The sequence below is a fragment of the Triturus cristatus genome, chromosome 8, assembly GCF_964204655.1.
Source record: "Triturus cristatus chromosome 8, aTriCri1.1, whole genome shotgun sequence".
Taxonomy (NCBI): domain Eukaryota; kingdom Metazoa; phylum Chordata; class Amphibia; order Caudata; family Salamandridae; genus Triturus; species Triturus cristatus.
This window is the reverse complement of record NC_140591.1, coordinates 608,305,006-608,377,094: the sequence shown is the minus strand read 5'-3', so window position 1 is coordinate 608,377,094 and position 72,089 is coordinate 608,305,006.

Below are 72,089 nucleotides of genomic sequence, written 5' to 3'. Positions count from 1 at the left end.
GCCCCTTGAGTTTGAGGATGAACTATACTTTCCTGACTGACCAGGCCACAATAGAACTTTCATCATTGAACTGCTTTGCAAAAAAATAAAAAGGATGTAGGAGAACATTTATATATTTTATGTCTGATCCACATTTATTCACAAGTATGGACTGGAGAGAAGTTGTACCAGTGTGCACAAAAGAAGCCTCCCCATTCTCTTAAAGGACATGAAGACAATACTGTTGTACCCTTACACATAGATTGACACAGGTAGGCAGGTAGAGTTTAGTAGACTTCTTTATTCGTTCCAGGTAAATATGTATAACAGTCCATATTCTTGTTGTCAGCCCTTATTCCAGCCCCACCAGGAACAGCCTCCCTGCTGCTCAGCCCATCTCCAACTGTCACCACTCATCCACACAGGCACCCAGGCATTCCATTTATCGCAGTCACACCAACATTCTGTTACCATCTCTCACTCTGGCTGAGCAGCTAGGAGACAGCTAGGCTGGATTACATACAATGACACTTAAGAGGAAATAACAAATACCTCTTATCCCTAGCCCTCGTTTCTTCATTTCCAAAGCTGGGCTTCCACGAAAGATCATTTGTTTACAAGACTGCCATTGTTTGTTGCTTACATGGGAAAAGAGGAGATACAATAGACAAAAGTGAACCACCATGCTTGTTGGAACAGGCAAATAACCATTACACATCAACGCGTGATATATTGAGTGAGTGATGATTCGTGTGGTGGCAGTGAGGGTGTTGTCCAACTAATTTGCAAACATGGGGGTATATTTCCGAGGAGGTTTGCGTCATGTTTACAACACGCAATGTGGTGTACATGCGCAACACAAACCTTAAGTGAGATTTATGAAGCCATGCAAAGGTACATTATGTGGCCCTGAGTGACTTTACAAATCTGGAGTAACACAACACAGCACAAATTGCTGCATTGCATTACTCTGCCCTGGGAAAGCGTTCCATGGCATTGCGTGAGTTTTCCTATGAAACTCCCATGAATTTTTATACATTCCCAGATTTAACAGAACTGGTAAACCTGGGAATGGGCCAAAAAGTTACGCCTTCTCAGGGGAGGCGTAATGAGGAGAAATATCTCTGTTTCTCCCCATTTCTTACTCTTTCTAAGTGTGCTGCATTCTGCATCACACATAGAAAGAAACACATGCCTCCCAGGATTGTTTTTGTGCAGGAAGGCGGTAGGCAGCCCATTGTGCGCTAGCACAAGTGAAAAGACAGGAATGTGCTATATTGCCTAAAAATAGGGTGTTTTCTTGCCCTTTTCCTGTAACAGAGTGCAGCACAGCAAGGTGACTTGCTGCGCTGCATGACGTTTTCACAAATAAGCCCCTTGATTTTCAATGTTTGAGGCCCAATGGTTCATTCTGTGTCAATGATTGCCCCTTTCTCACTTCGCTAGAATTACTTACATGGTCCACTCCATGCTGTACTTTTTTTTTTCTGGTTCTTCGGAGATCTGGCCAGTCACTTTAGCTTACAAATCTTCACTACATTTGTTTGTTCTTTTTGTTCATCAGTAGCCCTACACGTCTATCTCTCTCAATTTCACTCGGGGCTCAGAGTCTGTCATGGGACTATTGCAACAGTCAGAATAAAGAAAATATGAACAATGCCTATCCACTTCAATGTGAAACAACATGACTATAAGAATCCTACTCTGCCCTGAAGACTGGAGAGATATACGTTGATTTGGTTAATGCCAAGTAGTGTGATGGCTCAAATGTGTCACCCTCCTCTAATTATGTAGTTGTTGTCTTTTTTTGGGGGGGTGAGGGGTGCTGTGACTGTAGACATGTCATATGATGGACGCACTCACTTGTGATGACATTTGGCAGTTGTGAGATTGATCAGTCAGGTAAATGCAGCTACTTGTCTGGGACTGGTTTTTAAATTGTTCTCACTTCTGCAACACCCCTCAAATGCAGATTTCCCCAAGGATCTGCATTAAGTCCTACATTGTTCAACCTTTATATGTCTCTGCTTGCGGCCCTGGTGGAATCATTTATTATTAATATTATCTCTTATGCCGATGATACCCAATTAATGTTCTCTTACGGGGGTGCCACTGACACTGCAAAGTAATCTTTTCCTGCCTGAATGAGGGTGGTACTGAGATGGCTCAGAGACAACCATCTGCAACGCAACTTGGACAAGACAGAAATTCTATTTTACTGCCTTAACTCTAGTCTGAGTTGGAATGAGAATTGGCCCACTGATGGTCCAGTACCCCCTTCGACAACACAAGCCACTAGAAATCTCTGAGTATTCTTCAATGAAAAACTTTCATTTAAGTCCCACATTCTGGCCATAACGAAAAACTATTTTTGGATTTTGAGGGCACTTAAAAAATGTACCCCCTCATTTCATGGGATGCTTGAAAATCATATAGAAACTAGGTCCTAGCTATAACTGAGTAGGTATTGCACACACACATACATATGTATATTACCTACTGGCGGTCGCCAGTAGGTAGTTATAGTTACAACCTAGTTTCCATAGGAAAAGCATTTTTTGATTTGCTGATAACTTTGGTGTCGTTTGACAAATCTTTGCGAAATTCTCTAAAAAGAAAAAGTCTATCCAGGTCAGCTCCTATCCTGAAAGTTTGGGGGTGATTCGTGAAGCGGGGGCTGAGAAAAAAGGGGGGTCCCAAAGCACGTTTTCCCCATCTTAATTTCCAGAGGAAATTTTGCGACGAGCTACAGCCCGAACTGCTGAACAGAATTTCCCCAAATTTGGCAGAAAGGTAGAACTTGGTTCAGAAAGTGACCTTTTTTTTAAATGGTGTAAATCCGTTCAGTGTTTGCTGAGAGATTAGAAACACAAAAGTTTTGATATCTGGGCGGAGCCTAAGTCCTGAGCACCAGCTTCACTGTGATTGGCTGCCAACACTCCAAACCAGGAAGTATTGGCAGCCATCTTGTGACTCGGTAGAGTCACCAGAAAACAGAGAGGCAAAGGTATAAAACAAGAGAAGGGGGCAGGGTAGAAACACCCTGACCCCCTAGGCCTGCTCAGGGTGTCCCAAAGGCTAAAGAAAGCATTAAAATATATATGTTTTATTTTAATGAGACCCCGGGGTGGGCTAGGTCCCGGGGGCATTTCTTAAAAAATAATAGTGGGAGGTCACTGGCGCTGCGGGGGCCCGCTGGGCTCCCCGCAGACCCGGGGCTTCACTCATGTTGGGAGGGGGATTGTGCGTCCCCCTCCTCCTGGAGCTCTCCATGTGCTTATAACTTTGGCGTCGTTTGACAAATCTTTACTAAATTTTCTCAAAAGTTTCTCTTTATTGATCAGCTCGTATCTTGAAAGTTTAGGGGTGTATTGAGGACGTACAAGGTTGATTGTTGATTGAAAGCGAGTTTATTGCGAGATATTTGCACCCAGGACCGGAGCCATCCAGCTGCGAAGACATATTACAGGGTGATTGGTCAAGGGGGGGGCTGAGAAAAAAAGGGCGTCCGAAAAAGTGTTTTCTCAATGCATTTTCCATAGGAAACTTTAGACACGGCTACAGGTCAAACTGCTGAACGAATTAAGCCAAAATTGAAAGGGAGAAAGGTCTTGGTCCAGAAAGCGCGCTTTTGTTGAGGTGTAAATCCGTTCAGTAGTTTTTGAGATACTAAAGGAAAAAAAGATATATATATCTGGACGGTGCCTAACTCCCGAGCATGAGCTTGCCTCTGATTGGCTGTTAACACTTCAAACCAGGAAGTGTTAGCAGCCATCTTGTGCCTCGCATCGAGTGAAAATATAAAAGAAAGGTCAATTTAATATACCAGAGCTCTATCTGTGCGAGATACCCCTTTCACGCTACATCTCCCTACATCAGCAGGTAACGCATCCCTTTCCCCCATCAACAGCATACCTCCAACAAAATTCTTGGGCCCACAAGTCTCCCTCTGCGAACCACTTATCGGCTCACAGCTCTTTGGGTGCGAGTTCTCGGTCCCACAGTTGTATCTATGAAGCCAAGACTGGAAATATACCGCAGGTCTCTCTCTGCGAGATACGCTCTTCACGCTCCCTCTGCCCACATCACTGTTCCACAGCTATCCCTTTGGAAGCTGATGGCCCGCACCTTTCCCTATACTAGTCGACCTGCAGGTGTTCCTCTGCGAGCTGTCCCGCAGCTCTCCCTCTGCAAACTGATGGGCCGCGGTTCTCCCTCTACGAGCCAGCCCACCGGCTCGCACATCTCTGAGAACAGATGCAATGGAGGCAACGATCATGCAGGTTGGACACCCAACACTGCTCCGACATCCCCCAGCAGGAGCTCCTTGTTCGCCATCCACCCTCACTCCCACCCCCACAAACAAATGTGACAGTCACGTTAGGGAATCGGGAACGTAAAAAATTGGGTAATGATGTAAAATTATTAATAAGAAGATGCTTGTGAGGTTGGACAAATAAGAATCTTAGTCATGTATGGATTTACATATAAAACATTTTATTAAAACAAAACAACAACAAATAAAACTATGTACAGCCATGTCGTGTCATCGCTGGACCATTCGTGAATCACAGCCTGCAAGACAAAAAGAAAGATAAGATGGTGCGTCATGCGTCCAGCAAAGGAGAAAGAGAAAGAGAGAAAGAGTGAGGGAGAGAGAGAGAGAGGAAGACAAAGAAAGAGAGAAAGAGTGAGAGAGAGAACGAGATACAAGGAAGAGAGAAAGAGAGAAACAGTGTGAGAGAGAGGAGGATAGAGAGAGTAAGAGTGAGAGAGAGGAAGAGAGACAGAAAGAGTGAGAGAGAGGAAGACAGAGAAAGTGAAAGAGTGAGAGAGAGAAAGAGTAAGATACAAGGAAAAGAGAGAGAGAAATAGTGTGAGAGAGAGGGGGAGAGAAAGAGAGAGAAAGAGTGAGAGAGAGGAAGAGACAGAAAATGAGAGAAAGTGTGAGAGAGAGAAAGGAAGAGTTGGAGAGGGAGTGTTGACACTGGAGAAAATCTTTGCAGCTCATCTTTGTGCCACCGGTGTGTCTCCAACCACGTTCCGGGACATATTGCACCCTCAAGTTTAGTCATCTGAAAGATAGTATAGAATTAGTAATTGCAGAGTACATGCAACTGCACACACCTAATTCTCTGTTTCGCCAATGCGCACTCAGGCTGCTGCAGCCCATCCACTCCCACTGCTCGGAGGTGTCTGTGCGCTCTTTTGCGCCCAGGCTGCTGCACACTATCCACTCCCACTGCCCAGAGGTGACTGCCATCTGCTGCGGAAAGAAGCCTCTCTGCTCACCTTCTTCCACCCGCGTGTGTGTAAGAGGGTCCACCACGTGCCGAAGCAACTTTCTCAGGTGTTGTCAGGATGGCCACGCATCATCGCAGGTTCTACACGCGTTCAGCTGTGGTGGTGTTGAGGGGGGACGTGAATTCATGAATCACAGCCTGTTTGATAAAAAGCAAGATAAGATTGTGCGTCATACGTCCGTCAAAGGCGAGAAAGAAAGAGTGAGAGGAAAACAGAGAGAAAAAGAAAGAAAGAGTGAGAGGAAGACAGAGAGAAAGAGAGAAACAGTGGGAGTGAGAGGAAGAGAGGGAGAGAAAGAGAGAAAGAGGGAGTGAGTGAGAGGAAGACAGAGAGAAAGAGTGAGAGGGACAAAGAGAGAGAGAAACAGTAAGAGAGAGGAAGAGAGAGAGAGAAAGAGTGAGAGAAAGGAAGAGAGAGGAAGAGTGAGAGACAGGAAGAGAGAAAGAGAAAGAGTGAGAGAAAGGAAGAGAGAGAGCAAAAGAGTGAGAGCGAGGAAGAGAGAGAGAAAAAGAGTGAGAGAGAGGAAGACAGAAAGAGAGAAAGAGAGAGATACAAGGATGAGAAAAAGAGAGAAACAGTGTAATAGAGGAAGAGAGAGAGAAACAGTGTGAGAGAGAGGAAGAGATAGAGAGAAAGAGTGAGAGAGAGGAATAGAGAGAAAGAAAGAATGAGAGAGAGAGGAAGAGACAGAGAAAGAGGGAAAGAGTGTGTGAGAGAGAAAGGAAGAGATAGAGAGGGAGAGAGAGAGAAAGAGTGTGAGTGACAGAAAGGAAGCGATGGAGAGAGAGAGTGAGTGTTGACACTGTGGAGAAAATCCTCACAGCTCACCTTTCTGCCACCGGTGTGTCTCCAACCACGTGCCGGGATATAGGGCAGCCCTCAAGGTTAGTCATCTGAAACATAGTATGGAATCAGTAATGGATGAGTACATACAACTGCACACGCCTAAATCGCTGTACCGCCTTTGTGTGTCCAGGCTAGTGTACCCCATCCACTTCCACTACCCAGAGATGTCTACCCGCTGCTGTACACCCAGGCTGCTGTACCCCATCCACTCCCACTGCCCGGAGGTGACTGCCCGCCGCTGCGCAAACAAGCCTCTCTGCTCACCTTCCGCCACCGGCATGTGTCGAAGAGGGTCCACCAAGTGCCGAAGCAACCTCCTCACCCATTGTGTACACGCGGCAAAGCCGAGCTCATAATTCAGGTTGAGTGTTGATTGCACGATGGCCACGCATCATCGCAGGCCTGCTAGACAAAAAGCAAGATACGATTGTGCATCATGCATCCATCAAAGGAGAGAGAAAGAGAGATAGAGAGAGAAAGAAAGAGTGAGAGGAAGACAGAGAGAAAAAGAAAGAAAGAGTGAGAGGAATACAGAGAGAAAGAGAGAAAAGGTGAGAGTGAGAGGAAGAGAGAGAGAAAAAGAAAGAAATAGTGAGAGGAAGACAGAGAGAAAGAGTGAGAGAGATAAAGAGAGAGAGAAACAGTGAGAGAGAGGAAGAGAGAGAGAGAGAAAGAGTGTGAGAAAGAGGAAGTGAGAGAGAAAGAGAGAAACAATGTGAGAGGAAGAGAGAGAGAAAGAGTGTGAAGGAGAGAAAGGAAGAGATGAAGAGGGACAGTGAGTGCCCATACTGTGGACAACACCCTCACAGCTCACCTTTACACCACCGCTGTGTCCCAAACCACGTGCCGGGACCTAGTGGAGCCCTCAAGCTCCCAGATCTGAAACATAGTACAGAATTAGTAATGGCAGAGGATATACGACTGCGTACGCCTAAATCGTGCATCCAGGCTGCTGCACCCCATCCACTCCCGCCGCCCAGACGTATTTGCCCACCGCTGCGCACCCAGGCCTCACTGCTCACCTTTTCGCGGACAGGGCACCCTCCACATCATGCAGCTGCGCTCTGCAAGCCTACAGGTCTTACATTTGGTGCTGCGTCTTGATTTTTCCATGGCAGAGGACATACTAGTGCACCTATCATCATTGCAGGTTGCACACCTGCTCAGTCCTGGCGGTGCCACTAACTCAGTGACCAGTGAGGCCACGCACGTGGCGGTAGGCCCCCTATTCGATGGCTCAGGCCTACATGAGGTGCCTGGACCACTGGGATGGGCCATCACAGTGCATGTGGTGGGAGCAACTCTAAAAGGGCATAGAGCACGTACGCCCAGTCTTTTTTATTGGTAGGATCACATGTCCTGTGATGCCTGTGCTGGATGGGTGTGGTGTGAGTGTATACCAGCCATGAGGGAGTGGCTATGGCATACTGACAACTAGACCTGTGACCAGCAGATCACTACAATGAAAATCTGGGCCATGTAGCGTTGTTGTCCTTCCCTGTAAGCGTAAGCAGAGTGGGCTGGCCTGGCGTATGGCAGTCCTGCATGAGGTTGTGAAGAATGACTCCGGAGCTATGGGTGTGGCTTCATCGTGAGCTGTATGAGGAATCAACTGATGCGACACGGTTGCCAGACTGGGCTAGATCACACACAATTGGGCTATATTTTTCCTGATTGTGCGGTAAAATTTTGGTTTGTGCTAGTTGCCAGAATATATATATATATATATATATATATATATATATATATATATATATATATATATATATATATATATATATATATATATATATATATATATATATATATATATATATATATATATTATCTACTGGCGGTCGCCAGTAGATAGTTATAGTTAGGACCGTGTTTCCATAGGAAATCTTAAAATTGGCGCCGGTTGACGAATCCTCGCGAAATTTTCAGAACTAATGGGGCGCTCCACTCAGCTCCTACCCTGAAAGTCTCGGGGCGATTCGTCAAGTGGGGGGCGAGAGGTAGTCCTCAGGTCAGGGAAGTGCCTTTTGCAGGTCTGGTGTCAATCTGTTCAGTAGTTCCTGAGAAAATAGCATTTAAAAGCATATAAATATCTATAAGTGTGTACCGTGCACGCACCGTTCGCGCACCGTGCGAGCACCCTAACGTGCGCGAGCGTAATTCTGATTGGTGGTTACATGTTAGTCAACGTTCGAATCGGTCGAAATCAGGAAGTGTCGGCCGCCATTTTGTTTGTTTTCAGTGCGAGAGTGAAAAAGGAAGGTGGCAAACGTGATAAGGGGGCAGGGTAGAGAGTTCAGACCCCTTAGCCTTTGTCAGGGGGTCCCTGAAGGAACCCGAAGGCAGAATTTTTTTTTTTTTTTAATCGCTGGGGTGCGCGCACCGTGCGCGCACGGTGAAAAACCAAAAAAAGAAAATAAAAAAAATAAATAAATTTAAAAAAATGTAATACGTAGTTTATTGTAAAATAAATATATCAAAAAAAATAATACATACATAACTTAGCATTTAAAAAACCGTACAAATTCACTGAAAAAACCATAGGTTTCATACATGTTATAGTTGTGAATTAGCATTTAAAAAACCTTGCAAATTCACTTAAAAAACCATAGGTTTCACACATGTTATAGTTAGGTGGATATTTCACTCGTAAAAAACCAATGAAATTCCCCCGTTATAGTTAGTTCAGATAACTATAACTCGCGCGACCGCCACTCTATCACAAGGATGATGTCATCAGTGATGTCATGAGTGATGCCACTGACCATGTCATGAGTGATGTAACATGTGACGTCATGAGCAGTGGATTGCGGGCGCGCGAGTTATAGTTATCTGAACTAACTATAACGGGGGAATTTCATTGTTTTTTTACGAGTGGAATATCCACCTAACTATAACATGTGTGAAACCTATGGTTTTTTAAGTGAATATATATATATATATATACAGCAAACTAGTATGTTAAAGCGCTTTAATAGACAAGTATTTACTTGGCAGCCTGCTGCAACATCAATTCCAATGCATTCACCGCCTGCTTGACGATGTCCCTGCCCCTCCTTCCTTAAAGTAGCCCTATTGGGCTACTTTGCGCTACTTTTTGGTTGGCTTTGGGCTAGAGAATGCTTAAAAAATCTGGCAACACTGGCATGCGGGTGTTCTTGTGGTAGTGCTGTCGTCACCCGGGTCGCAAGCGTCAATGTGTCACTCTGTGAGCCAAGTCCCACAGCATGGCCAACATGGAAGGTACTGGGAATCACCGACCCTACATTTCCGGGAATGGTTGGTGCTGGCAACAAGTACAACAGTAATCATTGGATCAGGCAGAGAGATTCAATCCTAAAGGGTCAATGATTTGTGCTGCACTAACGTAGGGGCACCAGATGTGAAATAATACACAAAAGATTCTATCGTAAAGGGTCCATGGCTTGTGGTACACTAGGGTAGGGGCACCAGATGTGAAATCTTTGCGGATCCTCCGCGTTTGGAAGTCCCAATGCGGAAAGAGGAACAGAGAGGTCCAAACGTGAGTGACGGTTCATGTACAGACTGCCTGGCATTTCACGCTGATATCAACCCACTGGGGATTTCATTGCATTTTATGAAGAAAAGCAGCAACACCCACTTGGGATTTCAATATTAGAGACTCCAAATACCATATGCCTTAGCGGGCGGGAGAACACGCCCAGGAGGGCTGAACTTCTGAAATAAAACACAGGTGCTCTCTATGTTTGTTTGCTGTCCTTTGTTTGCTGAGGCTTGTGAACAAGAAGTGACATTCGAAACGCGTAAAGCCTTTAATTTTGATGCCAGCTGTGGTGTGAGATGGCTGGGGTCCTCACCGCATGGAGTTGCTTTCTGGGGGGCGCTCTCACCAAGGGCAACCTTTTTTGTGGATTTAATAGCGGCTATGCTTAGTCGCGAGAGCGCCCGCCGCATCTTTGCGGATCCTCCGCGTTTGGAAGCCCTGATGCAGAAAGAGGAACAGAGAGGTCCAAACGTGAGTGACGGTTCATGTACAGACTACCTGGCATTTCACGCTGATATCAACCCACTGGGGATTTCATTGCATTTTATGAAGAAAAGCAGCAACACCCACTTGGGATTTCAATATTAGAGACTCCAAATACCAGATTCCTTAGCCGGCGGGAGAACAAGACCAGGAGGGCTGAACTTCTGAAATAAAACACAGGTGCTCTCTATGTTTGTTTGCTGTCCTTTCTTTGCTGAGGCTTGTGAACAAGAAGTGACATTCGAAACGCGTAAAGCCTTTAATTTTGATGCAAGCTGTGGTGTGAGGTGGCTGGGGTCCTCACCGCATGGAGTTGCTTTCTGGGGGGCGCTCTCACCAAGGGCAACCTTTTTTGTGGATTTAATAGCGGCTATGCCTAGTCGCGAGAGCGCCCGCCGCATCTTTGCGGATCCTCCGCGTTTGGAAGTCCCGATGCGGAAAGAGGAACAGAGAGGTCCAAACGTGAGTGACGGTTCATGTACAGACTGCCTGGCATTTCACGCTGATATCAACCCACTGGGGATTTCATTGCATTTTATGAAGAAAAGCAGCAACACCCACTTGGGATTTTAATATTAGAGACTCCAAATACCAGATGCCTTAGCGGGTGGGAGAACATGCCCAGGAGGGCTGAACTTCTGAAATAAAACACAGGTGCTCTCTATGTTTGTTTGCTATCCTTTCTTTGCTGAGGCATGTGAACAAGAGGTGACATTCGAAACGTGTAAAGCCTTTAATTTGGATGCCAGCTGTGGTGTGAGGTGGCTGGGGTCCTCACCGCATGGAGTTGCTTTCTGGGGGGCGCTCCCACCAAGGGCAACCTTTTTTGTGGATTTAATAGCAGCTATGCCTAGTCGCGAGAGCGCCCGCCGCATCTTTGCGGATCCTCCGCGTTTGGAAGTCCCGATGCGGAAAGAGGAACAGAGAGGTCCAAACGTGAGTGACGGTTCATGTACAGACTGCCTGGCATTTCACGCTGATATCAACCCACTGGGGATTTCATTGCATTTTATGAAGAAAAGCAGCAACACCCACTTAGGATTTTAATATTAGAGACTCCAAATACCAGATGCCTTAGCGGGCGGGAGAACACGCCCAGGAGGGCTGAACTTCTGAAATAAAACACAGGTGCTCTCTATGTTTGTTTGCTGTCCTTTCTTTGCTGAGGCTTGTGAACAAGAAGTGACATTCGAAACGCGTACAGCCTTTAATTTTGATGCCAGCTGTGGTGTGAGGTGGCTGGGGTCCTCATCGAATGGAGTTGCTTTCTGGGGGGCGCTCTCACCAAGGGCAACCTTTTCTGTGGATATATATATATATATATATATATATATATATATATATATATATATATATATATATATATATATATATATATATATATATATTCACTTAAAAAACCATAGGTTTCACACATGTTATAGTTAGCTGGACATTTCACTCGTAAAAAAACAATGAAATTCCCCCGTTATAGTTAGTGCAGGCAACTATAAATCACGCGACCGCAATCCTCTGCTGATGACGACAGATATTACATCACTGATGACATATGTGTCTTTATGAAAAATAAATATTTGTAATATATGTATAGCTAAAGATTAATGGAAGAAGACATGGGTAAATAAGTGTCTAAATACAGTGATGTAATATCTGACGTCATCAGCAGAGGATTGCGGTCGCGTGAGTTATAGTTGCCTGCACTAACTATAACGGGGGAATTTCATTGGTTTTTTACGAGTGAAATGTCCAGCTAACTATAACATGTGTGAAACCTATGGTTTTTTAAGTGAATTTGCAAGGTTTTTTAAATGGTAATTCGTAACTATAACGTGTATGGTTTTTTCAGTGAATATATAAACATATAAATATAATCTGCATATCTATATAAATATAAATTCATGCAAACATATACATATATGCATACATATACATGGTATGTACATGAAAGTTTGAAAAACTCTAATACAAGCAAAGCTAAAAAGCCACCTAATTACAAACAGAATTGCTTTAACTTAAACGAGGGCGAGACCTATTGCATTTTCAATGCTTGTTTACTTTGATTCCATCAAGAAGGCATTCAGATGTGTCCCACATTTTCCATAAATTCTGAATGGTAGCACTCTAGTTGCTCATTAGATCACTGTAGTAAAGCTACTGCTCACCAGGGAAGTCTGCTGCTGGTATTGAAAGTGCATGTTTCAGTCTGCATGTCAGAATTTTTTAATGAAATAGAAGAGGATTTGATAAGTCACTCAAAATGTGCCCTAATTTTTCTTTTTTCCTCACTAATCATAATTTCTATGGCAAAATGAACCTCCTCATTGTGTTCCTTTTAAATTAAACTACTCACTCTCTACTACTCACTCGCTACTACTTTCTACTACTCACTCTCTACTACTCACTTTGTACTACTCTCTACTACTCTACTACTCACTCTCTACTACTCACTCTCTACTACTCTCTACTACTCTCTACCACTCACTCTCTACTACTCTACTACTCACTCTCTACTACTCTCTACTACTCTCTCTCTACTACTCTCTCTCTCTACTACTCCCTCTCTACTACTCTCTCTACTACTCACTCTCTACTACTCACTCTCTACTACTCTCTACTACTCTCTACTACTCTCTACTACTCACTCTCAACTACTCACTCTACTACTCTCTCTACTACTCACTCTACTACTCACTCTACTACTCTCTACCACTCACTCTCTACTATTCTCTCTCTACTACTCACTCTACTACTCTCTACTACTCTCTACTACTCTCTCTGCTACTCACTTTCTACTACTCTCTACTACTCATTCTCTACTACTCACTCTCTACTACTCTACTACTCTCTACTACTCTCTCTACTACTCACTCTCTACTACTCACCCTCTACTACTCTCTACTACTCTCTCTCTACTACACACTCTCTACTACTTGCTCTCTACTACTCACTCTACTACTCACTCTACTACTCACTCTCTACTACTCCCTACTACTCCCTACTACTCACTCTACTACTCACTCTCTACTACTCTCTACTACTCACTCTCTACTTCTCCACTACTCTCTACTAATCACTCTCTACTACTCACTCTGTACTACTCTCTACTACTCTCTCTACTACTCTCTACTACTCACTCTCTCTACTACTCTCTCTCTACTACTCACTCTCTACTACTCACTCTCTACTACTCACTCTCGACTACTCTCTACTACTCACTCTCTACTACTCTCTACTACTCACTCTCTACTACTCTCTACTACTCACTCTACTACTCATTCTCTACTACTCATTCTCTACTACTCTCTCTCTGCTACTCAGTCTCCACTACTCACTCTCTACTACTCTCTACTACTCACTCTCTAATACTCACTCTCTACTACTCCCTCTACTACTCACTCTCTACTACTCTCTACTACACCCTCTACTACTCACTCTCTACTACTCTCTACTACTCTCTACTTCTCACTCGCTACTACTCTCTACTACTCACTCTCTACTACTCACTACTACTCTCTCCTACTCACTCTCTGCTACTCTCTTTACTACTCTCTACTACTCTCTCTACTACTCTCTCTCTACTCTCTACTCTCTATTACTCATCCTCTACTCTCTACCTCTCTACCTTTCTCTACCTCTCTCTCTACTACTCTCTACCTCTACCTCTCTACCTCTATCTCTCTACCTCTACCTCTCTACCTCTACCTCTCTACCTCTACGTCTCTACCTCTACATCTCTACCTCTCTACCTCTCTCTACCTCTCTCTACACACACACATATGCACATATATGCATTTATATATATGTATGTGTATATATATGTATATACATACATATATAAACATATATATAATCTGCATATCTATATAAATACAAATATAAATGCATGCATACATATACAGATATGCATGTTATTTACATGAAATTTTGAAAAACACTAATAAAAGCAAAGCTAAAAAGCCACCTAATTACAAACAGAATTGCTTTAACTTAAACGAGGGCGAGACCTATTGCATTTCCAATGCTTGTTTACTTTGATTCCATCAAGAAGGCATTCAGATGTGTCCCACATTTTTCATAAATTCTGAATGGTAGCACTCTAGTTGCTCATTAGATCACTGTAGTAAAGCTACTGCTCACCAGGGAAGTCTGCTGCTGGTATTGAAAGTGCATGTTTCAGTCTGCATGTCAGAACTTTTTAATGAAATAGAAGAGGATTTGATAAGTCACTCAAAATGTGCCCTAAGTTTTCTTTTTTCCTCACTAATCATAATTTCTATGGCAAAATAAACCTCCTCATTGTGTTCCTTTTAAATTAAACTACTCACTCTCTGCTACTCACTTGCTACTACTTTCTACTACTCACTCTCTACTACTCACTTTCTACTACTCTCTACTACTCTACTACTCTCTACTACTCACTCTCTACTACTCACTCTCTACTACTCTCTACTACTCTCTACCACTTACTCTCTACTACTCTACAACTCACTCTCTACTACTCTCTACTACTCTCTCTCTACTACTCTCTCTACTACTCCCTCTCTACTACTCACTCTCTACTACTCTCTACTACTCTCTACTACTCTCTACTACTCACTCTCAACTACTCACTCTACTACTCTCTCTACTACTCACTCTACTACTCACTCTACTACTCTCTACCACTCACTCTCTACTACTCTCTCTCTCTACTACTCACTCTCTACTATTCACTCTACTACTCTCTACTACTCTCTACTACTCTCTCTGCTACTCACTTTCTACTACTCTCTACTACTCACTCTCTACTACTCACTCTCTACTACTCACTCTCTACTACTCTACTACTCTCTACTACTCTCTCTACTACTCACTCTCTACTACTCACCCTCTACTACTCTCTACTACTCTCTCTCTACTACACACTCTCTACTACTTGCTCTCTACTACTCACTCTACTACTCACTCTACTACTCACTCTACTACTCACTCTCTACTACTCCCTACTACTCCCTACTACTCACTCTACTACTCACTCTCTACTACTCTCTACTACTCACTCTCTACTTCTCCACTACTCTCTACTAATCACTCTCTACTACTCACTCTGTACTACTCTCTACTACTCTCTCTACTACTCTCTACTACTCACTCTCTCTACTACTCTCTCTCTACTACTCACTCTCTACTACTCACTCTCTACTACTCACTCTCTACTACTCTCTACTAATCACTCTCTACTACTCTCTACTACTCACTATCTACTACTCTCTACTACTCACTCTACTACTCATTCTCTACTACTCTCTACTACTCTCTACTTCTCACTCGCTACTACTCTCTACTACTCACTCTCTACTACTCACTACTACTCTCTCCTACTCACTCTCTGCTACTCTCTCTACTACTCTCTACCTACTCTCTACTCTCTATTACTCATCCTCTACTCTCTACCTCTCTACCTTTCTCTACCTCTCTCTCTACTACTCTCTACCTCTACCTCTCTACCTCTATCTCTCTACCTCTACCTCTCTACCTCTACCTCTCTACCTCTACGTCTCTACCTCTACATCTCTACCTCTCTACCTCTCTACTACTCACTCTACTACTCTCTACCACTCACTCTCTACTACTCTCTCTCTACTACTCACTCTCTACTACTCACTCTACTACTCTCTACTACTCTCTACTACTCTCTACTTCTCACTCGCTACTACTCTCTACTACTCACTCTCTACTACTCACTCTCTACTACTCACTCTCTACTACTCTACTACTCTCTACTACTCTCTCTACTACTCACTCTCTACTACTCACTCTCTACCACTCCCTACTACTCCCTACTACTCACTCTACTACTCACTCTCTACTACTCTCTACTACTCACTCTCTACTTCTCCACTACTCTCTACTAATCACTCTCTACTACTCACTCTGTACTACTCTCTACTACTCTCTCTACTACTCACTCTCTCTACTACTCTCTCTCTACTACTCACTCTCTACTACTCACTCTCTACTACTCACTCTCTACTACTCTCTACTACTCACTCTCTACTACTCTCTACTACTCACTCTCTACTACTCTCTACTACTCACTCTACTACTCATTATCTACTACTCATTCTCTACTACTCTCTCTCTGCTACTCAGTCTCCACTACTCACACTCTACTACTCTCTACTACTCACTCTCTAATACTCACTCTCTACTACTCCCTCTACTACTCACTCTCTACTACTCTCTACTACACCCTCTACTACTCACTCTCTACTACTCTCTACTACTCTCTACTTCTCACTCGCTACTACTCTCTACTACTCACTCTCTACTACTCACAACTACTCTCTCCTACTCACTCTCTGCTACTCTCTCTACTACTCTCTACTACTCTCTCTACTACTCTCTCTCTACTCTCTACTCTCTATTACTCATCCTCTACTCTCTACCTCTCTACCTTTCTCTACCTCTCTCTCTACTACTCTCTACCTCTACCTCTCTACCTCTATCTCTCTACCTCTACCTCTCTACCTCTACCTCTCTACCTCTATGTCTCTACCTCTACATCTCTACCTCTCTACCTCTCTCTACCTCTCTCTACACACACACATATGCACACATATGCATTTATATATATGTATGTGTATATATATGTATATACATACATATATAAACATATATATAATCTGCATATCTATATAAATACAAATATAAATGCATGCATACATATACAGATATGCATGTTATTTACATGAAATTTTGAAAAACACTAATAAAAGCAAAGCTAAAAAGCCACCTAATTACAAACAGAATTGCTTTAACTTAAACGAGGGCGAGACCTATTGCATTTTCAATGCTTGTTTACTTTGATTCCATCAAGAAGGCATTCAGATGTGTCCCACATTTTCCATAAATTCTGAATGGTAGCACTCTAGTTGCTCATTAGATCACTGTAGTAAAGCTACTGCTCACCAGGGAAGTCTGCTGCTGGTATTGAAAGTGCATGTTTCAGTCTGCATGTCAGAATTTTTTAATGAAATAGAAGAGGATTTGATAAGTCACTCAAAATGTGCCCTAAGTTTTCTTTTTTCCTCACTAATCATAATTTCTATGGCAAAATGAACCTCCTCATTGTGTTCCTTTTAAATTAAACTACTCACTCTCTACTACTCACTTGCTACTACTTTCTACTACTCACTCTCTACTACTCACTTTCTACTACTCTCTACTACTCTACTACTCTCTACTACTCACTCTCTACTACTCACTCTCTACTACTCTCTACTACTCTCTACCACTCACTCTCTACTACTCTACTACTCACTCTGTACTACTCTCTACTACTCTATCTCTACTACTCTCTCTACTACTCCCTCTCTACTACTCACTCTCTACTACTCTCTACTACTCTCTACTACTCTCTACTACTCACTCTCAACTACTCACTCTACTACTCTCTCTACTACTCACTCTACTACTCACTCTACTACTCTCTACCACTCACTCTCTACTACTCTCTCTCTCTACTACTCACTCTCTACTATTCACTCTACTACTCTCTACTACTCTCTCTGCTACTCACTTTCTACTACTCTCTACTACTCACTCTCTACTACTCACTCTCTACTACTCACTCTCTACTACTCTACTACTCTCTACTACTCTCTCTACTACTCACTCTCTACTACTCACCCTCTACTACTCTCTACTACTCTCTCTCTACTACACACTCTCTACTACTTGCTCTCTACTACTCACTCTACTACTCACTCTACTACTCACTCTACTACTCACTCTCTACTACTCCCTACTACTCCCTACTACTCACTCTACTACTCACTCTCTACTACTCTCTACTACTCACTCTACTTCTCCACTACTCTCTACTAATCACTCTCTACTACTCACTCTGTACTACTCTCTACTACTCGCTCTACTACTCTCTACTACTCACTCTCTCTACTACTCTCTCTCTACTACTCACTCTCTACTACTCACTCTCTACTACTCACTCTCTACTACTCTCTACTAATCACTCTCTACTACTCTCTACTACTCACTATCTACTACTATCTACTACTCACTCTACTACTCATTCTCTACTACTCTCTACTACTCTCTACTTCTCACTCGCTACTACTCTCTACTACTCACACTCTACTACTCACTACTACTCTCTCCTACTCACTCTCTGCTACTCTCTCTACTACTCTCTACCTACTCTCTACTCTCTATTACTCATCCTCTACTCTCTACCTCTCTACCTTTCTCTACCTCTCTCTCTACTACTCTCTACCTCTACCTCTCTACCTCTATCTCTCTACCTCTACCTCTCTACCTCTACCTCTCTACCTCTACGTCTCTACCTCTACATCTCTACCTCTCTACCTCTCTACTACTCACTCTACTACTCTCTACCACTCACTCTCTACTACTCTCCCTCTACTACTCACTCTCTACTACTCACTCTACTACTCTCTACTACTCTCTACTACTCTCTACTTCTCACTCGCTACTACTCTCTACTACTCACTCTCTACTACTCACTCTCTACTACTCACTCTCTACTACTCTACTACTCTCTACTACTCTCTCTACTACTCACTCTCTACTACTCACTCTCTACTACTCCCTACTACTCCCTACTACTCACTCTACTACTCACTCTCTACTACTCTCTACTACTCACTCTCTATTTATCCACTACTCTCTACTAATCACTCTCTACTACTCACTCTGTACTACTCTCTACTACTCTCTCTACTACTCTCTACTACTCACTCTCTCTACTACTCTCTCTCTACTACTCACTCTCTACTACTCACTCTCTACTACTCACTCTCTACTACTCTCTACTACTCACTCTCTACTACTCTCTACTACTCACTCTCTACTACTCTCTACTATTCACTCTACTGCTCATTCTCTACTACTCATTCTCTACTACTCTCTCTCTGCTACTCAGTCTCCACTACTCACTCTCTACTACTCTCTACTACTCACTCTCTAATACTCACTCTCTACTACTCCCTCTACTACTCACTCTCTACTACTCTCTACTACACCCTCTACTACTCACTCTCTACTACTCTCTACTACTCTCTACTTCTCACTCGCTACTACTCTCTACTACTCACTCTCTACTACTCACAACTACTCTCTCCTACTCACTCTCTGCTACTCTCTCTACTACTCTCTACTACTCTCTCTACTATTCTCTCTCTACTCTCTACTCTCTATTACTCATCCTCTACTCTCTACCTCTCTACCTTTCTCTACCTCTCTCTCTACTACTCTCTACCTCTACCTCTCTACCTCTATCTCTCTACCTCTACCTCTCTACCTCTACCTCTCTACCTCTACGTCTCTACCTCTACATCTCTACCTCTCTACCTCTCTCTACCTCTCTCTACACACACACATATGCACATATATGCATTTATATATATGTATGTGTATATATATGTATATACATACATATATAAACATATATATAATCTGCATATCTATATAAATACAAATATAAATGCATGCATACATATACAGATATGCATGTTATTTACATGAAATTTTGAAAAACACTAATAAAAGCAAAGCTAAAAAGCCACCTAATTACAAACAGAATTGCTTTAACTTAAACGAGGGCGAGAGCTATTGCATTTTCAATGCTTGTTTACTTTGATTCCATCAAGAAGGCATTCAGATGTGTCCCACATTTTCCATAAACTCTGAATGGTAGCACTCTAGTTCCTCATTAGATCACTGTAGTAAAGCTACTGCTCACCAGGGAAGTCTGCTGCTGGTATTCAAAGTGCATGTTTCAGTCTGCATGTCAGAACTTTTTAATGAAATAGAAGAGGATTTGAGAAGTCAAAATGTGCCCTAAGTTTTCTTTCTGCAGCACTAGTCATAATTTCTATGGCAAAATGAACCCCCTCATTTTGTTCCTTTGCAAATTAAATGTTTTAAATGTTACCACTTTATTCCAATCAAGATGGCTGCAGGTGTGACTGTTAGCGCTCTAGTTGTTCTTTAAACCACTCTGGGATTTCTGTCATTGGGCTATACTTGGGCTACATCTCGGTGATATTTGTGCTACATTTGGGCTCTTTTGTCTCTGGTGGCCATCTTGGGAGACTTGTTATGAAGTTTCCTAATTTCCTCATTTACTGCAGTCTCCTCAGTAGGCATACTGTCAGTTTTTTTACTTTGATTCAGTGAAGAAGGCATTCAGATGTGTCACACATTTGCCATAAATTCAGAATGTTAGTTGCTCATTAGATCACTGTAGTAAAGCTACTGCTCACCAGGGAAGTCTGCTGCTGGTATTGAAAGTGCATGTTTCAGTCTGCATGTCAGAATTCTTTAATGAAATAGAAGAGGATTTGAGAAGTCACTCAAAATGTGCCCTAATTTTTCTTTCTGCAGCACTAATCATACATTCTATGGCAAAATGAACCCTCTCATTTTGTTCCTTTTTAAATTAAATGTTTTAAATGTTACCACTTTATTCCAATCAAGATGGCTTCAGGTGTGCCATACCTTTGTCATAAGTAAGACTGTTAGCGCTCTAGTTGTTCTTTGGAACACTCTGGGAAGCTGCAGTAGAACACAAAGGAATCAACTGACAGTCTCTGCCCTTGTTGGATGCACATGTTTTACTGAGAATGTGACTTCATTCTCACATGACTGAGAAAGATAATGTGAATTTACAGAAAATATGCTCTCAGTTTAGCTTATAGATCACCTTCCAAACCTCTGTGGGAAAAGCATGTGAAAATAGTTTTCTCTCAAACATGATTCATGATATCCCAGCAGAAGGCTTTTTCACATGGTAAAATCACCTTAGAACATACTACAATTCCTAAAATAAGTATGGTACCATCAACAAATGATTTATAATGTAACTAAAGTCTTAAAACCTTTTATTAACTGCAATGCTTTTTAATGAGGTGCTATCATGTATATTGGTCCCAAGATGGCTGCCAACACTTCTTGGATGAAGTGCTGACAGCCAATCAGATCTCACAATGAGATGTGTGGTTAGGCTCCGCCCAGATATGTATATGATTTTACTTTTGATTTTCTCAGGAACTACTGAACGGATTTACACCATATACGCAAAAGGCACATGCCTGACCTGAGGACTACCTCTTTGCCAAATTTCAAGTAATTCTGTTCAGCCGTTCTGGCTGTAGCTGTGTCTAAAGGTCCTATGGAAAAATGCATGGGGAAAATGCGTTTTGGGACCCCCCTTTTTTCTCGGCCCCCGCTTGACGAATCACCCAGAGACTTTCAGGGTAGGAGCTGAACGGAGTGCCCCATTAGTTTTGAAAATTTCGCGAGGATTCGTCAACCGGCGCCAAAGTTATTCAAAATAGAATTTTGAGATTTCCTATGGAAACTAGGTTGTAACTATAACTATCTACTGGCGACCGCCAGTAGATAATATATATATACATATATATATATATATATATTCACTGAAAAAACCATAGGTTTCACACACGTTATAGTTAGGAATTAGCATTTAAAAAACCTTGCAAATTCACTGAAAAAACCATAGGTTTCACACATGTTATAGTTAGCAGGACATTTCACTCGTGAAAAACCAATGAAATTCCCCCGTTATAGTTAGTGCAGGCAACTATAACTCACGCGACCGCAATCTTCTGCTGATGACATATGTGTCTTTATGAAAAAAAAATATTTGTAATATATGTATAGCTAAAAATGTATGGAAGAAGACATGGGCAAATAAGTGTCTAAATACAGTATTAGCATCAGCAGAGGATTGCGGTCGCGTGAGTTATAGTTGCCTGCACTAACTATAACGGGGGAATTTCATTGGTTTTTTATCAGTAAAATTTCCGCTAACTATAACATGTGTGAAACCTATGGTTTTTTCAGTGAATATATATATATATATATATATATATATATATATATATATATATATATATATATATATATATGTTTTAGAAAGGCTCCATTTACCGGGGGCCCCGCCCCTGCAGGGCGGGCTCTGCAGTCAGGAAATGGAGAATCCTGTGTATGGGTTTTACTAGGAGAAAACACAGAGCCCAACTTCGTCTTCCTTTCAAGCATGATCTTTCTTCATCGTCGCACTGCAGCATTTAAAACCACTCCTTTCCTTACACGTTTCTGCTTTAACAGCATTGATCACAGATGAGTGGTGTTTGATACTCCTAATGGTCACATGGTCCATAGTGCCAAACTACAGGCCCCAGGATGCACCTCCATACATATTTCATAGTGTGGCACAGTGCAGTATTTCTTTTTTGCTTAATAGCATATTTTCCTGCAAATGTCCCGAAAATTAATTATCAAATTCAAGGTGCATACTGTTCCAATATTTTTTGCCAAGTGCATTTTTCGGCTGCAGCATTTTTATATCTGCTTAAAATGTGAAGTTGCCAAAGAGAGCATATCACCTCTCCCATCTCCCTTTCTCACATAAGTTTACCATATAGCCATGGTAATCCTTTAAAAGAACAGTCCTGTGCACACATACAATTATACAGTCATTGGTCGATACAGGTAAAAGCAATACAGCAACGAAAACATTCATGAAGGATTAGAAATTTTCCTTTTTAATAAACATAACCAGCCGACACGTGTTTCATCGTGGGGGGTGTGAACCACGAATCTTCAGGGCTGGAAAAAATAACAAAATGATTTGTGCTAAGACAAGTGCCAAGAACAAGGCGACACTGTATAATAATGGTTAATTACAAACATATTATGAAAAATCAGTGCGGAAATAAACAGGAAGAAAACACCACAACTCCAAAAAGGTGCTGAAATAGTAATAAGAGGAATATAACAAGACATTTGCCTAAACCTTCAATCGGTGTGGAGTCAAAAAAGAAAAAGGAAGAAAGAAAAGGTCAATAAGAAATCACCATGCACCCGAAAATGTGGAGCGACTCCAGGCATAGAGTCCCTAAGTCTTAAAGGCGTACCAATCAAGAAATCACAAAAAAACTATACCTGAAGCTAATGCCAAACTCACAGTGAATGCTGTAAGGTAAAAAATACAAACACAATAAACAAGAGGTCTCAAAGTGACTAGACAATGGACAGCGAGGCGTAAGTCACGTAATAAGAGTGCTTTCTTACCCCACTACCGGTGATAATTCCAACCCGGTAGGGTCAATAGAAGGTCAGTCGGACTGCACAGAAAAATGTTATCACTCTGTGAATGAAAAGTGATAAAAAGCCTAATGTAGACATGAAATATAAGCATATACGAGTAATTACGGGTCAAATAAGCCACTGTTGAAATAACACAGCCACAAAACATACCTTCAAAGTAAAACAGCCAAATTCAAAAAGTAGCCCCGTACCGCCAGTCGCGTGAAATTCCAAAGTGCATGAAAAGTGTCTTTATTGTAGAGGATCCTGTTAATAAGCACTTACTCAACGTGTTCGTCAAGGCAAATGAGTCAAATCCATAATCTACAAAATAAATCACAACCGCAGGCAAACGCGTTAGATGAACTCGCATATTACCCCTTGCATCTACTCGTGGATAATCACAATGTGAAATGTCAATTCATAAGTCCTATGTACAACGCGTAATTAAATCGACTAACTCAACCCGTTCGTCAGGGCCAAAAAGCCAAATCTATTCACTGTAATAAAATCAGCCACGGCAAACACATAAAGCGAAATCGTATATTGCCCATTGTATAAACATGCAGATAATAACGATATGCAATGTAGTCTCTCTAGTCCTATGTACAACGTATAATTAATTACATTGACTGGGAACTTACAGTGGAAACGAAGCGTCCGAGCGGCCTGGCGGCATCTATAGCGTGTGTAGGTGTGTCACAGAAGCCCGACCCGGAAGTGCTTAAATATCCGGAAAATAACGGAGCACTAGAACGTCAACATACAAAGAGAAGTGCCCAGAAGAAGACAGAATATACAGCGATCACAACGAGGTCCCGTAATTGAAAGTATCACAGAAAAAGTCTAAACCAACACGGTCGATAAGCCCTCGCTAAGAAAGAGTCCATTGTCAACACCAGGTTAAAATATCTCTCAAGGCAATACTTGTGAACGGAAAGTGAGAAAATCATAGAATATCGTTGACTGAAAGACGCGAGTATTGCGTGTAACTATCTGACGCTACCACGGTGTGCTTAATAATTTCATCCGTGTTAATGGAAACCATTAAGTAAGAGGAAATACAATAAAGGTATTAAACCCCTAAATAAGGTGTAAATGGTAGAGCAACAGGAAAAAAGAGAAGAGAGAGCGACAGCGTACAGGGAGAAGGGGGGTGGAACAGTGAATACAAGTGACCTCACTGATATTAGGCGATCCATAGAAGCAACATAGTGGAGTCTAGCACATTGGATCAGAAAATATTAAGAAATATTCATCCTAGTATAAGGCGGATAATCGTATATTAATATACATTAGTATGATTCATATTATTGGTGTATATAGCATGTTTGATCAGACAATGCTGAGGAATGGAAGCAGTTACAACTTATAAGTAAAATAAGAATGTAAAAATCACGTTTATAAGCTCTGAATAAGTTAGAACTCCAAAAGGAGAATGTGTACTGAAAGCAGAGCACTTAAGAATTCGACATACGTAATTGTGAAGATATATCGCAATACATGATAATACCAAAAGATATTTGAAGAATACATTGTTTGTAGTCACATATATGAGGGTACGACTTTACAGACTCAAAGCCAAGCGGAAAAGGCAAGTATAATGAGGTGGGGACCGGACAAAATATAAATACAGTATTTATCACGAACACCAACTAGCAGAAATATGAAAGGCTAGTAGGCATAGTTCAACCCACATCAGTATGACATTTGAAAAACCTAATTCATTAATCTGTGACAACAACATGAATAGTGTGACACAAGATATCAACAAAACATGCAAGGTACTGACTCAGAGAGTAAAATGCAACATATACAGAATAAATCACTGGTGAATCAAAATACAAACTTATACAAATCAACCCAAGAAATATTGCATTTCTGAGTCATAATTGAGCCCATGCTCAACCGTTTGTAAGCGCATAATCCACATGGCCTCACACTGTCTAAGGCGAAGTTCTCTATTGCCCCCTCGTGTTCCCACATCAATGGTTTCTATCCCAAAGAATGCAAAACCTAATCGGCTGTCCTGAGTAGAGCAGCTAGCAGTGTGTAGTGCTACTGGGTATCTGGCATCCCTTTGATGAATTGCCCTGGTGTGTTCTCCAATTCTCTCCTTGAGTGCTCTGATAGTACTACCCACATATTGTTTACCACACTTACACTCTATAATGTATACCACAAATTTGGTAGTGCAATTAATGTTGGATTTGATGGTGTAAGTGTCGCCATTGTGTCCAGAGAAAGTTGTGGTCTTATGTTTCGCCCATCTACAAACTCCACAACAGCCACATTTATGAAAACCCAATGTCAGTGGTGTAAACCAGGACTGTCTCCTTTGTGTTTTAGGAACCGTAGGACTAAGTCTACCACGGAGATTGAAGCCACGTCTATACGTAATCTGGGGGTAGCCGGTCAAAAATTCCCGAAGGGAGGAGTCTGTCTGGAGAATGCCCCAGTGTTTGTTGAGGCTCTTCCTCATGACTGGACTTAATGCATTATATTCGGTAATCATGCGTGTGTAGCGCTCTGTAGTAGTGTTGTTAGTGGTCTTAGGTAGTAAAGTGTTAGCACGTTTTACCCTGGCTATTCTATTCTCTGATTTCTTGAGAATTGAAGGTGGATAGCCTCTTTTTTGGAATCTATGTTTCATATCTTTGATACAGTTAGTAAACTCCAATTCATCACTACAATTACGTCGTGCTCTTAAAAATTCCCCATATGGAATTGCGTTCACCTGATGAGATGGGTGTATCAAAGATATGAAACATAGATTCCAAAAAAGAGGCTATCCACCTTCAATTCTCAAGAAATCAGAGAATAGAATAGCCAGGGTAAAACGTGCTAACACTTTACTACCTAAGACCACTAACAACACTACTACAGAGCGCTACACACGCATGATTACCGAATATAATGCATTAAGTCCAGTCATGAGGAAGAGCCTCAACAAACACTGGGGCATTCTCCAGACAGACTCCTCCCTTCGGGAATTTTTGACCGGCTACCCCCAGATTACGTATAGACGTGGCTTCAATCTCCGTGGTAGACTTAGTCCTACGGTTCCAAAAACACAAAGGAGACAGTCCTGGTTTACACCACTGACATTGGGTTTTCATAAATGTGGCTGTTGTGGAGTTTGTAGATGGGCGAAACATAAGACCACAACTTTCTCTGGACACAATGGCGACACTTACACCATCAAATCCAACATTAATTGCACTACCAAATTTGTGGTATACATTATAGAGTGTAAGTGTGGTAAACAATATGTGGGTAGTACTATCAGAGCACTCAAGGAGAGAATTGGAGAACACACCAGGGCAATTCATCAAAGGGATGCCAGATACCCAGTAGCACTACACACTGCTAGCTGCTCTACTCAGGACAGCCGATTAGGTTTTGCATTCTTTGGGATAGAAACCATTGATGTGGGAACACGAGGGGGCAATAGAGAACTTCGCCTTAGACAGTGTGAGGCCATGTGGATTATGCGCTTACAAACGGTTGAGCATGGGCTCAATTATGACTCAGAAATGCAATATTTCTTGGGTTGATTTGTATAAGTTTGTATTTTGATTCACCAGTGATTTATTCTGTATATGTTGCATTTTACTCTCTGAGTCAGTACCTTGCATGTTTTGTTGATATCTTGTGTCACACTATTCATGTTGTTGTCACAGATTAATGAATTAGGTTTTTCAAATGTCATACTGATGTGGGTTGAACTATGCCTACTAGCCTTTCATATTTCTGCTAGTTGGTGTTCGTGATAAATACTGTATTTATATTTTGTCCGGTCCCCACCTCATTATACTTGCCTTTTCCGCTTGGCTTTGAGTCTGTAAAGTCGTACCCTCATATATGTGACTACAAACAATGTATTCTTCAAATATCTTTTGGTATTATCATGTATTGCGATATATCTTCACAATTACGTATGTCGAATTCTTAAGTGCTCTGCTTTCAGTACACATTCTCCTTTTGGAGTTCTAACTTATTCAGAGCTTATAAACGTGATTTTTACATTCTTATTTTACTTATAAGTTGTAACTGCTTCCATTCCTCAGCATTGTCTGATCAAACATGCTATATACACCAATAATATGAATCATACTAATGTATATTAATATACGATTATCCGCCTTATACTAGGATGAATATTTCTTAATATTTTCTGATCCAATGTGCTAGACTCCACTATGTTGCTTCTATGGATCGCCTAATATCAGTGAGGTCACTTGTATTCACTGTTCCACCCCCCTTCTCCCTGTACGCTGTCGCTCTCTCTTCTCTTTTTTCCTGTTGCTCTACCATTTACACCTTATTTAGGGGTTTAATACCTTTATTGTATTTCCTCTTACTTAATGGTTTCCATTAACACGGATGAAATTATTAAGCACACCGTGGTAGCGTCAGATAGTTACACGCAATACTCGCGTCTTTCAGTCAACGATATTCTATGATTTTCTCACTTTCCGTTCACAAGTATTGCCTTGAGAGATATTTTAACCTGGTGTTGACAATGGACTCTTTCTTAGCGAGGGCTTATCGACCGTGTTGGTTTAGACTTTTTCTGTGATACTTTCAATTACGGGACCTCGTTGTGATCGCTGTATATTCTGTCTTCTTCTGGGCACTTCTCTTTGTATGTTGACGTTCTAGTGCTCCGTTATTTTCCGGATATTTAAGCACTTCCGGGTCGGGCTTCTGTGACACACCTACACACGCTATAGATGCCGCCAGGCCGCTCGGACGCTTCGTTTCCACTGTAAGTTCCCAGTCAATGTAATTAATTATACGTTGTACATAGGACTAGAGAGACTACATTGCATATCGTTATTATCTGCATGTTTATACAATGGGCAATATACGATTTCGCTTTATGTGTTTGCCGTGGCTGATTTTATTACAGTGAATAGATTTGGCTTTTTGGCCCTGACGAACGGGTTGAGTTAGTCGATTTAATTACGCGTTGTACATAGGACTTATGAATTGACATTTCACATTGTGATTATCCACGAGTAGATGCAAGGGGTAATATGCGAGTTCATCTAACGCGTTTGCCTGCGGTTGTGATTTATTTTGTAGATTATGGATTTGACTCATTTGCCTTGACGAACACGTTGATTAAGTGCTTATTAACAGGATCCTCTACAATAAAGACACTTTTCATGCACTTTGGAATTTCACGCGACTGGCGGTACGGGGCTACTTTTTGAATTTGGCTGTTTTACTTTGAAGGTATGTTTTGTGGCTGTGTTATTTCAACAGTGGCTTATTTGACCCGTAATTACTCGTATATGCTTATATTTCATGTCTACATTAGGCTTTTTATCACTTTTCATTCACAGAGTGATAACATTTTTCTGTGCAGTCCGACTGACCTTCTATTGACCCTACCGGGTTGGAATTATCACCGGTAGTGGGGTAAGAAAGCACTCTTATTACGTGACTTACGCCTCGCTGTCCATTGTCTAGTCACTTTGAGACCTCTTGTTTATTGTGTTTGTATTTTTTACCTTACAGCATTCACTGTGAGTTTGGCATTAGCTTCAGGTATAGTTTTTTTGTGATTTCTTGATTGGTACGCCTTTAAGACTTAGGGACTCTATGCCTGGAGTCGCTCCACATTTTCGGGTGCATGGTGATTTCTTATTGACCTTTTCTTTCTTCCTTTTTCTTTTTTGACTCCACACCGATTGAAGGTTTAGGCAAATGTCTTGTTATATTCCTCTTATTACTATTTCAGCACCTTTTTGGAGTTGTGGTGTTTTCTTCCTGTTTATTTCCGCACTGATTTTTCATAATATGTTTGTAATTAACCATTATTATACAGTGTCGCCTTGTTCTTGGCACTTGTCTTAGCACAAATCATTTTGTTATTTTTTCCAGCCCTGAAGATTCGTGGTTCACACCCCCCACGATGAAACACGTGTCGGCTGGTTATGTTTATTAAAAAGGAAAATTTCTAATCCTTCATGAATGTTTTCGTTGCTGTATTGCTTTTACCTGTATCGACCAATGACTGTATAATTGTATGTGTGCACAGGACTGTTCTTTTGCTCAGTTTGAGGTCAAAAGTTTTTTGGCCTTTACATTTTGAGGGGTTTAGGGGTTTCCCCTCCCTGTTTTGCACCATACGGATACTATAATTCAAGATACCTACGTTTACCAGCAGAGCGCCAGTACTTCCTAACATCTGAATACCCTGTTCTTTGAATTTTGCCATGGCAATCCTTTGGCTGGCACGTTCGTTAAGCAGGTCATGCCCCCTCCATAACATGTTTTAGAAAGGCTCCATTTACCGGGGCCCCCGATCCTGCAGGGCGGGCTCTGCAGTCAGGAAATGGAGAATCCTGTGTATGGGTTTTACCAGGAGAAAAGACAGAGCTCAACTTCGTCTTCCTTTCAAGCATGACCTTTATTCATCATCGCGCTGTAGCATTTAAAACCACTCCTTTCCTTACGCGTTTCTGCTTTAACAGCCTTGATCACAGGTGAGTGGTGTTTGATACTCCCAGTGGTCACATGGTCCGTGGTGCCAAACTACAGGCCCCAGGATGCACCTCCATACATATTTCATAGTGTGGCACAGTGCAGTATTTCTTTTTTGCTTAATAGCATTTTTTCCTGCAAATGTCCCAAAAATTCATTATCAAATTCAAGGTGCATATTGTTCCAATATATTTTGCCAAGTGCATATTTCGGCTGCAGCGTTTTTATATTTGCTTAAAATGCGAAGTTGCCAAAGAGAGCATATCACCTCTCTTATCTCCCTTTCTCACTTACGTTTACCATATAGCCATGGCAATCCTTTGGCTGGAACGTTCGTTGAGCAGGTCATGCCCCCTCCATAACATGTTTTAGAAAGGCTCCATTTACTTGAGGCCCCCGACCCTGCAGGGGGCCCTCGGTATATATTTAGATATATATATCACTCCAAGTCCCAACTTCACTCACGAAAAAGGGGCACGTACAAAAGTATTCTTAAAACTGGCTGTTTTAATGAGGCGTGTACTCTTCAAACCCAGCAAAGACCACTGAGACGCGTTTCGGCTGCACTCAGCCTTTCTCAATCAGTCAGTCAGTATATATATATATATATACACACACACACACACACATACACACCACAAGAAAACATATGAACAATATTAGAAGCAATGACATTTCAAACTTAGGCATTTTAAATTCATATCATTAGCAAATCGTTAAAATGATCACAGATATTGTTTGCCTTGCCTTGCTATAAATATACTTATGATATTCTGTTCTTGATATTTAGCACCATTGATTATGACTTTGATATTAAAGGTGCACACCCGAGTCTCTCAATTTTTGCAACTATTGTTTTGACTAACAGTGTCATCTTTAGTAGCTATTGCAAAAATTTGCAACAACAGCATTCAGAGGTGGGATAGATATGACCAGATGATTTTTTTATTAAAAAAAGGGCGAACTTCATCGACAAGATCTACTAAAGCAGCAAATTGGTTAGATCAAGGCACATTACCAGTGATGGCTAGTGATTGTTTTCTTACTGTATTTCATTAGGGATACTGGAACGGGCAAGCTTAGATGTTTTCCCACATTGCTTTTTTCACAGATAGATCCATAGTGTCTATAAACGCTTTAAATTGTTTATCAGACTGTTTTTAAAAATCAGTTTTCTTTGCAACTTCTCTGCCTGATGGCATGCATTGTTGAGGTCTAGCAACCTGCTAGCAAAAGCTCCTTGACTGCTCCTTGTGAGTGCCCTGTATCTAAGTCTCCAGGCACTGGCTTGGTAGTGCCTGCAGTTTGTCAACATTCAACACCTGCTTGAGACATCACTCCAGGGATTACAAGGAGGTCAATTTAATAAATGAAACATCAGTAGCCAGTAACCGATTATTGTGCTTATTCCTCTTGGCTGGGTTCAGTCTTCCTTTTGCTCATGATTATAAATGACAGAATTATTAGAGTCTTTAACTATGGGAGATTATAGAACTCCTCACAGGTAGATGGAAAAGGCAATAAAAAGGAATAAGGAAAACACTTCAAGTCACAAAGATTCTTCCAAGTGGGGCAAAAAACACAAACAAAACAAGGATGGTCCAGCTCAGCTTCTTCTGGCTGTTGACTGCTGCAGATAGGCCCACTCTTGGCCTATACTTCACCCAATCTGCTCCTGGATGTGTTTGTCCGCATTCCCCAAAGCAGCATTCTGTGAGCATTTACAGTGTGTCCTGCAGTGGGAGGCTAAAGTTTAACAAGCTGCATTCAGGAACCTGGGGTTCCCACTTCAGGACCCCACTGCAGGTATGGCAGTCTCTTCAGCGCTCCTGGCAACACCGATCTTTTGTGTTACTCTTCACCAATCATGAACACTTTTCTATTTATAAGATGGAGGTTGCTTGCAGCCCATAGAGGACAACAAGGACATCCCCATACCCCAACACATCCTCCTCTCCTTTACTTTTAGTTGCAGGGTCTGTCTGAGTGATTACGCAAGGGTTACTAGCAAAACTGCGTCTGGGGGCTCAACAGGCAGCTACACAGCAAAAATAGCCTGCACAATGCATTCTGGAAAAACCTTAAGGGGTGCACATTCCTGAAACCACTCTGAGATGGGACATTTTGCTCCAACCTAATTGGTTGGCTTTTTAAACTTAAGGAATTACTGACTCCGAATGGAACTGCTATTCCAAGTCAATTCAGATTACTCAACTGCAGGGACTTGGAAATAGAAGCTTGAGTGCCATTCTAGCCAATCAAACTCTTTCAGCCAAATTTGTGTGAGCCCTTCTTGTGTGGTTCTTCCAGAATGTGTACATGAGTGGTGGTCTTTTCCTCTCAGATGGGAACAGGTCAGAAGGGCTTGGTGAAGGGCTGCCTGTCTTCCCTGCTGCTGACCATACCTATGAGAAACTCACTGCCAGCCAAAGGAGAGGAGGTCAGACATAGAAACAGTGTCTAGAAGCCCTCTTTAGCCCTCACCAGAGATACGTGGTGAGAACTTCTAATACAAGTGCAAATGAGCTGGGTGGCTACACTAAATGCAAACCTCCTTCCTTCCTGCACTGACTTGTTTTTTTGTTCTTAATGTGACCCTGCTTTGTGTGCAAAGGTCTAGCCCGCAGCTTGGCTGCATACCTCCCTCATTGAGAAGAGTGTGTGTGATCAACTATATGACTTTGTGCATTTGAGCTTACCCACCCTATCTGTGGTTCAGACTGTAGCTGCCTCCTTCCATCATTAAGGTTGGTACCCCCTGAGAGACAAGCCTGTGAAAGACCTTACATTAAACATTTTACATCTGTCTTACTTATGAGTTGTGTATAAAGAGAAAGGCAATGTCAAAGGCAGTAGGCCTGACTAGCATATTATGAACAAGCAAACACGGAGACAGAGGGCCTAATTTTTCTATTGCAAAAAGTGGTGATAATCTTTTAGGCTTTTTTGTATGGTGTAAGCCCTATGTCAAAGGCAGGAAACCTTTGATTGGTAACATTAAAAGGCACTGTCAAAGGCAATAAGTGTTTGCCCCTGAATTGTAAAAAGCTGCTGCCAAGGCAGTAGGCATCTGTTTGTTTTTGTGAAAATTGACTTGAACTGCAGTAGGTTTGATTTTTGTATTGTGAAACATCCCAGGCAAATACAATGGGCCAAGCATGTGTGTAATATATGGAGTGTGTGGATTAAAGCACCAATTTGTAAGTAAAAGCACCGGCTGAACATTGATTTATGGAATGCTTTAGGTTTTGTTGCTGAGTTTCTAATCATCAGCACCTCCCGAAGTCAATGTGGCCTACCCTGGTCTGTATCCTGAGAGCCAGGTGCTAAAAGCGGTACAGGGTTTGCACTTTGGGGAACTGTACTACAGAGGCCCCAGGACACCGACAGTAAACAGCCCTAGTTGGTACCATTGAGGCTCAGTAGTCCATGAATGCCCTGGAATAATCCGAACTAGCTTCTCACTATGGTACATAGTCATTCTCCTAGAATGTAGTTATGAATCTGAATAGGATGAAAAGTATCGCTGTGGATCTGTTTACATGGATGGGTATTGTTGTAATCAGATTTATCCATTTTTACTCAACATGTAAGCGTTGTGGCAGTGGAGAGGCTGACGATATATGTGTGTGCTACTTGTCCGAAACTAGAAGAATTTTGGACAGCAGTGTGTAAGACTATCACGTAAAATGCTGTTACCTGATCTTTTACTTAATTCTGTAAGCAAGAAGGGAAATGTGTAAACTTTGTACGCAAGCTCTGGGCCCTATCTGGCAAGCCTGGAAGAAATCTGTGGTCTTCTTTAAAGAATTGGATAGGAGGAGGAATCATGGGAATGAAGAAGGAGGGTTTTGGGAACTGCTAAAGATATGATGAGTTATCCCCGTCCAATGATTGCACCCTCTTAATTCAGTAAGACTGGGGAGATTGAGATCACTTGATATAGCTAAGTAATCTTGATTCAATCTGAGCTCGATATTGAGCACGAGGGACGTCTGAAATTTGGTTGGTTCTTACCGGTGGTGATATGAGGACAACAAAAAAAAATTCATCCATTTTTACACATGTTGCATATATTGCCAGTTTACAGATTCTAGGGAGCCAATGTCAATTAATCAATCAAATAGCACATGTGTTTTGTAACCCTGCAGTAACACATTGGAATACCTTGAAAAAGAATCAATGAAAAAATTAGGTACTGTAAATATAAAACAACTTGGAAATCAAGAAGTCTTTTCAGACTTCAACAAGGGCTTTCAACTGAGTTTTTGAGTGAATGCGCTATATTTCGTGTTGGGGAACTGCAGCTATTTTTTCGACCATTACAACAAAGTATAAATGTAAAGCAATGGACGGTGGCCCATACACGAAATGCAGCACCTGTACCATAAGTCACCCATACAGTATCAATAATAGACAAGAATGTGTGCTAACAAACCAAAACGGCCCCCTGTCCAGGAGCACCTTCCCACTAAAGGGGATACAACACAAACAACCACAAGATTGGTTCAGCACCACAATCTGTCAATAGAAAAATCCGTAATTGTACAAAACTAGTAACAGTAAAAACAAGTCACTGCTAATACAAGATCTTCTTGTCTCATTCTTCTTTTTTATTCCATTTAATCAAAAAAGTTATTTTTCATCAGCTGACGCGTTTTGTCCTGTTGACTTAGGACTTCTTCAGGGCTAAAAAGTGGCAGACCAGCCGCAGATAAATCAAGAACTGTTATTGTCCATTTGTAACTGGAACTGTTATATGCGCAGATCTATTGCTACCAAGAAGTTTCTATTTAAAATATTGTCAGATAATCCAAATGAAAACAGAATAAAGTTATGCAGGTGTCCAATATCCATCTACGTTCGCACATAAATCTCCAAGGGCAAATGAAACCACACCTTGCATTCACCACCATGATGTTCACCCATATGGTAGGTCATTTGATATCTGAGATCGTTGTTTCTTATGGCACGTACATGCTCCTGTATCCGCTGTTTAAGCGGTCTCACAGTGCTCTCAATATAGATCCTGTTGCAATAAGACCCCAATGCATATACCACATATTTGGTCTTGCAATTGATGAAATATCTTATTCATATCTTTTCATAAAACTGCCAAATTCAAATCATCCACAGAAGTAACAAGTAATCAGGACTCGGAAATATAGGATCCAATGTGCCCTGATAAAAATAAACAATTGAAATATTTGGGCAGCAGGAAGGATTGGAGGACGTGTTGTTGCAACGCAAACGAAATTATGCAATTAAGCAATAGCTGTTAATTTACCTAAGCATTAAAACTTAATTTCCTGTTTTGACGTCAAACTTTAGGGGTTTGTTAATTATACAACAATAAAATGCATATTTGAAAGTGACATGCTATGAGCAATTGAGTTTTCAAGTGCAGAATTCTCTGCAGGTGCAGAGTCATTCAAAACGCTTCTCGAGATCTCTCCAAGGCTAGTTTCGTTGTGGGTTTCACGCGATGCACTGCCTTAAAGACACTTCAGGGGCATGCGGAACAACACACTTCATTTTACGTGTTTCCGTGATAAAGTCAATGTAGATGGTACAAATATCATTTCCCTCACGCAACAAAGGCGCTTCGAGAATTTTGAGATTGTCAATAGGGGTGAACGTACACATTTGTTCGGCAAAATGAGAATGCTTTAGATTGATAATTAAATATTTCATCAACTTAACTGTCTTTTATGTCTATGATTAAGGGTGATTTTTACTGCATTATTTACTAGCGGTTGACTAAGAAAATGATGATGACAGGAAAAACACCGATTAAATAAAGGAAATACTGCAAAGGCAACGCTGGATCTGAGGGAATGGGACAGTTTTAATTCAGCATAAGGGGCTACGGTGGTTAATTATTGAAAATGGTTTTAGCACCGTGAGTACTTCGCAATAGGCTCGTGAAGGCATCACGTGACTTTGCACCGAAAGCTTTGTAATTAGCAGCCGCGCTTTTCGTACGAGGCGGTTGGATCGAATTCCTCCTGGAAACGTTCTCACGAGCAGATTGTGGACAAAATTCTCGCGCTAAAAGACGAGCCAACAGCAAAAGGCTTTTTGAGAAGATGAGATAACTCAGGCAGCCCCAGAGCATCCTAACAATTGTTATAAATAGGAATCAGTGCCAAAACCGCCGGGGCCTCCTCGGAACAACCAGCTAAACAGCAGAAATGGTACCGCTGCAGACAGCTTTTCAGCGCCATCTGGGTAGTTTATAAGCCAACTGTTCTCGAAGTGCATCTCTTACACGCGGTTCCTTTTTCAATAATAGCGTATTTTTTAAGCAGTGGCATTTCTTTGGAGCTTGTGACCTGAAAATCTCCAAACGATGGTAATTGAGGGGATAAACCAAAAAACACAAAATAAGGGAAAAAAACAAAATCACAAAATAAAACAATTTCTCGGAAACGGGCTATATAAGTAAATATTTTGTTACATAACTTTTACAGCTATGTACATGCACGTTGATGAACGCACAAAACCATGAACCACTTTTGAGGATAATTTTCGCACTATTGATAATAATTCTCACATTCTTAATATACATGCTCACACATCAATTTCTAACTGAATCCCCCACAATTCTGAGCCCTACTGACAACCGATCATATTTCTGGGGAGTCCACCCACGGACTGACAGGTCACAGGTTCGAGTCTAAGGCAAGAAGGCCTTTGTAGCCACAGTCGGGGCACCATGGGGCATATCAGCAACAACCGGCGCTAATTATCGCTAAGCGCACTTAGCGCTATGATAATTATCGCCGGCTAGTGTGGATTTTTATCGCTGAGATAGCGTGCTATTAGCAACGCTTATCTCAAAAGCGATAAAAATCCTCACTCTAACTGCCTAACGTGAGATTATCGCTGGAAACCCAGCGATAATCTCATGCAATGTGGCGTTAGCTTGTTGATAGGGCCCCCCAAACGTAGCCATGATATCGACCTTCCATAGGATATCATGGCTAAGTCAGTCCTGAAGCAGACGTAAGGAAAGTAGCGATAACAGGGGTTATCGCTACTTTTCTTGCCGCTATGCTTCATAGCGTGGGGCTTGATGATAGGAGAAATGTCGCTTAGCGACATTTCTCCTGTCATGTTAGGTCAGGAACGCCCACTTTGCATCTCATTAGAGATGCAAAGCTGGGCGTTAGGAATTCTCACGCTAACGCAAGTTTTCACGCGTTAGCGTGACCTTGCTAATATAGCGATAAAATGATCACCGCTTTTCGGCTGAAAACGGCCGCAAAAGCGGCGATAATTCTATCGCCTCGCCTTGCTGATATGGCCCCAAGTTCTTTATCACATTCTCAGTTCTCAGGTTAATGCCAATCTATTGATATTCCTGAGTTCATCCTTGATCACAATCTGGACCAGTTGGTGACCAAATATATACATCTTTGCCATTTGTAAGAACCAGTGTTTGCTGAAGTTATCCTTTGGGAATCTGAGTTCCCTCATGCTACATTATTGCTATTGAAGTAGTACTTGCTTTTAACAACTTTTAAATGCAGCAAGGCAAGTAAATCCCAACAGGAGTTGACTTGAAAATCTTGCTGATACTTGAGCCATACCCATGATTTGGGTGGTCACAGTGGTTGCGCTTTATTGGCCTAGGTTGTGTCTTCTGGCCAAAACTGTTAAAATCTTATTCACAGAGATGTTTCTGTGAGGAGGTGTAACGTATTCTCAACTTACATCTGACTCGACTCTTAAATTAACAGGAATAAGTCGCTCATCGGTGAAAATTTTGTGAATCGAGACTTTTTTATTTTTTCAATGATTCATTACTTAAGTCATTTAATTGATGTGTGAAGGCTGGGATGGTTTTGGAATTTTCAGTTCTACTTGCAAAATAATAGTGTGTTTGTTGGAGTGCTCCATATACATTGAAAAAATTATATCAGGCCTTTTGCACACATTTGGTACTCCCTATCAGAAGTGCCATAAGTCTGCTGCCATAGCTTGCCTTATGGAAGTGTCAGTCCTGGATGGAGTACCTCTTAACCCGCCCAGCCAGGCCCAGCCAAGAAAAATAATTTGGGGAGATATTTGATTGGTGTTACCCATGGTAAAATCATATTACACCGCATATCTTACATCTGTTTTTTTCTGTTGTTCATACCAATAAGTCATAATTGGTCATGCCCATATTTTATCATTATAAAAGGTGGATTCTTTTCAGTGTTACCTCTTTGACTATTTAGTTCTATTGTGCAACTCATTTTCTTTTATTTCTGGCAAAGAGCAGGTGACTGCTGAACTGGATACTCTTTCAAAGTCAGCGATTTGGACCATGCTTGACCTCCTGCGTTTGGACCTGTGTTCTAGCTTTGATGACTTTAACTTGTGACTGGAGCAGGTGGTAAATAGGGCTTGAATTAGGAATAAAACTGAAAAGTCAGTCCTCAGGGAGAATATAAAATCGTGATAGAAATGTCTCCCTTCTGCACCTTAACAATAGATATTGCTAGCCTGCTTGGCTTCTGCTAGGATCTCTGACTTCAACAACAAATTCTCTCAGATTCTCAAGCATATTACTCTTCCTTCTTGTGTTACTGCTTCCAATTCTGTATTGCGTACTGCATTAGTTGTCATTATCTAAACAGGTCATGGGATTGGTTTCTGGGCACATTTTTAGTTCTCCTTTTAAACTGTGCTGGTAGGTTTGTGAATAATAGCCCAGTTAACCGTGCTCTGTCTTTTTCAGCTGATCATTACCTCATTTCTATCAGGGATGGTGCCTAAGCAACTTGGGCAAGCTAGTGTAACCCAGTTCTTCAGCTGCCAACATTGAAAACCAAAAAAAGAGGGCATTTTAATCCTGTTCTCCTTCTTCCTTCAGCAGTGAAGCTAACGGGAATTGCAGTTACTAGCTAGCTTTGTGAGTTCTCGATTTGCTTGATGACTTCCTGTTTGGGGTCTTCCCTCATCATGGAGATGAGTGTGTCTAGTCATCTATTGCAGATGGCCTGTAGATGGTAGCAGATGGCAATAGCATCTGTGCCCAGGACCTTGAAGACACATCTGCTGCTTTTGACAGTATTGAACATTCAATGTTCCTTGAACATCACTGAATTGATGTTATTTTGGCTTAAGTCCTTTGTCAACTTTCAAATTCAAATAACTTCCATTCCAGTCTTTTACTTTTGTGTTTTGTTCAGTTTTTGTCTGTGCAGTTCCTCAAGGCTCACTTCTTTCAAGCAGTCTGCTCTGGGGAATCAGAGTGTAAGTGTATGGAGGCTGGAGGGAGGTCACAATCTAGGAGTGAGTGTGAATTAGTTCCCAGAAAACTAACACAATCTCTTTTTTGGCACATTTCTTTATTGATATTTCAAGTCAAAGCGTGCAGTTCAATTGTAGGAACTACAGGCATTTTTACATGGGAAAAAGCATTAAGGTCTAAGTTAGAAAGGCTTAGTCAAAGATTAGAAGGAGCTAAAAGGAAAAAGAAGAGGAAATGGGAAAACGAAAGGTTTCATGAATGTAACACATGCGCCATCGATTTACACATCCCCTCTAAATTCTCCTCACTGTCCAGAACATAGCGAGTTTGTATCCCACCCTACAGAGAGCAGTATAACAATGATCAAAACCAGAGCCATATAGCATTATAGTGTCAAGAAATGCAAGCTACTTATCCAACCCTTCCCCAGAAAATCGTGTACGCACATGAGTACACCCTCCACCCATGACTGGTATATGGAGGATACATTCCATCTTTACTGGTAGAACACCTGTGCCTCTCTCCCACCTCCCCTGAACTCCTTCCTGGACAAGGTGGATGTGATACCTGATGTAAACCATAATTGTCCCAGCTCCATCAAAGACACCTAATCCGTCAAGCGGTGCAGTACTCCCTTACTATACTCATGTCTGGAGCGGTATGTTTGCCACCAAAAAGAAAAAAGGGGGGGCTTGGCACCCGAGACCCATTCTAAGGCTCCTGGAGATGCATTAAGGACCTCCATATATTATCAAACAAGTGCATTTGTTCTTGCATCTTATATGTACTCCTTCCTTTCATAAGTGGCCAATCTATAAAGTTCAGTCATGCACTCTTGGTACGAAGGAGGCAGCGGGGAACGCCAATGTCTTAACATGCATATTTTTGCAACCATGAGGGCAGCCAATATCTATCTCCGCCAATAGGAGATGGTGTCCTCAGTGTCCAAAAGACCATTCAAAACAGTGATTATGGCAGTGTCCACAGAGTGGACATGGCTACTGGCATGAAGCGCCCTCCATATATCAAGCCAGTATGTAGCAAAGTGAGGACAAGACCACAGTATGTGATAAAGGTGGCAACCCACTTAAGCACACCTCCAGCAGGCATAATTTAATAGCAATTTAGCCCTGCATAACTTGTATGGGGACCAGTACCAATTGCTGAGAATTTGAAAATAGGAGTACTTCAACCAGGCCCCTTGCAGGGAGCAGTCATGATAAGCCATAAGCTCAGTCCAACTCTCATCCTAATAAACTACATCTAGCCAATCCAGTTAGTAAGTTTTGATCAGCAGCTGGGTATTATAGAAGTACAAATTATCAATGAGGATCTGTTATAGGTTGAAGACAGTGCCCCTGGAAAATCCCCATTTTTTTCACTTAGTCCAGAAGGGGTAACACAGAGTGGAGGAAAGTGTCCCATCCCAGTTTTCGCCAAAGACAGTGCCGTAGTTGCCAGTACTTCCACAGTTGTGATTGACGCAACACAAAGTCTAATCAAAGCATCTCAAAAGACTGAACGGTATCTTCAGTAAGGAGGTCTTCAGTGGTTTGAATCCCTCTCTCTTCCCATAACAGTCCCCTAACTACCGCACAGCCTATGGTAATGCCCCCAATGGACAAGAGTGGCGCATCTTTATGAATGTAGCTGGATGGTCTCAGTAGTCTACAAGAGTCTTTCAATATTCACCAAATCGCTTTAACAGTAGGAGAAGAGAAAAAAAACTTAGAAGCGCAAGTATCATACAGTATTCCCAAATACACTGAGGCCTGTACCGTATAACATTCCAGGGTCATTCACATCAGTTCTTCATCAGTTCGGTCTGGACTGTTCCCATGGGGCACAGGGTCAAGACTGATTTGCATATGGCTGGGTCCAAACTGGGGTGGCGTAGTGGGCAAAAGAACGATGGATTTAACCCAGATCTTTTGACTGGGGAGAATGTTTGCATTGTCAGCATTCCGTCCATCATTTGTTTGCTGTGACACTTTTCGCCCTAAGTGGGATGGGTATGCCGAGACGTGGGTCCCTTGCTCACTGTGCCACTGGATTCAAGCTAGCCTGGCTGAATAAGGGTGACATACCCTGAAACCGGTTCCAGGATGCTTGTTTCCGGGCCAGGGAGGACCTGGCCTGACAGTTCGATCTGGACTGTTCCCATGGGGCACAGGGTCAATACTGATTTGCATATGGCTGGGTCCAAACTGGGGTGGCGTAGTGGGCAAAAGAACGATGGATTTAACCCAGATCTTTTGACTGGGGGAGAATGTTTGCATTGTCATTTGTTTGCTGTGACACTTCATCAATGGGCAGCAAAAAGTGACCGGTTGTGATAGATTGTGTGCAAGGTAGTACTGGTGCAGGCCTGGTAGTCTCAGCCCTCTGGCTCTACTAGCTGCATGTAATTGTGCTGGCCCAAAATGGAGTTTCCTGCCCAACCAGATACGTGCCTTAATGCCTTTATTTAGGGTGCAATGTGTCTCCTCGGGGACCATAAGTGGCAGCATACAAAGAGCATAATCCAACCTGGGTGCTGTCACCATCTGTACCCTGCCCCAAAATGAAACTTGTAGAGCAGCTAGCGTAGAAAGTCATGTTCCGTCTTTGTCTTCAGGGGTTGCAAATTATCTGCCACCAAAAGTTTGAAGCCTTCCATGTGAAGCCAAAGCCATTATGTAAGGGTCTATTCCTGTGGGCAGTCAACAGGAGCGCCTCACTTTTAGCGCAGTTAATTTTATTCCCAGAAAAGACAGGAAAAACTTAATGTATAGAGATCAAGTGTGGTATCAAACTTTTAAGGTCACTAAAAGCAAAATATCATCAGCGTATAGGATTATTTTGTTTCAGAACGCTGGTGTTTCAATGCCCTAGATGTGGTCAGACTGGTGAATTTTAGCCACAAAGGGTTCCATGGCCAATAGAAACAGTAGAGGGGATAATCATCAGCCCTGCCTCATCTCTTTATGAATATGGAAGTCCTGCAACATGTGTCCTCTGCAGTCAATCTGCACTGTAGGGTCTGTATAGAGCAATCAAACATTTGTCAGGAAGTTGTGGCTAATCCCAACTCTACTCATTGTAGGAAGAGCTACTCCCATCCAACCCAATCAAAGGCCTTCTCTACGTCCATTGACATCAGAATCTTGTCATGAGGGTCATTGCGCACATGCCATAAGATATTTGTTAAGAGGCGAATGTGGCTTCTAGATGAGCAGCCCGGCACAAATCTTGCTTGTGAAGAATGTATCAGACTCGGCTGACTTTTTTATGCTGGTTCGCTAAGATGTTTGCAAGCACTTTCATGGCTGTTTTTATGAGAGATATTGGTGATAATTTGCACATTGATTGGAATCCAGGTCCGGTTTCGGTATAAGGCAGACAAGTGCCCTATTGAACTCTGAATGCAATGTGCCAATGTGCCAGTGTCTTCAGTCTCCTTAATGACTTTGTGAAGCAAGGGCACCATTATTTGCTTGTTGATTTTATCAAATTCAATGGTGAAACCATCATACCCCAGGAGATTTAATATTGGACATGTCCATGATAGACTTTGATACCTCTATTACCCCCCTCCCCTCAAAGCTGACTGCCAGCTTTCGATAGAGTAGGCATCTGGAAACCATCAAAAAAGGCCTGCTCACATTAAGGGTTATCAGGTGCCTCTGACCAGTAGAGGCCACCGAGGATGTGTCCACTATTCTTACGGGGTGTGGCACCCGGCCTCGTCCCGTAGAGCTCATATGGCCTGATTGGCCTACTGATGTTGCAGTTGTGCCTCTAAGAGTCTGCCAGCCTTTTCTCCTTGCTGGAAGTGATGCCACTTAAGGTGCATCAGAGCATATTCAGCCTGGTTTGGAAGTTAGAAATTTAGGTCATATTTTCCATTCTCCAGCTGACGTAGAAGGCGTGATGTGGGTGACATGAATTGCTTGGTCAGGTTACGCACATTCCCATTCTAACTGTGGCAGTTTCTCTCAAGCCTCCCATTTCCCTACTGTTGAATTTCTCATAAGGTCCCCCCATTAAGTGGGTGGGCCAACAAACTTGGGGTGAGGAAACTGTCTGTTCATTGTACTCCAAGATCTGGCAGTGGTGGTTCGTACATTTCTGTTTGTACTCAGGTAGTCTGTGATGGTACAATTTCACTCTTCAACATTTGGAGGTGGGTGATATATCCCCTAAATGCAGCTCCAGGACTACAGGGGCGTGGTCCATGATCCCATCCTCCCTTACGCTGCAGTCTTGCAGAAGGGCTAACGAGGAATGTTTCATAGGGAAGTAGTCTACCCTCAAGCAGGTCCCATGAACACTGGATAGGAAAGTCCATTCCCTGACGCTCAGTAGAGTCAGGGACCATGGGTCTCCCAGACCATAATCCTGCACAACGTCCAGCAGTAGCACCTGGAGGTGAGTGTTGGCCCTATCCAGGGGTCCTGATCTATCCAAATAGGGGTCTAGTACCAAGTTCCTGGTTGGAATTTCAAGTTGCATGGTCCGACTATGGTGATTATAGATAGAGAAAGAATGTTTTCTGCTCTTAAAGTGGGATTTACTGCTTTGAAAGTGGGCAGAGGATCAAAGGTACTATATAGGTGTAGGTGAAGTAGTGGAATTGACTCAATGGAAGATATGGATGTAGCAGAGTGCTGCACAATAGTGCCAGAAGAAGAGATAAGTGTTGTTGGAAGGACAGTTCTGTAAAGAGCAGAATAGTAGGCACTATGGAAAACAATACAATACAGTAAGAAGATATGAAGCTAGTGCATAAGATAAGTAACTAAAGTCCCCTTGTTCAACAAACAACGCACAATACAATAAAACCACTTTGCATGGGTGAGTGTACCTTCCAACCCTCACCCCACCCAGTACCTCCATGAACCAACATCTCCAATAAACATTCCAGGCTTACCCCATGAGGGTAGAGTTCAACACAGATCTGCAAAGCACATCAACAAAGTTAGGCACATTAAAACGGCCATTGGCAATTGAGGGAAGCACCCTCAGGGGCAATCCAAGGCAGACAACTATCCAAGTTGGGACAGCACATATCACTTGACTGCCAATATTGACAAATATCAAATGGTATCAGGTAGATCTTACCAAGCAGAGCAGCAGGAGAAACTCCAATACCTCCCATGGGCACCTCCTGAGAAGCCTCTTACTCAGAGTTTGATCTGGTATTAAGATTTGTCTCAGCCTCTAAGGGTCAAAGCCACACAGCTCTGTGGCACCTTGTCTTCCCATGGTTTCAACACAGTGGCTAATCTTCTGTAATTTTGAGAAAGAATCACTGCCGGTGTATCTTTGATCATGATGAGAAGCCAATCCTCAACCCTCCGTGTCATTCTGTCTGTCCACTGTTGTCGAGATGTCCATGGGTGCCATATCCAAGGAGGACAAGAATTGTTTTAGATCCTCTGGGTCCTCAAATTCCCTCTTTCTGTCATCGATGGTAAGCAACATGGTAGCAGGCTCCAAAAATCCATAGTGGATGTCCAGTTTCCGAAGTATCGCCGCAGTGCTAGAAATTTCTTCCATCACATTACAGTATCATGAGAAGTTAGCTGCAATATGGCTCCTGGCACATTTATTCAAGAAGGGTCTGTTGTAACATTTAGCTGCTGTGATGCGTTGTTGGGCCCATTGGTGTCAAAGAAAGTATGCAATGATCGACCTAGGAGTATTCCACGGTGTGCACATCCTAGCACGTATTCTGTGGGCCCTTTGGAATTCCAGTCGTGGTGTGAACGTCAAGCCTGTAAGCTTTGGGAGCAAAGTGCTTAGAAAGCCGTCCATATCCTTCTCTTCCACCCTCCATGGCAAACCCAGGAAGCAAACATTGCCCTTTGGCTGCAATACTCTTCCTCCATCAGTTTCATGGGCAAGTGCCATAGTTCTTCAGCAATATCAGGGCCAGTTTCTAATTCAGTCAGGCAGTCCTCCGTCGTTTCCACTTTATGGTCTCTGGCATCCAGCCCCATGTTAAAGGCGCCCAAATCAACACTGCGAAGATTTCAGCTCGATAGCTGTAGATTTTGGGCCTGATTTAGATCTTGGCGGACGGTTTCTCTGTCACAACGGTGACGGATATTCCGCCCACTGTAATATAAATCCCATATGATATAATGGGTTTTATGTTTCGTGGATGGGATATCCGTCACCGATGTGAAGGAGTAACCCATCCGCCAAGATCTAAATCAGGGCCTTAGTGTCCAGTTCATGGTTGACTTAATAGCCATGAGCTCCCTCATTAGCATTTTCAATGTGACTTAATCTATGGTAGTCAGAGGTTGCTTCGACTTGCCAGCCACGACTGTAAAAAGGAGCTGAGATGTTCCCTTCTCTTTTTGCATCTGGTCCTTCAGCTAGGATTAGGCCAGAGCCTAAGCATGTACTCCCTGTGAAGTTTAAAGGCAGAGTCCCACCCAGACAGGTCATACAAATATCTAGAAGCCCCCAAGAGTTAGAGTACCAGAGTCAGGGGCCAGCACATGATGCCACCAGTGTCCTGACCGGGCAACTGAAGGAAATCCAAAGGGCTGCCATCACTCAAGGTCCCAGTGGGAAAGCTCCGCACACTGTGAGGCCGAGGGCAGTCCTTGGGAAGATGTATATTCCCTGTCCTCGCCAGAGGCAGGTGGGCAACAGGGTTGCAAACAATAGGCTGAGGAGCATGCTGGCTGTTGTAAGGCCTCCAGATCTGTCATGAGGTGGCATGGATGGGTGAGTGGAGGAGGATCAGGTTCCGAGTAGTGGCCAGGGCCTAAATGCAGATTAGGCTACCCACCTGCAAGTGCCGGCGATTAGTGTGAGGGTTGTAGGAAGGCCACTAGACCTGTACCATCTGCATGAGGTGTCCGGGGCAGGTAAGCAGAAGGGGCTCCATGTCAGCATCACGGCTGGTGCCCGAGTGTAAACTAGGCCATGCCAGTCCCCCAGTGTTGCCCATGAGGCCGGGGCACTCTAGATTCAGGTGATCGTTCCAGGAGGTGATCGATCAGGGCCCTGCACGCTCCTGTGAATTTACCGCGATGTGGCCGACATCAGGAAGCCCAGGGCCAGCAATGATTAGTGGGAAGGTTCAGGGCAGTGGTATCGCTTCAATGTAAGCTAGCCATCTTGGAGGCAGCCAAACTCCAGACTCCAAGCTAGTGCAATTTCACTTACAGAGGTAAATTGGTTTCTGTAAGGAATCTGAAGTTCATAATTAATAGCATGTGGCATAGGCGGTTAGGCATTCTTACAAAGGAGTGCATCTGATGTATGAGCAACAAGCTAGGCATGTCTAAAGTTTTTGTGGTGCCCAGGTTAACAAGCCAACGTGGGTCCTTCATAAGACGGGGGCCTGTTTCAAAGTAAAACATATTTCCTGGAGGGAAAGAGAAAACATGGTAGCGCCAGCTTCTTGTGCCATCTAGTACTATTAGCCAATCTAGCTGTCTCGTCATTATTGAGTAGAGCAGCTTTGACTTAAAAATTTAGAAATAGATGCTACCGCATGAGCGTGGGGAATATGGACCTCTCTACCCCCACGCTCTTTTGACGGGCCTGCAACAATTAGGCAAACAACAATACAGCTAGGAAATAAAAAAAAAGTAATAACTTAACCAAAGTTTGTTTATTTATTCAGTATTTTTAAATAGCATGTACAAGACCATAAGACCATCAGAGTGCTTTACAGAGAAGAATGCACATAAATACGAGAATGCTGGCAATAATATGAGCAACAAAAAAATCCAAATATGAAAACAAAAACCGGTATTACTAATTCGACACTATGTGCATGATAATGTACCACCAGTTAAATAAATAGCGACTGATATAAAAGACAAAGTCAAAGTAATAAGTAAATAGATGAAAGAATAAATGAATTCTTCAGAAGGAATTTAGCGATCAGCCAACAAAAATGTTGGTTTAACTGACTAACCTTTAATAATAAAAATTATGCAAGAGTGAGGAAAATCAGATTTCGAGATCAGTGGCTACCAAGAAAACAAAAACACCTAACTGGAAAGCAATATTATTCTATAGAAAAACGCAAACAAAAAATAAAAAATAGCGCTATCATTTCATAGTAGGTGAGGGGTAAACATACCTTAGTGAAAGACCAGTGAGTGACATAGTGACAATGTATAATTTAATGGATAGTACAGCAGAAAATTGCAGTTTTGGACTTAAGCACTTTTCTGGCAGTGAGGATTTTTAATGGCTATGACTTGAAGTTGTAGCCAGAAGCAGTTCTCCAATGTCTGTTGTGTTGAGGAAGTGGCCCTGCAGTAGCCTCGATCATCTCTTCAAAAAACTCAGAATGATAAAAAACACTGCAGGTAGCCACTGAGGTAAATTCATTTTTGGATATATTTGAGACGCCCCTGTCTGAGTCCTCGTGGAATGTATATTTTTGGAAGTCCAACCTGTTTATACTAGTTCTGACAACCCTGCTACCTTGAAGGAAATTCCTCATAACTCCAGAATCAGCTCTAAGACTCCTGTTCAATTTGTCAGTTGCAGGAGGGCTGATCCACTGGAATCTAGAAAACAACTTATTTTATTCCAAGATCTTTTGTAACTTGCAGCCACATGAGGAATATTCCACTAAATAAAATAGGTTTAATTGGCTAGACCTTTCCCCCTTCATCTCCCAGGGTTAACAGGGTTAACAAGAGAACGGGGCAACCAGAACTGGAGCAGAACTCTGGAATCAATATTTGACGACTCAGTCAGACACCACTCCTTCTAATAACTTGGGGAGCAGGTCTGAGCAGGTGTAATGTCTTCAGTCGTCTTCAGATCAGTATAATGTCTTTCCTGGGTGTGTGTAAAAGCAGGAAAGTGTGAAGGTTAAGCACTCCCTTTCCTTAAAATATGATTTGTGGAGACTAAATCATACTAGTGTTTTGTGCACTCACAATGGTTTAACCCTCACCCCGCCACGTGAAGCTTTTTCCAGCCTACCAGGTCCTCCCCTAAGTGGCTATTTGCTCCTGGCATCCTGTAGTGCCTGGTTCTCCTGAGTCACTAGGGGGCATACCAACAAGGGCTTTAGCTCTGCTTTTTTGGCTTTAAAAGCCAAAAAAGCAGAGATAAAACTAGCCCCCTATCAGCAACAGGGTGCTAACACGCAAATTTGCATGTTAGCACCCTTTTACTCTACGCTTCCACTTGCATCTCTAATGAGATGCAAAGGGGGTGTTCCAGAGTAAAATAATAGGAGAAATGTCACTAAGCGACATTTTTCCTATTATCAAGAATATCGCTAACGCTGTTAGTGATAAAAAAAAAGCAGCACTAACCGCGGTTAACGCTTCTTTTTTACTTCTAATATTTTTCTGATTTAGCCATGATATCCTATGTAAGGTGGATATCATGGCTAAGTATGTCTGTCCCTATCAGCAAGCTATTGCCAAACCTTGTGGGATTATCGGTGTATTTCCAGAGATAATCTCATAATTGGCAGCTTGCGCTCTGAATTTTATCGCTTTGAAGATAAGCGTTGCTGATAGCACGCTATCTCCGCGATAAATTTCAGAGTTGGCCAGTGATAATTATCCTCACGCTAAGAGCGCTGAGCGATAATTATCGCCGGCCCTTGCTGATATGCCCCTAGGTACTTTTGGAAAAGGTGATACGAATTTGTTTTAAAATACAGATGTCTCTCTTGCTATCATCATTTACAAATATTGAGGATTGTGTGGCCCAATATTTGAAATTGTAGCTGTCACTAAGTGGACCACAGACAGTAAATAAAGTGTGACGGCCAACAGAAATGCATGTCGCCTTTATAATACAATTCAGCTGAGCTTAGGCAGAACACCTTGCACATGCCAAACCTTAGGTGAGGATAATAGTTAGCTGGAATTTAACTTCTCAACTGGTCACTGTTGATTATCTATACCGTGTAAATTCGGTAATGTCAGCACTTTTCAAACAAAAACTAGAGACTTAAAGTTTATATACTGTTTATACAATCAGAATGGATCCTGCAGCACAGACTGATGGGAAAAATATGTAGGTGTAGACAGTACAAACGTATCCATCGCATTGCTATTATGCATGTGTCCTGTGCTTGGATTGATGCTACCAGTTTTCAAGTCAAGTCAAGAATATGTTTATTTAGACCCGTGGTCTTTAAACAATACAGCAATAAAAAGGTGACCAAATGGATATGTAGCAATAAAAACCATTTATAAATTATTCATATAAAATATATCCCTCGATATAATTTGCTAATAATTTTATGAAACATATCCATACCCCTACTGGTTCTCTAAAAGCATTGCACTAATAGCCCTCATAAATCTTCCAAAAGCACATGCTATATCTAAAAAAGGCATCTCAGCTAAAAATTCTACGGCATGACCTCGGGTCCTAATTTCATATTTCAAATATATTGGGCGTAACCATTGTCTCCGCTGTTGTTTGAGTTTTAAGCGGTCCAACAAAATATGCAGCATGTCACATTTGGTGTTCAACCCACAGATACAGTTCCCTTCTATACCAATCATTTTTTCTTTTGCATTAGCGCTTATCTTAAAGGAGTTGAGTCCAGTTCTTACTCTCAGTACCTCGTTTCTTAACATTTGGTTTGGCAGGGTATCCACATATGGATAACTCACTTTATTCTGCCATGCATTTAACATAAAGTGTGCAGATTTTTTCTTAGTTATATATTGGTAATCCATTTCATTAGACAATTCCGTGCATAGCGCCTTTAGCTTACTTTTGGAGATTTCTATCTGAAGTGTCTGCGGAAGCAGATTTACCTTCATTGCAGTGCAAACGGCAGCCAGGTTAGACCTAACCTTTTTTGCCCATTTTATTTCACTTTGCACAATTTCATTCTTCCACCACTGAGAAATTTTCTGTTCGTCCTCCCCACTCAGTTTTCCCCAGAATCTTATTAGGGTTTTTGTGGCCAGTATGTTCCATGAGTTCATGCCCGTTTCTAATCTTAATGCATGAATCATGATTGAACTGGGGAGTGGCAATAAATTCTTTAGGCATTTCCTCTCCTCTACATCCCACCAGTTTTTACCACTGATATATAGCAATTCAGCTCCATAGTGGAGTTGCGGATCATTGCTTTGTACGCTTTTAGCACTGGTCTACATGACATTTCTCCAAAGGACTTATTACATTTTTTCAGCCCACTCACCGAGGTGGGGGCCCTGGCCTTTAAAGCCTCTAGGTGAGATTTCCATTTCAAAGACCGCTCGAACCAAACTCCAAGGTACTTATATTTGTTTACCACTTCAATTCTCTCCGAGCCTAGGTGCCACTCAAATTTACTTTAAGTTTTACCAAAGCAAAGTACTCTTGTCTTATCCATGTTTACCACTAATTTCTTCCATCTACAATAACTCTCGAAATTCTCAAACTTCCTCTGCAGACCTATTTTGGTCTGGTCTAGGATCACAAGATCATCGGCATACAATAGGCATGCCACATGTTTACTATTCATTTTGGGTCTAAATCCATTTGCGGCAGCTAATGTTGCGGGGAGATCGGTGACAAACAAGGAGAAGAGTAGAGGGCCTAATACACAACCCTGTCTCAATCCATTGTTCACTTGTATTTTTTGTGTTAACGTCCCCGTGGTGTCCAAAATAACCTGAGCCCAGTTCCTCCTATGCAGCTCCTGAATTAGCCTTAAGAGGTCATTTGCGATATCTTGTTTTCTCAGTGCCTTCCCTAGACGGTTTGTAGCTACAATGTCAAAAGTTGCACGGAAATCAACAAAGCAGCAGAAAAGGCTCCCCTTTTGCTCGACTTACATGCGATGGACACGAGTGAGAAACAGTGGTCAATTGTCGAATGTCATTTTTTGAAGCCCCCCTGTTCCGGTGGTACTATACAATTAAGATTGGTCCAATCTTTTAGCATTCCCAGGATTATTTTTGCAAAAACCTTTTCAGCAACATCCAGGAGATTAATCATCCTGTAGTTTTTTGGGCTTTTTACATCTCCCTTTTTGTGTATCGGTCTGATAATTGCTCCTCTCCAATTTTCAGGTATGATCCCTGTATCCAAAATTCTATCAAACAACCTGTGCAATAACTCCGCCGGCCAATCCGGGCGATTTTTTATAATTATCGCTGGCGTATTATCAGGTCCGGCAGCTCAAGTCAAACTTAGTCTTGCAATTATATTTCTAATATTTCCTAGTGCAAACATAGTTCTTACATCCTAACCCACTATCTCCCAAGGGGTTGCTTCTTTCTCCACAATCTTCACTTCTTTACCATATATCTCCTCCAAATGGTCCACCCAAGCTTGCTCCTCCACTGCGCAGACCATCTGTCCCTAATCTTTTCCTGACCCATCTTGAACTAATTTCCCGAAATCTTATATGTTTTTAGTTTCCATACCCTCTATCATGAGTCTCTGGCACTTTTTTTTCAATTTTCTTTTTTGATCTCTAATTAAGTTTTTATACCTTCGCCTTAACTTCATCAGTGTATTAAGGCTTTCTCTATCATACCTTAATTTGAGGCTTCTCTCTTCTTTCCTTATCTGTTCCTTAAGGATCCTACATTCTTTAATGAACCATTTATTTTATTACTATAGTTTTTTTGAGGGCTTTGCATTTTTTGTATTTTTTGATCCTTTCCCTTTTAGGACTACTCCTAAGATCTGAACTACCGGCCCTATTATATTTTCATATCCTTTTGGGTGGAGTTCTAGATTATCCCTCATTGATAGGTTTTGCTGAAAATTTGACAACTTTTCCATATATTCCTCTGTTAATCTAGTGCACTGGTACTCAAAGTACGACCCGCGGGCTGCCAGCGGCTTGGCAAGTCTTCATTGGCGACCCGCGGACCTTGTCTTGCATTTCCTACGCGTAAACACAGAAGATGGCTGCAGGAGCATCCATAGTGAATACGTGTTCACTGCGGATGCTCCTGCAGCCATCTTCTCTGTTTACTGCTGGCCTCTGATTGTGCCCACCTCTGTGACATCACGCACAGCACTGGTGGGAAGCACAGGCCCTTTAAAAGTCAGCTGTAAGCGCTTTCACAGCTGACTTTTAAGGGGCTTTTTGGAAAGCTTCCTGTGTCCGTGGTGCCGCCGACGTCCTCTCTCCGCCCACAGCCTCTTCTCTTCTGCCCACCTGTCATTCACTGTGCGGCCGTTGTAGCTGCTGGACATACACAAGCAGTTGTTGCGTGGCTCACTGGTTTAAATACTGAACAACTAATGGAGTGCAGGCTGGTTGGGTACATCAATCCTGTTCCAAACCTGTGCCATGCTAGTCGTGGCTTCCTGGATAAACGAAGCCCTCCGTCCACCCTGGCATTTTCCTGGCACTGCCTATGGGTGGTTTGTGACCTCATCTGGGTTACTGTACCAGGCATGATGCGGATTTCTTGCTTTAACACTTCCTGTTCCCCGACAAGTTTTTGTGATTTTCCCCCTTTTTTGGGGGGGGGGGTAAGCAATTGGCTCTTAAGATTTTTTTTTTCTGCACAAGAGATTTTGCAAGTGTTGTGCAGACAAAACCTAATAATGAGCTGCAGTTTTAAATAATCGATCAGACGTCCTGCACCTGAACATAGAGTTGGTGGGAGCCATGTTTGCACTTCTAATGGAGACAAACGCTACAGTTCTAGAAGCAAGCCATTGTGCACTTTTCATTGACCTCGTGACACCCAAAGCTGAGTGTGTTCTGGTTGACAATTTGTTTTAAAAAAATCATTTGTATTTTGTCTCCCTTCAACTTAAAAACCAAACCATTCACTGATTTGGTATGTTGAAAATGATTCTGCTGGGAGGAGCCTAGCGCGCAACCAAGATGGCCGCGTAGGTGCGAGGCTCCCGAGGACCTCCGCGACCTCCTGCATAAATCCTGACTATATCCTGTCCTAGATGAGGGGACTGTGTTCGTGAGACCGAGCTGAGGTGCCACCCGTTTTCCGTTTCCAAATCGGACCTTGGACACCGGCGGGAGCATCGATTGAGGTTTGCGGCCTTCTCCACGCCGGCCCCCCGGATTGGAGTTGTGGGGCGATCCGGAGACAAAGTGAACAACAGCGGCGGGCGAGGCTGGGCGATTCGCGTACCCCGCACTTTCACTTTCGCTTTCGCGCCCTCCTTGCTGCCAAGCGAGGTAGGGTCGCGAGGCGGCGTGCGGTGGTGTGACTTCATCGGGGTGCCCTGCCGGCCCGCCAGCTGTGATCCGCCCTTCGGAGCTGTGGTCGCCCTCCCCCGGAGCCCGTGAACCGGTCTGTCAGCCCTTTTCAAGGAGATTGGCACGATTTGGGGACTGGAGCCATGTCCACGAAACAAGATGGCGACCGGGCAAAGGTGAAATCGACCCGCCGTGGCGCAGCCCCTCAGTCTAACAACATGGACCGCTACACCCTCCAGAAGGGATCTCCAGAGGCGCCGCGTAGGTCCCCTGTTGGCCCGACTGATGCCCCTGCTTTGCCCGCGGATCTGACCCTCCGGGACGTCATGGGCGCCATCGCCGAGATGAAGGCCTCAGTGGACCAGCGCTTTGACACTCTGGCGCAAAAGATTGACTCGGTCCTCGTGGATGTGGGCCTGGTGAGGGCCGATCTGTCCAAGACGAATGACCGGGTCGACTCTTTGGCCCACACCACCTCGGGCCTCACAACGGACGTGGCGGCCCTCCAAAAGGAGGTGCGCCGACTGGGCCAGGCGAGCGCCCTGATGGATCGTCGACTGGAAGATTCCGAGGGTCGGGCCCGGAGGAACAATGTTCGCATTGTCGGGGTGCCGGAGGGACGTGAGGAGGAGGCGGCGGATCTGTTTGTGGAGGACCTGATCCTCACCCGTCTCCAGCCCCGGGGGCTGAGTAAACTCTTCGCAGTGGAACGTGCCCACAGGGTCCCCGGAGGGAGACCTAAGATCGGAGCCCCTCCGAGGCCTCTCATTGCCCGGATCTTCAACTTTCGGGACAGAGACGCTATCCTGCAGACTTCTAGGCAACAAGGACCGGTCAGACTCGACAATATGGACGTAAACTTCTATCCTGATTTTACTCCGGCGGTTCAGAAGCAGAGACTGAGTTTTCTCGGAGTCAAACGTCACCTAACGGACCTGAACCTCAAGTCTGCGATGCTTTTTCCAGCGAAGTTGAGGGTAGAGGTGGATGGCCGCACGCACTTTTTTGATCGTCCCGAGGCGGCCGGGGACTGGTTGGACACTTTGCCCGGGGACCTGGGCCGGGGGGGTGGGGGGGGCGCGGTTGGTGGGGAGGGCTTGCCGGATCAGGACTGAGGGACTAATAGTAGGCCTTGCTCTGGACAACATTATTGTTATCATTGACTGATTGTGTAAGTTCCCCTCCCGTGGAGGTCGTACGGGGTCTCTTGGGGGCTTTCCCTCCTCCTCTGGGGGACTAGTTAGTGTTTTCATCTATGGGGCAACAGGCACACTGCACTTTGGGGGGGCTGTTCGGGCTCATGCAGGGGTGCAGGGAGGGGGGAGTTCTGTTGGGACGGGTGGGTTGGGGTGGGGTGTTGTTCGTTTTTACCGCAAGGCAAACCCTTTACTGTATTGGTGTTTTTGAGGTGCTCTCGGGGGGACGAATGATGGCTTCTGTATGTGATGGGGGTAGGGACTTGACTTTGTTGTCTTGGAACGTTAATGGACTGGGGGATAGGATTAAGCGAGGTGTGGTCCTGCAGTATCTGAAACGAATTTCGCCAGATGTGGTCTTTCTGCAGGAGACACACCTTATTGGTAATTCCTTCTTTGCCATGAATCGGCGTGGCTATCGTTTGGTGGCCCACTCGGGCTTCACGTCTGGCTCGCGGGGGGTGGGCATCATGGTTAAGAACTCGCTCCCGCTGGAAATAGATGAGGTGCGCCATGATGAGAGGGGACGCTACATTGCCTTGGTGGGGAGAATGGAGGGCAAAGTGGTTGTCTTTGTTTCAGTGTATGTCCCACCGGGGCTACAGTCTACCACTTTTGCGGATCTGGGGCGCCTCCTCCTTGACCTTCCGGGGGGGCTTCTGGTGGTTGGGGGGGATTTCAATGCGGTGGTTTCTGGGACTATGGATCGTCACCCCCCTAGGGACCTCCGCCGGGCGCAGGCGTGGCTGTCCGGCCTTTTAGATACATTGGGATTGGTGGACTGCTGGCGCTTAAAACATCCCACGCAGCTGCAATACACCTTCCATTCGGGTGCCCATGGTAGCCTCTCACGGCTTGATCATATCCTTGTCCCTGCGGCCTATGCTGGGAGGGTGGGAGAGGTGCGCCATCAGGCGCGGGGTATTTCAGATCACTCCCCGCTCCTGTTGCACTTCGGTGTCCTCCCGAGGGGGGAGGGCAGGGTAGCTCCAATTAATGCCTGGTATCTGCGCGACCCCACTATTCGTGCTGACTTGATTAAATCCTTGCAGCGGTATTTCGAGGAGAATGTGGGGTCTGTCCCTTCGGCTATCTCCCTTTGGGAGGCCTTCAAGACAGTTATTAGGGGGGAGGCCCTCTCCTTCATATCCCATGCCCGGAGGCGCGAGCAGGAGGAGGTGACCCGAGTGGAGGCCGAAATTACTGAACTAGAGGGTGATTTGGGGAGTGGGGTGACGGATGCTGCACTGCATGTTCTACACCTTAAGCAAGCGGCCTATAGGGCCCTCGTCACGGAGGCAGCCAGGGGCCTCAGTAGAGAGCAACAGGGGCGACTGTATGATGTGGGTGATAAGGCTGGTAAATTGATTGCGTGGTTGGATAAAAAGGAGAGAGCGAGTCGTGTGGTTCCGCTGATTGAGAGGATGGATGGTGTACGTGTCACCGAGCCAGAAGACATTGTTTCTTGCTTCGCGGATTATTTCCGCGAGGTGTAGTCCCCGGTCTCCCCCTGCTCGGAGGCGGATTCTCATGCCCTGCTTCGAGATATCGCGCTGCCCTCCCTTTCGGTGGAGGACAGGGAGTCGTTGGATGCTGCTCCTACCTCGGACGAAATTGCCCTCGCTATACGCTCGGTTGCATCTGGCAAGGCCATGGGCCCGAACGGCATCCCTATCGAGTTGTATAAGCTGCGACCGGACGTACTGGCACCCCACCTCCGCGCGATGTTCCTTGCGGCCCACTCGCGGGGCTCCCTCCCGCCGGACCAACGTCTGGCTACAATCGTGGTGATCCACAAGGAGGGGAAACCCCGAGACCGGGTTACCTCCTATCGGCCTATCTCGCTCTTGAATGCGGAGCCCAAAATCCTTGCCAAGGTGCTTGCCAACCGGCTGGTCGGCGTGGTGGGCGAGTTGGTCCACCAAGACCAGTCTGGCTTTATCCCCCATCGCAACACGGCCCTCAATCTGCGGCGCTTGCACGGGGTGCTCGCGCGTGTTCCGTTTGTGCGGGAGCCGGCCATCTTGGCGTCCTTAGACGCCACCATGGCGTTTGACACGCTCGAATGGCCATACATTTGGGCGATGCTGGCGAAATTTGGTTTTGGACCGGGATTCATCAGCTGGGTCAAATTGTTGTACTCGGGCCCGTTAGCGCAGGTGGTAGTGAATGGGCGAGTCTCGGCCCCGTTCGCGCTGGGACGGGGCACGCGACAGGGTTGCCCCTTGTCGCCGCTCCTGTTTGCATTGGCCTTGGAACCCCTGGCGGAGTGGTTGCGGTGGCACCCTTCCATCCGTGGTCTCCGTTGGACCCCTGAGTATGAGGACCGCGTGTCCCTCTATGCTGATGATATCCTTTTGTACCTAGCCTCCCCGCGCAAATCCCTGATTGTCCTGGTTGATGTCCTGCGCTCCTTTGGCCGTAACTCAGGCCTTGTCATCAACTGGGCTAAATCATGTGTCTATGTGCTTTCCGGGGAGGCTCCCGTCCTCCCGCGGGGATGTCCGATCCAGATTGCCTCGCAGGGGTTTCGGTACCTGGGTGTCTATATCACGCTGGACCCGGCGGCCCGCTACGAGCGTAACTTGCTTCCCCCCCTCCAGCGCTTGAAGGAGGACATCGCGCGCTGGCGGCACCTGCCGCTTTCGCCGCTCGGCCGGGCGGCATTGTTTAAGATGATGTCGTTGCCGCGCTTCCTGTACGCTCTCCAGAACACTATGGACCTAGTCCCGGCGCGCTACTTCCGTGAGGTGGAGAGTCTACAGCGCCGCCTGTTCTGGGACGGGAGGCCGCGTATAGCCCTGGCGAAGTTGACGCTCCCGTGGTACGACGGGGGGATTGCCCTCCCGGACATTAAGCGGTATTACTGGGCCTCCCAGCTAGCTGCAATTAATCACGGCCTCTATGGGCCCGCCTTGAACCCGGCATTTGAAATGGACAAGATGCTCCTGCCCGGTGGCGACTACAATCGAGCACTCTACTCTGGCGCGCCGGACCCCCGCTTGACGGGGCCCACGCGTGTCATGGTGCGGGTGTGGCACGCGGCCAATGCAGCTATGGGGTGGAAGGACCGTTTGACCCGGGCGTCGCCGTTGTATGCGCCTCAGCGGTTGGGCTCCCTGTGGACCTCGAAGGGCTTCGAGAAGTGGGACACGATTGGCATCAGTAAAGTGGGGGACCTCTGGACGAGAGGGGGATTTAAAACATTCGAGACGCTGCAGACGGAGTTTCAGCTGCAGGGCAGTGAATACTTTCGGTACTTGCAGGTCCGTCATGCGCTGGGCTCCGTCTTCCCAGACGCCGCCTCCATCCCGGAGTCTTCCCCCCTGGAGGATAGAGTGCTGGATGGCCACGTTCCGGATAGCACGATCTCCCTCATTTACAAAAAATTGATTAATGACCGCTCGGGCCTGCTGACCGGCCTCCGTGAGGCTTGGGTTGCCGACGGGCTGGAGTTGGACGACGAGGACTGGATTTCCGCGGTGGCCTCTCCGAAGGAGGTGGCCATACCGGCTCGCCTTCGCTTCGTCCAGCTTAAGATACTCCACCGGGTTTACATGACGGGGCCAAGGCTTCTGCGTACGGGTTATGCTGAGGATGGGTTGTGTAAGCGTGGGTGTGGTGCTTTGGCGACTTTTTTGCATATTTTGTGGGAATGCCCGAAGGTGGAGCGATTCTGGCGTGGTGTGCATGAGGTCCTGCGTCTGGTTACGCATGTCGCACTGTTGCCTGAAGCGAGGTGATGCTTGCTGAATGTGTGGGAACCAACTGATTACTCGGTTCCGCAGACGCGATGGGTGACTCTGGGATATATGATAGCTAAGCGTGACATCGCTCAACTGTGGGGATCCCAGCGTCCCCCGGCGGTGTCGGCCTGGAAAGAACATATGGATTGGTGCATGTTCCGAGAAAAGGTGGTGTATGTGGCGAGGGGCAAGCCTGGGGCGTGGGTGAAAATATGGGGCCCCTGGAACGCCTACCGCGGGGGTATTTGCGAGCCGCCACTGCTGCCTGCTGCCTCACCGGCTCCGTCCCCCTAGTTGACCCCCTCCCCCAGCCCCGGGCACAGAGTTCCCCCAGTCCTGGACTTGTTTCCCTTCCCCCTCTTCAGATTCCTGTGGATGGTCGGGGTCCCTTATTCGAGGAGCACGTGTGTTTACCTACGATTGCGGGTTGCCTTGCGGGTGTGTTTTTTCTATGTTGTTGCGTGTGTATAAAATGAAACCGTATTGTGGGCTTAGAGTCATGTGGCTTACGTCGTTGATGTCTCCTGATTTGCTTCTCTGTAACGCCAAGTGCCCTTTTGTAAGTTTGTCAGGTGCTCCTGTCACTCTAGCGGCCGGCCGGAAGGTTGTAGGCCCATACTTGTATATACTGGAGATTGCAATAAACGGTTTCAACAAAAAAAAAAAAAAAAAAAAAAAGAAAAAAAAAAAAATGATTCTGCAAAGTTTTGCCTACACCTAGGGAGGCAAAGTGAATCATTCTGGTAATAAAACTTGCAACATTACTAGTACAATGTAAACACTTGCACAGAAACCAGCCTCTTTTCTAACCATGTGCTGGTCTGTACATAAAGTTGGAAATGGTCCTTTCCATAGAGGTGTGTCCATTTTGGTTGACCACTTTGGTTGTGCACATCAGCTGACCCCGATTTAGTTTTAACCAGTTACCAATTAGGAGCAATCTTTGCTGCCTCTCCACCCCCAGCAATGCCCGTCTTCTCGGAGTGGCTGCACACTTGCTCCTCTGGCATGTAGATCATTGTTTGATGGTGCCTGGCAAGAAGTACTGCCCCCACGGACTAGCATGGATCTACAGTAAATAAGGAAATTCCCAGATTGGTGTCTGAATTACAAATAGGTCCTCGGGCCATATATATTTGGCCTCCTCAAAGCCCTGGCTGAAATACCCCGATTACAATATTAAAAAGTGATGGGAGGTGAGATTGGCTGACCTGCCCATTTCTCTGCCTATTACAACGTAACCATACACTCTACTCTGTGAATCTGTCTTGGGGCAACAACCATAGACTCTGCTCGGTGAATCCCTCTCAGCAGCACCATCCCTGTTCTATCTGCTCTGAGCATTAATTCTTGTCTTACTCTTCTCATTATCTTTTGATGGGGCTCAGACAATTTGTGAACTATTTTCTATTCTCTTAAAGCTGCTTTCTTACCTATTCGGACATGTCTCCATGCTTACTGTGATGAATCCTAATTTGAGATCAACCAGTTTAATCGGGTCTGCAGCATGCTGACCATGGTCTCTGGTTTCCACTTTGTTCAGTTCATTTATAATTGTATTAAGATTTGCTCATAAAGTTTAACCAATGTGAAAGTTTGCTAATGAGTCAGAATACCTTCCCTCTGCGTTCATTTGTCCCTGTGGTTTGGAAAGAAGCAAAGTGGTAAGCAAGCCTTCCCGTTACTTCCGCATTGCTCATTCCCGCGTCCTCAGGTATCTGTTTCAGATTATGTCAGAGCCAGAATCGCTGACTCTTCCTCTTTACTACAACATTTTGGCTGGGCAGTCTAAGCCAATTTTCCTTTTTGCTTGATTTACTGTATTTTCCTAGCTGACACTTGGCAGAATTTAAGTGAATTTTTGTTTCATTTTGGTTTCATGTTGGAGTGAAAAGTAAGCTGTGCCCGGGTTTGTTTTTCATGCAGTCAGCAGACTAACGACCCATGTTATCTTTCACTTCTAGACCCCTGAACTCTGAAGTATACAAAAAGTGATAGGTGGAATGCTTGAATCAATCTCAGGCACTAATAATTAGCCAGGCCACATCCCATTCCATTGTTATTTTGCAGATCATGCCATCTTAAGCGGGACGGTGTGCCCAGATGTGGGTCCTATGCACACAGTATCACTGGAATCTATCTGTACCTGGTTTGTGAGCCCTAACTAAGGTGAAACTGGTCCTGGGTTGCTTGTGTTCCGGTTCAGGGAGTACCTGGCCTTGCAGTTCACGCTGAACTGTTCCCATTGGGGCAAGCCTCTTCAATACCTGAGGACTTCCTCTCCGCTCTGCCGAGATGCAGCAGCCTCTTCTCGCCCTGGAGCCTCTTCACTGCCTCAGGATGACCTCTCTTCTCCACCGAGATGCAGCAGCCTCTTCTTGGAAATGCAGCAGCCTCATCCCGGGGCGCAGCTTGCACTTCAACTTGGCCCACAGCCCCTTCTTCGCTGCTAGGATTTGCCAGCAGCAGCTCCATCACCACATCTGCCTCCATCTCCACGACCAGCTTAATTTCCATCGCCCTGCCGCAGGTTGATCTTCACACCCCGAGGTAAGCACAGGATCTTATTTAAGGATGCAATGTAAAGGTCTCTCATCTGTTTTTCCATTTGTCTCTTTCTTACTTTCCCCATGTGTGACTCTTTTACCCTGCGCCTTCTCTCTGGCTCAAGACTCTCATCATCTCTCTTCCTCTTTCTCCCCACCTGTCTCACAATGTCCCCCACACCCTCTCTCTGGATATCTGCCATGTTTATCCCTCTGCAACCTTTTAATTAACTGTATAATAACTGCATGGCATAAAAAGCTGCAATGTTTAAATATAGCCCTTTGTACATGCATCCTATTCAAAGGCAATGAAGATGATTCTGTGTTTTATAGGTCATATTTTACATCTTTTATTCAAGTGAACTGTAATTTGATGACTGCACGCTACGCCTCGCATATATCCGTTGTGAATTAGCAGATCCACAGACAGGGTGTGGTTTGGAAGTCTTTAATTCAATTATTGTATAACTAATGTGTATGGAAGTCAGAGAGGAATTCGGCTTTGCAGCAGTTTAGAAACTGGAGAAAAAAAATTACCAACATTACACACTATTGTTAGACACGTTATTGGGGAAAAAAATGAGAACACCATTTAGGATGTTTGAAAATAAATGGTTTACAAGTGTAAAAGAGCAAGGGCAAACCCAGTAGGTCTCGAGTTGACAAGGCAGTGCTGATGGTTGTTATTTTAAATGAACTATACCCTCATCTACACATAGCTGCCATATGATTTCATATTTTAAATATAAGCAACCTTGACTGAAGTGTCTGATTTCCTGGTTTTTAGCTAATATGATTTTAAGTTGTGCCATGTAGTTTTTTATTATTATCACTATTATTGAAGTACTGTCAATGCTAAATTAGTGTGTCCAGTTCTTATGACCTGGTATCAAGCAATGCTGCTTCTTGGCCTCCAGTTGTTCTAAAGAGGAATTTAGCAGAGCAAGCAGTAGTTTGGCAAAATAATTTCCACCTGCATTAAGCAGAGATGTCAGCTGACATAGAGGGCAAATTTGAGCTACAAACAATTTTTTTGTTAAAATTATCAGATTAAGCAGCAGATGATGTATTATGTGTCAAATACGGAAGAGCCATAATTATGTGGAAAACATTTGCAAAGTAGGCTATTTTTCCATTCATGCTTGAACTGCTCTTGTGGAAAAAGGGAAGAGAAGTGCTGATAACAGAAACTGCATGCCACAGAGACAAATGGCTTGTGAATCCACTTTTAAGCTTATTTGGAACATTTCTGTGATTTGAAACATATTCCACTTTGTGAATGTATTTTAATGTCAATAACTCATATTAAACCGTAAATAAGCACATGTAATTGCCATGCAATCCCACTTAAGATTGCTATTGTCTGATAATAAAAAATTATTATAAAAATGTGCTCCTTGTAGTTACATCTGCTTTGGAAATACAGCATTGTCTAGTAATGTTTTGAAACGGTAGTGATATTTTTCCCCTCTAGTCCTGCCCCCACTGACCCCACCCCCCACTGAGCCCACCCCCACTGGTGCGGTCCTCGGCCACAAACCACACTGTAAATTTGGCCCCGGAGAGGGAGTTTGTGAGTACCCATGATCTAGTGGATAGTCGTTTTGTGTATTCCATCTGAACTGGGATCACCTCTCCTCGTTGTATCACTTTCCTTCTCCTCAGTTTTAACTTCAGAGGATGGTGATCACTTCCTTCTTCAGAACCCACTTTAAAATCCTTTATTTGGTCAAAATTCCAGGCATGCATATACATATAATCAATTCAGTCTATTTAGGAAAACTAGACCTTTTGAGCCCAGGTAATTTCCCAGCTCTATATCCCGTTTAGAGCCTTTAGTTATTGGAAAATTTGCTGCCTTTATATTAAAATATTTCAACATTCCTTTGCACCATTTGTCCAATTTATTTGGGTTAAATCTGTGATTCAGGTCCCCCATCAATATAAAAATACCTTTCAGGTTACTTTCACACAACCAATTGATGTCCTCTTCCATCCTTTTAATTTCTTGCATGTATTCCTCAGATCACCCCACTGTATACAGACATTAGCGATTATCAGCTTTTCATTCATAGGTTATGGGTCGTGGGGCTCTATCTTGCATACTACCAACCATTTACAACTTACTGTTAGGGGTGTTACCTTTCTGGCTATTCTGGTCCATATTAGGTTAGAAGTTTCTTGTTGCCCTTTTATTGTAGGCTTATCGATCAACCAAATATTCTTCTATTATTGGGGTTGCATCGCAGAGCCAGGTTTCTTGCAGGCATGCAATGTCATGAGTTTCTATTATTGCCTTAAATGTTTCTAATTTTGAAATTTTGCTGAAGCCATTTATGTTCCAACAGAGAACCCCAAAGCTGTGCTATGACCCAGCATCCTAATCTATTTCGCTTAGCCTCCCTTCATCTTTCTGGGTTGGTGTACTGCAGTTCAGGGGTAAATCTCCACAGATATCCTCACTCTTTACCATCTTCCTCCCTGGTACTACGATTTCAATACATTCCTTTCCATCCAGCTCCAGGTCGATTAATCTTATTTGTCTTTGCCCCAGACCCGCATGTTGGCACAGGAAGACCGAACTTTGTTTATCCATTGAAGGTAATTCTACATCTGGGACTAACCTTTTTCCTTACCCCTGCAACTCCTTTTCTGCTTTTATAACTGTATGTTTTACTAAGCTAGAGTACATCAGGACTTTGGTTACCTTCTTTCCGTATTTGTTTTGTATAAACCCTACTTGTCGGAGGTCATATGTTCCTATCTCCCTTAGACTGTCACATTTGAAGAAGGGTATTAATAGCTGGGATTGATTTAGGGGGCGTAGTTTTCTTAGTCTTTTGCCCCCAACCTTTGGGTTTGATATGTCAAGATACAACCACAAACTTCTCCCCTTCTTGAACTAATTATCTTTCATTTTTCCCATGTTTTTGATCCTCGCTTCCTTTCCACACATTGTTAAGTTCCTACTAATCACTCCTTGCCCCGTACCATTCTCTTTTCTTCCTAGTGGTGTATTAGGGCTTGGGTACTCCTGCTCTGTCCTTTTATCCTCATTTGATCCTATATGTGTCTTTACACCTCTTTTTTTATCATCATCCTACGTTCTGAGCATTTGTTCTTTCTGTATATCCCGGGGGTTCTCTTTTTTTGGTGTGGGCTTTCTGATTTCTTTTTACTATCACTAACCCTAACCCTAAGATGCAACCAGTTGGCAAATAGAAAACAAAATATAATTTTTTTAAACATGGCACATGTGACTTGATCAATTCAGCTGGCCATATCTGCATGACATATCAAAACAAAGTTGTCCATAGGAATAACATGGGGAAACGCTGCAGAGAAAATGTGTTTACTCTTGTACAAGCTTTATCATTGATTAGATTCACCTAAGACCAGCTTTACAGAGGGTTTAATCATTCACAAACCCTCACATTCGATAAATGAAAGGGTTTGCAAATGCTAAAGTCCTTTGTATAAGGTGTTAAGCCCAGGTTTTCCGAATCGTTAAATGGGTTTTGGAAGAAAACCGAATCAGTATATTAATAGAATGTGTTTACAGTGTCCCTTCCAAAACCCGATACCCTATGATATTTATTAATGTTCTATGACCGAAATCTGGTCCCAAAACATTAATATTTTACCAACTACACAAAGATAGTGGTAACCCATTCGCAAATGGCTAGGGGTACCCAAGGGACACTTTCACTTTGCTAATTATGAATAAGCAATGTTTTTTATGAGTAGGCACAGATCCACAGAACCATAACTTACTCCAAACAAAAGTTTGTGAAGCTTTATATTTTTTGAACACATCTGTTTTCCTTTAAGGAAAAAGAACTGCATTTAAAAAATATATATTTGCTTCCTTTAAAAGCAATCTGAGACATTGTGATCTACTGACCTCAGCAAGCCACCATGCCTGTGATGCCAATGAATCACAGTGAATGGGAATTTGTGGCCTTCCATATTATTAGGCAGTAGGTTAGATTTCGACCCACTACGATTAAGATTTTTAAGAACCAATCTATTAGCACATCTGCCGGTTTCTAAAATCCTCACTGGTTGCAAAAATACTGGTCGCAGATTGTGTCCACTATTTTGCAACCATCTATTAGTACATACGGCCCCTGGTGTTTTGCCTGATTTTTTTTTTATGTGTTTAATGATGATATCCAGATACTTGTGAATCTTCAGTGAATATGAACATCATGGCATTTTCGCTGCAGAAATGTATGCTTGTAGTTTGTGACTAGCAAGCCCATTAATTTAATAATTTAATGATTAAGATGATTAATCATTTATGCATGTCATCACAGGTCCGTGAGCTGTAAACCTGCTTTTTAACTGCCTAAAGTTCCGAGATTCCGCAAATCCAGGTGGGGCGTCCACTCCTTCTTGGTAGCGGCGGCTAAATTATAGCATACTTTGCCTGTACATATTGCGAACTTGGACTCTTTTTGGTGTTCTGTAAGCAACTCCAACCCTTGCTTTTCTCCCCTCTGTGAATGCAGCTCCTTGGTCTCTGCAGAATCGCCCTACTGGCCTTGGGCGCTTTGACGCCATCGGGTTTAGTGTGCTTTATACAGTTTATTCCATTCCATTCAATAAAGTAACTGCACCACATTCCGCCTTGCCTTGTTGTACTCTAGAAGAATGGTAGCTGGACAGGGTTCTGTGCAGCCATAAAAGTCCCTTTTCTCCATCCTATAGAAAACTCCAAGCCTCAGAAGTTTTGCCCCGTGATTTTTCATGGAAAGAAATGTGGTTGTGGCCTGCAGAAAATACCACCTAATTGTGTGCAGTATCTGCAGTCCCTTCTACTCTTCCTTGTGATCTCTTTTTGAGTTGTCTAAAAAAGTAAACACTTTTTTATGTAACAAGAGGTTTAGTAGAACACTGGTAGGCCTCTATATATTGATTATGCGGTCTGCCCATTCATCACTAGGATTTAACTCACCCTAGATGAAATAATATATGAATCAAATGTGTCCAAGTCACATTTAATTTGTCAGCTCTACATAGGGTGCCAAGGGTCATATAAAGCTTGTGCATCAAAGTGTATATTGCTATTAATTTATAGGCTCATAAACAGTAGCGGTCCGTGGAGAGAGTTCGGCGGGGCGGGGGAGGGGCAGGGTGGGGAAATGTAAACATCAGAATATGGATGAATGGAGGTAAGTACACATTTAAATAAATGAAACGAATTCCTTTGTGCGCGCTGCATCGCAACATGCGATGCAGCGCGCGCAACGAAATTCGTTTTATTTATTTAAATGTGTACTTACCTCCATTCATCCATATACCGGTGTTTACATTTCCCCACCCTGCCCCTCCCCCGCCCCGCCTCACTGCCCCACCAAACTCCCTCCATGGACCGCTACTGCTTATAGAGATATATAATGTCTCACTGCTCAGGAATCTTTTCCAAATAATGAACATGCTTAATATTTTATATCTATTCTTTAGGAAGGGATGTATGTCAGAATACCATCAGCAAAAATATTACCTAGGAGAAACATCATGTTCTTTATATGACTTACCAAAACATCGTCCTATTTAGTGTAGATCTTCAATTACTAGATCCAATGGGGCGATTTTGTATAAACATTATTTAGGACACAATATTTCTGTCAGACAATATTTTGGTGACAATATTGTGGAGCCATACCTCAAGGAATGTACACTACTTGAATATGGCCAGGTCATTTCACCACTGAGAGACTAGAAGCATATGATATTGGCTAGACTAGTGCAAATTGTGGTGAGCAAATGCCCTCGTAGTCTATTTTGGTGCCCAGTTGTGGGGATCCTATGTAAAGCTGCCAGGCAGGAGGAAAGTTTCACAGCAAGAGATATTAGATAGTCTCACCCACCATTCATATCCACACGTGCGACAGGAAATGATAATACGGACCGGCACCAACCATCAACAGGCAATATCTGCCCATTAGGAGGCCTCCCCCTCAAGAAATGTCTCTGTAGAGGAGAGATCAAATTAGTCATGAAAAGAGGTGCCTAAGGTAGAAGCTTCCAGAGCAACGTATTTCCCAGTAGGTAACAAGCCTGGTCCCTTAAACTTATCTAGAGAATGAGTGAAACATCCTTCCTCTTTACTCTCACTTCTGCTTTAGCCGCCAGGCTTGTTTTAAGGTCAGGTCGTCAAACTTTCATCTCCACAGGAACCTGGGTGATTGCACAAAGCTTCCTGTTCTAGATTTACTCGATGCGTCATCGTGTCCTCTCATATGACATGCCAGCTTGTAGAGAAGGACCCGATGTTCAGCTTGTCATTACAGGCATTTTGCACCCCAAATACCATTTTGCTGTATTCAAAAGTTTGGCAATTACACTTTCTATGTTTTTTGTTGTTGTTTCTTCTCATAGTCCCGTAAAATTAGAGGATATTCCATCATTGATTTCAACATGTGCAGAGCTCAAACATTTTGCACCTTCATCATGGTTACCAGCAAGGCTGTCTACTCAAATACAAATGTACCCAGTGCTTTAAATAGGCTGGTACTCACAGGCACTGAGTACTAGCACTTCTTATTTTTACCACTCTGAGTACCGACACTTCTCTTCTGCCAAGGAAAGTACACAGACTCATGAAAGATAAGTTCATTGGCTGCTAGTGCTGGCAAGCACTAGGCTGTTAGAGTGGAACTTGTCTCTGACAGCTAAGGCGCCTCTGCAGCCCTGAGCTGAGCTGCCCCTGAACTATTCAGCATGGGCTCATTTGCATAATGTCCGAGTCTTCATCATCACGCTGTGTTTGACAGAACATGGTCCATTCAGGCTTTGTGCCGTCAATCACATTCACACTATTGTGAGAATTTATGCAAACACAGGAAGCAAGGAAGCCCGCTGACAGCAGCAATTAAGCAAGCCATGGGAGGTAAGGAGTTTAAAATGGCTTAAGTCCCACCTGAGTCTTTTGTGTGAGTGCCTGCTTATGTCTATGTATTTGCTTGATTGTGTGTGCATGTTTTGGTGTGCAAGAAAAGTAAGAGGGAGAAAATTGCGATACTCTTAGGAGTTATTTTTAAGGAAATGTGTGGAAATGTGTGGAACTGTGTGCATATGTCTGCGTGTTTCTTATTGTGTGTGATTGCTCGATTATATATAGTACTGTGCCAAACAACAGCAGATAACAGAATGGCATTAAGCTGCTGCAAATATTGCAAAACAAGGAAATGTGAATATATAATTGCGCTTGGCTTTCATTTTTTGTAACGCTTTAACCTGTTTTGTTTATGTAATCATATTTCTCATGTGTTTTGATATGTACTGCAACTAGTATAGAAGTCATTAAGGGGCATATGTATGAAGCCTAATTCCTATTCGCAAATGAGCCGATTCTCAGAATCGGCCCATTTGCGAACAGGAAAAAGCCTTTTGGGATGTATCATCCCAGAAGGCCCTCGCAATTTAGGGAATCGCAAACTTTGCAAGTCCCTATTTTGTGAATGCATTTAAGGAATCGCAAATTGCGATTCCTTAAATGCAATGCAGGAAACACCCAAGTTGTGCGATTTGGCCTAAGAAATCGCAACTGAACCAACTTCAAGTTTGTGGCAATTTGCGATTTCTTTGAAAAATTCATTTTTTCATTTTTCAAAGTGCCATGTGCCATGTGGCACACATACATGCCCTAAGGGCATGTATGTGCGCCACATGTGCACACATACATATTTCAGATGTGCAACAGGGTGTCCTTTTGACACCCTTGAAATTGCATTCACAATTTGCGAGTACCTAATGGGTACTCGCAAATTGCGAATGTCTGCCAATTCATTCCTATGGGCCTCTAGGCCCATAGGAATGAATGGGAAAGTGCTCCTTAATTGAGAATCGCAATTTGCGATTCGCAATTAAGGAATACTAAGGAATCACAATTATTATTGCGATTCCTACATACATTCCATGTTTTGAGTCCTTAATAGCGATTTGCTACAAATCGCTATTAAGGACTCACAAAACGGTTTTTTCATACATATGCCCCCAAGTATCATCATGCCTTGCACTTAGCCTTGTGCCTATCCCGCCCATTTGCCACACTTGGAGCTCATTTTAATGAGTACGTTCACTTATTTTTCCCATTTAAAGCACTGAATATACCTATAGTGTAATAAGAAACTTGTGAAGTTACAAAACACACATAACTACCATTATGTATAGCTAAACATCATTGAAAATGAAAGGTCATATCAATTGCATCAGTTCTGTACTTTGTACTAGCTTTCTGTGTTCCTCTCTGAGGTGTTTCAAGGCATGGGCAAAGTAGGCAATTGTCCAGGGCCCCTAATTTCCAAGGGCCCCCCTGAAAACGTGGGCGGGACAGTAAAAAAGTTGCCTTTCTCGCTCTTTTCTTTCTGTATCTCAACCTCTCTCATTCTATTACACTTCTATCTGTCACTCTGTCTCCATACCTGGCCGTCTCTCACCTTTCTAAATTTTTCTATCTGCCTTTCTTTCTCTGTGTCACATTTTTCATTCTATCATCTCTCTCTTCCTTACACTGCTTAACCTTCTCTAGCTCTCTTTCTCTATCTACTTACCTCTGCTAGTGCTTAATTTGTTAAAAAAAAAAAGTTAAGTTAAGTTTCAGGGCTCTTCTCAGGAGGCAACTGTAGCATGCACCACACATTGCCACTGCCAGCGCTGCCAATGACAGTAACTACGCACGTACTAACCATCACACTCCTACAAGTGTGACACTTGAGACTATTCCAGGCCGCCCACAGCTTTAACAATGGCTTGGGTGGCAGGTCTTAGTCATTTTATTGTATATTGAAATTTAAAAACTACTGTTGTTGTCCTCAGGTCAAAGTTAGACAGACATCGCAACCATGTGGCAGATTGTCATATGTGCTGGTGTTGATAATTAAGTATTGGTGCCGAGCACAGGAAATCCCAGCCTCAAATTAAGCACTGCTTAACATTCCCTCTAACATGCTCTCCTCTTCCCCAGTATACCTTTCTGCTCTCACTACGTTTCCCAATTCTACTTCATATTTCTCTACACTTCATCTCTATTTATACCCCTCTGTCTTGTGATATCTCATCTTGTGATATCTCATCTCTGTCTACCTCAACAATCAATAAATCCTCACCCAGCCACTTCCCTATTTCCCTTCTCTCCGTCTAACTGTATGTCACTCCTCTCCACTACCAGCTACCTCGCTCTATGCCACACATGTTTTATGTGTCATATGTTTCTCATGACTTTACCTTACCTTCTACCTCAACTCACTGTCTTTGCCTCACTCTACATATCTCTGCACTTAGCCCCAAATCTCAAACTCAATCCTCTCTCCTTTACCCGTCTACCTCACCTGATGATGATGAGGATGATTTATAGGACACAACAGCTTCTAAATAATGGGTGTTCCGGCAGTAAAGCTCAAAGAGATGACTCAACGAAATAGCCAGATTTTCAACCCATAAGAAATGTATGATAATTGGCTTCTTGCAAAAATGGAAGGGTAAAGCATACCAGTGCTTATAGGAAAGAAAACAGGAAGGCTCTGCCTCACGCTTTCATTTCAATACACCTCACTTTACCTTTCATGGCCTCACCTGTCGCTTTACCACTCTTTATGAAAATTTACACCTTGTTACTCCTGTGCTTAATTTGAGCCGGTGGTTTCCGTTGCTCGAAACCTGAACTTAATTGTCAACACTGCCACTTAAGACAGTCTGCAATGTTTATCTAAATTAGAGATTAACACAACTACAGTTCTTTATTATTTCAATGAAGATTCAAAATTACTAATATCTGCTGGCCCAACCATTATTATACCTTTAGGTTCTAGAATAGTCTGAAATGTCATATTTGTAGGGTGTATTGATTAGTAGTTGTTTTGGGTCTGTCACTAGCAGCATGTATAGGGGTGATGAGTAGTGTAAGCTGTAGTGGCCTCTTGACGAGGGCCCTGGCACTTATTTTCTTTTACAAATTAAGCACTGCCCTATCCTTTCTCCCTGCCTCATCTCTCTGTCCTTCACCTATCTCCCTCTCATTCCTGTTACGTGTTCATTTCACCTCCCAGTATCTCTCCTCCATCTATGTCACTGCTCTCTCAACATCTCCACTCTTTAAATTGCCTCTCTATGTCTCTCCCTATCCCTCTATAACTCACGTTGTTACCTCTCATTTGTCTCCAAATCTCACCACTCTCCACCTCACTTGTCTCTCTGCCTGTCTTATTCCCCTTTTTATTCCTCCCATGTCATAAGACATGGAAAGAGAATTTCACCTTATGGAATGGATAAAATCCGAAGAGCAGTGTTTGATGACAGTTGTGAAGGGGATATTTTATTGACTACAAATATCCAGTAATAAACGCTACATACAATATCAAGTGCTGCCTGCTTGTCTTATATTAAGATTATGCACTAGTCCAGTTAACATCCTCAAGACCCCCTTATTATATCCAGTGGCGTAGCAATGGGGGGGTGCTGCGCCCTGGGCGGCACAAGATTTGGGGGGGCAGCCCTCCACCGCTCTTACCTGCAGCCCTCGCAGGGCGGCAAACAGGAATCGGCAGCACCCCCCCCTACATGCAGCCACTGCTGGGCGGCAAACGCAGGGGTCACAACGGGCGGCAGAAGGTGTAGCTACACCACTGATCATATCTCTGCTACAATGGGATGCTCCGGCTGGTTAGACATTGAAACATTTTAACGTGGGAGTTGTTGCTTCTTTGGGTAGATAACAGCATGTTGGCCTAAGTCCCCTTCAGGGTGTAAAATGAAAAGCAGGCCTATTTTATTTTTTCTATGATGTTTTATGGGACGTTTGTTCCTTATGAATTAGTAGCTTTACACATCCCGATCTTTCTGGCCCCTTTCTTTTAATAACGCAAAATATCATGGAGTGGGTTTGTTTTTTATGTTGTGCTTTAACATGCCTGATTTTATGTATATGTTGATTCTATGGCAGGACCGGAGGCTCCGATTATGCTATTCCTTCTTCGCTTTATTAACATACTTTTTCCACAGCAGCCAAAAAAGAACAATAGAAACAACCGCGTTTCTATCTTTAAACAAGAAAAAAACGATTTGGGAGAGCAACCACGAGCACCAAAACAGTCCGCAAACTACAGCTCCCATCAGTCTCAGTCCCATTTCAACGTAGTCCTTTCTCAGTGTTAGCCTCCAGTAGAAGGTCTGCCACATCCGTTGTCCCTCCTCTTTCTTCGCTGCTCCGCAGCACCAGATAAGTCGTTTGATTTACCTCCCGGGTTTGGGTGTGTTTAACGTGTTCATGTGTAGATTTTGAGACCGTTCTTGCGGTTCTCACGTTCACTTGGGGGTTTTTTCCTTTCAGATCCCCCGGTTCCGCGGGAGCGCTTTCGCTCCTTTCGCGGACTCTCCACTTTGCGGTACACAGTTGCCGCCACCAGGGGGAGCTCGCGCGTCTCGTTGGTCCCGCTTCGCATCTC